Source organism: Aethalodelphis obliquidens, unplaced genomic scaffold, assembly GCF_003676395.1.
Source record: "Aethalodelphis obliquidens isolate GAN/ISIS:26980383/991018 unplaced genomic scaffold, ASM367639v1 scaffold84, whole genome shotgun sequence".
Lineage (NCBI taxonomy): Eukaryota > Metazoa > Chordata > Mammalia > Artiodactyla > Delphinidae > Aethalodelphis > Aethalodelphis obliquidens.
In genome coordinates this window covers 4,200,107-4,272,195 of record NW_020838028.1, presented here as the reverse complement: position 1 = coordinate 4,272,195, position 72,089 = coordinate 4,200,107, and the positions used below count along the sequence as shown (strand labels likewise).

General features: G+C 40.9%; 1 long non-coding RNA gene and 1 other non-coding gene across 2 annotated transcripts; both read right to left on the bottom strand.

The window, feature by feature from the left end:
* Positions 1-18,320: 18,320 nt before the first annotated feature.
* TRNAT-GGU (transfer RNA threonine (anticodon GGU)) lies at positions 18,321-18,393 on the bottom strand. Its single transcript has one exon. It is a non-coding gene; the product is annotated as a tRNA-Thr (tRNA).
* Positions 18,394-37,571: 19,178 nt separating this feature from the next.
* Positions 37,572-56,002, bottom strand: LOC113613052 (uncharacterized). The gene is made up of 3 exons (XR_003430068.1): positions 55,795-56,002; positions 50,928-51,050; positions 37,572-39,462 (listed from the first exon to the last, which is right to left on the bottom strand). It is a non-coding gene; the product is annotated as an uncharacterized LOC113613052 (long non-coding RNA).
* Between the last annotated feature and the right edge of the window lie 16,087 nt (positions 56,003-72,089).

The window sequence follows — 72,089 nt, the reverse complement described above, 5'->3', positions numbered from 1 at the left end:
AAAAGTTATGAGATGAATTTTAATCCTATTTTTATTTAAAACTGAACTGTACTCTATATTAGCATCTAGTCAAATTGATCCTGAAATTTATTTGGCAATATCTACTCATTGAGGCAAGAATAATACATCTTATATTTCTAAAAAAAAAAAAAAAAAACCTAGCAACAATAACCCTACAGCCTTCCAATAAACTGTAAATTGCACTTATTGACAAGATAATCTTGGAGCCTTGGTTCACACAGCAGCTTTGCCACTAGCTAGCTGTGCCACCTCCCTGTGCCTCTATTTCCTATTCTCTAAAATGGGGGCAATAATAGTACCTACAGCATAACGGTGCTGATGTGGGCAATAAAAATGAGAATTCATATAAAGTAGCAGGTCTTCCATGAGAGGCACTGTGGCTTCATAATGGATAATTCTCTGCTTTATTTAGGAAAGTCAGGCCTGAAATGTTGAAAGAATGGCTACTTTATTTCTCCCTCATGTACATAACCCTCAACAGTAATCACTGTCATCTTTAATACTGAAAAATGTCTTCAACATGACCAATTCTTAAATAGCACTCAGGGAACTAAACTATTGCCTCCTCTGTGTTTTTTCGGTCGGTTGGTTGGTTGGGTTTTTTTTGGCTGCACCACGTGGCAGGCAGGATCTTAGTACCATGACCAGGGATCGAACCCACACCCCTGCGGTGGAAGCACAGAGTCTTAACCACTGGACCACCAGGGAAGTCCCTCCACTGTGTTGTTAATAGACATTGACTGAATTTTTAGCTCTAGCTTTAGACTTTTACCAAAGAAAAGGGATACTTCAAGACTTCTGTGGCTTAATGTACTTGATCAACTCCAACCCCTTCGCTGATCTTGGTGAGGAAAACAAAGCAGAACTTTCCTGTGGCCTTGAGTGTTTTAATCCAGTGTTTACTTAGCAATTCAAATAACATTAAAGGCAGACCTGTGTGTTTAGCAGCATAGGCATGTGCTTTTTTTTTTTTTTTTTCGGTACGCGGGCCTCTCGTCGCCGTGGCCTCTTCCGTTGCGGAGCACAGGCTCCAGAAGCGCAGGCTCAGCGGCCATGGCTCACGGGCCCAGCTGCTCTGCGGCATGTGGGATCTTCCCGGACCGGGGCACGAACCCGCGTGCCCTGCATCGGCAGGCGGACTCCCAACCACTGCGCCACCAGGGAAGCCCAGGCATGTGCTTTTAAAAACAGTTGAGAAATACTGCTCTAAACCAGAATTTTTCAATCTTCTTTGTCCCGATCAGGATCAGTAGCTGTCCCCACGGTGGTGTATTTCAACCCACAGCACTCCCTCCCCTGCAGTTCTGATATGGCACACCCTCCCAGCAACCACTGCTTATGTAACGTAACCACACGCCCCATTTTGATTTGGAAAATCTTAGTTTGTGCCTCCTTTCCACATACAATTATTGACGTCACCCTCTTTCAACCTCTCAAGTGTTCAGGTTTGGATAAAAAATGATAAGGTCACTGTATACCTATGAGTCCCCAGATCTATGGTGGATCTGGAGTCCTGGAAGTAAGAGAGTTATATGGAATCTGCACAGGAGAACAGATGATTCCCCCAATACACCCTGGCAACCGAACCGCTCACCATGTTTTTCCGCCATAACCAACCTAACATGTGGAAAAGAAAGATGCAGGGCCTTGGTGGACGACATACATGAGAAGAATATTAAGAGACAGTGCACTGTGCAGAAGGACAGCCCTGAGTTAGAATGCCAGCTCTCCCATTTAGGAATTTCCTGAGGGGGGCATGTCACTTCACTCTCTCTTAGCCTCATTTTCCTCCACTACGCAATGGAGATGTAAAGTTTCCTTCACCAAGTTGTGATGGGGATTAAATGAGATGATGCATGAAAAGTGCTTAGCACAGTGGGGAGATTCAGTGAACAAGATCCATGCCAAACAGTCCTTTACATTGTTTTAATTTGATTAAGTCTTCACTTTAGTTTGTGTTATCTGTATAACCTAACAATACACTTTTAATTCAAAAGGTTTTGAACTTAAGAAAAAGTTCTTTAATTTAGGCAGAGCCTCAAACTGTTGATTGAATTTGGTTGGTTAGCAATACAGTGAGGTATTGCAAATCAGAATGTAAGCGTCAAAGAAATTTTTCAGTATATGCACAATTTGAATCAGATGTAATGTCATGTTTGGTAGTGTGTGCTTGCATCTACTGATACAAGGAAAATGAGTTAATCTAGGCAATTTATATTGTATTAATACAAATGTTGATTATACAATTGAAAGTCAAAAGAGTGATGGCAAAGAAACTTTAAAACCTTATTTTGAGGAACACTATATTTCTTTGCCAATTACACAGTTAATGGATGAAGAGAAATACTTTTAAAACCACAATGTATTTCAGTTTCAAGACCGTTAGGAAGGGAATACAGTTAAAAGTGATTAACAGTGGAAATTAACCAACCAGTTAAAATTCAGAAGAAATGGTCTGCTGCAATCTGTCCCATTTCTCCCAGCACTGAGAATGTCTCCTATGAAGACACTAGCTGTATAAACCAACAGTGAAGAGTGAGACAACTACCCTCAGAACAACCCAATTTGGTTTTAATTATCTAAATACTTCAAATGAAATCAGGGGTTTTTTAGGACTGCCATTTTCTACTTTGCTTGTACAGCTAGAATAATGTGGAATTAAATGACTACAGTCCATTTGCAATAGAACCAGATCAAAGCGGACAAGTTTTACTGAGTTCTACTCAGATAATTCAGGCTATGTCTTGGCCTTGAAATTTGCAAGTTTGGTATTGTAAACCCTGGTTTCTAAATTATACCACAGCACAGTCCATAGAATTACCACCTAATGTGACAAGAGAAAGTATATTTATCTGACAATGTATCTTGTTTTAATAAATGTAGCCAACAGTCAAAAAATACCCTAAAAATTTGAAAATGAGAGCTATGTACATCTGGCGGGGTTTGGGACTTGGCCACATTAATGCTCCTTTCCTTTGCACCTCCTGTGGCACTTTGCCGTGGGAAGCCCACCACGGCACCAAGTGAGTTTTATTACTTTGGTGGCTGAGCAAAGTTTTCTTTTCTTCCATTAGCAAACAGAATCTTTCTTTAAAGCAAGACACTGGCAAAGTTATTTTTAAAGTGGATATGTTACATAAATTTGATCTTAAGGGATCTAGGAATTTTCAGTGAACTCTCATAAAGAAAGCAAGCTTTGTGCTACTCCACCCGTTTTATCCTTAACCACTTTAATATAAAGACTGCCCATGTCCCAAAGCAGTTCATGTTAGTTGAAAGGTGATTAAAAAAAAAAAACAAAACCTCTTTTACAAAGTTCTTTTTAAACTTGGAGCAGGCATTTAAAGGTTAATCAAGTTGCCCATTTTCTGAATTTCCCTCTAGCTCAATTGATGCAGGGGCATCTCTTGAATTGTGAACAGGACACAGGGAACTAGGTCTTTTAATGGCTACTTCACAAAAAGTTCACCTGGTAAATATTTCAATAAACTCTTTTTCACACAAGTGCATCTGTTCCCAACCTGTGTGAAAAAATAGGCTGATACTAACCACCTTTCTTGAGTCTTCAAACGACCAAGAAAGGAAAGAAAGAAGACGGGTGGAAGCAATGGATTTTCATATGCACGTCTTTCACATTCTCAGGGAGATGGCTCAAGGAATGCCCAATTATAAATAAGAACCCTCTTGGTGTATTAAAGGGTAAAAATCTGGGGGTCACATTACGTAGTACAGATGGAAATACATCTTACAAACACAGTCAAAACAGGTGATCTGTATAAACCTGCAACTTTTATCTATCTGCAAACTTAACCAAACTTATCCCATGCTTAAATGAAATTAAACCGTGTCAGCCACAAAGTTCAGGATAAAGATCTTGGATGTCAGGGACTTCCCTGGTGGCGCAGTGGTTAAGAATCCGCCTGCCAATGCAGGGGACACGGTTTCGATCCCTGGTCTGGGAAGATCCCACATGCCACGGAGCAAATAAGCCTATGCGCCACAACTACTGAAGCCCGTGCACTATAGGGCCCGCGTGCTGCAACTACTGAAGCCCGCGCGACTAGAGCCAGTGCTCTGCAATAAGAGAAGCCACCACAATGTGGCCCATGCACCACAATGAAAAGTAGCCCCCGCTCACCTCAGCTAGAGAAAGCCCGGGTGCAGCAACAAGACTCAACGCAGACAAAATAAAAATTTAAAAAAAAAAAAAGATTTTGAATGTCAAACATAGCATTCTGAAGCAAGTTTTTATTAACTAGGCATTTTGTAAATAACATTTATCTTCAAAGTACCAAACACAGTACTCGTCCCCAGGCAAATAGTAAGTGCCTAGGAACAACAATTCAACAATGTTGAATTAACTTATGACCCTAAACATTCTTTCCTCTGAAATATATTTTAACACTTTAATTGAATTGACCATGGCTTCATTGATAAAAGGCACTTCCTATCTTTAAGCTAATTTTATTTCCATTAAAATGGCCTTTGCAACACAGGTAATTTGAAACAGCAAGCACACCTATAATACAGCAGCTTTACAAAGTGTTGTTTTGTATAGAATGTGTGATTATGAAAATCAAGGCTATTCTGAAACACTGCAAATAATAGAAAAACAAAGAACCAGTAAGTGCAAGCACCTGAATTTTAGTCATGTAATTCTTTTTAAATTAATTTTTTCCTACTAACCCAATAGTAGATTAAAGTTTTCCTGAAATAAAAACCAAAGTTAAATTATTGAGTAAATATTATTGTAATAACTACTGTTTAAATTTTTCACATTTACCTTAAAATTCTTCTTTATTAGTTATGATCCTTTTTAGAAGAAATGTTTGTTTGGAAGACAGTAAGGCACAGTGGTTAAGGACATGGGTTCTAGAATCATCAAGACTTGGTCCATATGGCAGCTCTGCCACTCACTAGCTGTGCCACCTCCCTGGGCCTCCATTTCCTATTCTCTAAAGCAGGGACAATAATGGCACCTACATCAACAACACCAATAAAAATGATCATTCATATAAAGCACTATGCCTTCTACACAGTAAGTGCTCAACAGATGTTAAATGTCACTATTGCGAATGGACCAAAGACCATCATAATGGGCAAGGAGGGGATGAATGCCTTTTCCCAAGAAATCCGTGTGTTTTCCTGCCTAGAGGGTAGTGAGAGGTTCCGTGGTTGAGAAACAGAGAGTGCAAGTGCAAAATCGTGGCCAGAGAGGTCTGGAGGGTGGGCTGGGACCACTTTGCAAGGGCCTTGCATGAGAACTCCGGTGAAGGGTGATCCATTGGCATGTTGTAGCAGGGCCAGGCCATGATCAGATTGCTCTTCAGAACAGGGACCATGGCTGCAGTGTGGAAAATGGTTCAGAGGAATGCAGAAAGAAGCCTAGGCAGAAAGACTAGTTGGGAAGCTGTTAAATAATCACGGTGCCTTAAGTGTGGCAATGAAAATGAGAGGAAGGCTTAGATTTGAGGGCGAGTTCCCAGGAAGACACAATAGTCTATGGTGCTTGAATGTTACAGGGGCCATTGTGAAATGGCCTTGTCAAGGACAGTGTGTCCAATATCAAACTGTGGACCAGCATTATCTCTACACATTCAGATGATCAAGCAGTTAAGAAAGGAGAAGTGAGGAAGTCAGATTGGGTCACTGGGAAAGGGTAGAATTTAAGGGTGTATTTTCCTAAAGGAAAACTGCCTCCTTCTCTCTTCCTTCCAACCCAAGATGCAACTCAACTTAGCAGGCAACAAGCACTACTGGAGGCCCCATCTCATGACCAGGACACCTTGTCATGAGAAGACTTTACTGGGAGCCCATGAAGACATGGCATGCAGAGGGCACTTAATAAATGCGTGTCCGTGAATTTGATAAGCAGGAAGTGAATAAAACAGTGGACTGGGTCTCAAAATTACTTGAATCTACTGAACTCCTGTGTTTTGAGTTTTTTCATTTATAAAATGGAGATGAGGGCTTCCCTGGTGGTGCAGTGGTTAAGAGTCCACCTGCCAATGCAGGGGACACGGGTTCGAGCCCTGGTCCGGGAAGATCCCAAATACTGCGGAGCAATTAAGCTCATGCGTCACAACTACTGAGCCTGCGCTCCTGAGCCCACAAGCCACAACTACTGAGCCCGCGTGCCACAACTGCTGAAATCCACATGCCTAGAGCCTGTGCTCCGCAACAGGAGAAGCCACTGCAATGAGAAGCCCGTGACAAAGAGGGGCTCCCGCTCACCGCAACTAGATAAAGCCTGCGTGCAGCAATGAAGACCCAGTGCAACCAAAAATAAATAAATAAATAAATTTATAAAATGGAGATAAAAATGTTAGGAATTAGAGAAAGAAAATTCTTAAAATAAGCAAGACCTTATCAAGGAGTATTGACGTTGGAAAGGAATAACTACCCAAGTTCTGTATCTAATGATAAGCAATCTACTAAAAATTTTATATATACTCTATACTCTTTAATGTCTATCTAAAGTTTTATTTTGTATCTTTTTGCCATAAAGCAATTAAACAAATAAAATGAAGTGCAAGCTTTCTCAAATTTACATGGGAAAGCTAAATCTGTATGGAAGTCTTACTGTGGAAAACATTATATTTAAGGAAAGTTTTGAGAAAAACTTCTTAAGTTTGAGAAAAACTGAATGTTTGCAAGAAGTCTTCATATTTATAAAAATAAGAACATAATACTTATGGCCTGGTTTTACAGTTGCCTTTAAACATTATTTCATAATAAAACATTATTATTTTAAAGATTTTAGGTATTAGGAAAAAGTTAAATGTATTAAATTTAAATTGCCAGAAATTTTTATAGCTATCAATCAGGCAGAATTTGATGTAATTAGAAATGTTTGGAATATAACATGAGACTCCATTTGATATTCTCACAGCGGCTCAAAAAATACCCACTGACACACCTATTAGAATGGCCAAAATTCAGATCACTGACAACACAAAATGCTGGTGAAAATCTGGAGCAATAAGAACTCTCATTCATTGCTGGTAGGAATGCAAAATGGTACAGCCACTTTGGAAGACAATTTGGTGGTTTCTTACAAAACTAAACATACTCTTACCATACGATCCAGCAATCACACTCCTTGGTATTTACCCAAAGGAGTTGAAAACTTATGTTTACAGAAATATGGATGTTTATAGCGGCTTTATTCATAATTGCCAAAACTTGAAAGCAACTAAGATGTCCTTCAATAGGTAAATGGGTAAATAAACTGTAGTACATTCAGATAATAGAATATTCAGCTCTAAAAGAAAGAAGGTATGAAGCCATGAAAAGACATGGTGGAAACTTAAATGCATATTCCTAGGTGAAAGAAACTAATCAGAAAAGGCTACATACTGTATGATGCCAATAATATGACATTGAGGGAAAGAAGACAGTAAAAAGATGAGTGGTTGCCAGAAGTTGGGGGAAGGTGGAGCACAGACGATCTTTAGGGCAGAGAAAATACTCTGTGTACTACAATGATGAATACAGGTCGTCATATCCCATACAATATACAACACTATGAATGAACTGTATGTAATGTAAACTACGGGCTTTAGGTGATTATGATGCATCAGTGTAGGTTCATCAATTGTAACTAACGCACCACTGCGGTGAGGGATGCTGATTGCGGGGGAGGCCGTGCACATGGCAGGGCAGGAGGTATGTGGGAAATCTCTGTACCTTCCTCTCAGTTTTGCTGTGAACCTAAAACTGTACTAAAAAAATTTTCTGGGCTTCCCTGGTGGCGCAGTGGTTGAGAGTCCGCCTGCCGATGCAGGGGACACGGGTTCGTGCCCCGGTCCGGGAAGATCCCACATGCCGCGGAGCGGCTGGGCGCGTGAGCCATGGCCGCTGAGCCTGCGCGTCCGGAGCCTGTGCTCTGCAATGGGAGAGGCCACAACAGTGAGAGGCCCGCGTACCGTAAAAAAAAAAAAAAAAAAAAAAATTTCTTTTAATCTGTTGAGTGAAAAAAATCAAGAAATAATCATCACATACCTAACATGTAGTTGTATGACGAGCATGTGAATGAGCTGCATTAGCTAATTTTTTAAGGACCGCACAGACCTCCAGCATCTTAGAAAGCAGTCCTTGTAGCCTCTCAAATAAATCTTCATGTGAAAACCAAAAGATGGCTCTTTGCCTCTGAAGTACCACCACTAAGGGAAGCTTCCCTTGAAAGCAGCCCCTCTTCCTCTGTACTTTTTTTTTTTAAAGAATGGATGTGTCAGATTTAGACCTTCTGCTCTGTGGCACTACACAGGGAAACACTTATAAAATTACACTAAAAAATGGCAGGTTCTTTTTTTAATTAGGAAAAATTTCTAGTCCTTCAAAACTAGATATTTTGCTTTGATTTTATTTGTAATCAAAATATTTCTCTGGAAGCATTTTCTGTAGCCTTAATTACTCAATTAAACATGTTCCTGTGTGCCTTGTATGTCGCCACTGCATGATAATCCTGCAGATGGCAAAGATTTAATATGGAATTAAACTAAGCTATTAATTATATATACAAGTTAAAAGAAATCTAAATGAATGACCTCTAAAAAATGTTTCTCATACTTGTCTACTTACCTGGGAGATACAAGAGTCAAGCTAGAAACAGAGTAAGGATGAAGTGCTTGTACTTTGCTACTTGTTTTTATGAAATAAAATACTAGCCTTTTATTTAAAATGCCACCATAGGATAAAAATGTGATTCTTACAGAAGTCAGGTCATCTCAGATCTACTGCTACTATATCCGATCGAAAACAAAACTATCCCAAGCTAGTACGACATGGTGTACTTTCATGTACGTTGAACTGAGAGGCAGACAGCGAAGTCTGTAAAAGATGATTTTCACTGAAGACTCATGTTAAAGTGAATAAATGGAGAATCTTTTTTTTTGCAATCAGATGGCAAAGATGGGAAACATTCACTGCAAGTTAGGAATAAAAGAGTTATGTAAATATTTTTATCTTGGATGGTTATCTCCTCTGGAGGGAAGACAAAGCAACTAAATAATAATCCAAAATGTATAGATAGTAGAGTCTTACATAACATTATCTTCGGGGACTAAAAATCCTTTTTTCGTAGTTCTGAATACCATTCCGTTGAAAGTCAGTCTTCTCTTCTCCCCTCCCTCATAAGGGGAAAAATCCAGCTTGGAGTTTCTGTTCATGGAGGTAGGGTTTGGATCAAATTCATTAGATCCAAAGTTAGGAAAAAGGAAGAATTTGTCAAGTTGGATTAAATTATGGATTTTTATTTCTGCTTCTTCCATTGGTAGACAATGTAGTTCATTATTTTAAATGAAACCCTGACAGAGAACCTGAAACTCTTTATTTTATACTTTAGAAATGCCATGAATCATTCCCCCTAAATTATATTGAAGTCACTGTTTAGTGACTTGCTAACTTCCCTAGTCAAACATAAGCTCTCTTTTTGAATCGGCATTTTCTTTACTACTTCCCTGGGGAAACGAAAGAGAGTTCAGTAACTCCTGAAGGTTCCTGACTTTTTCTCTAAGAGTCCCTGAGACACTAGAGAAAAGTACAAAAGGCAAAACCCCTAAATAAGCAAGGAAGGTTTCACAGAGGATCTACTGGCCAAGTGACACAAAAAATTAAGTGCACTTTGTCCAGTTAATATTACAAGAAAAGCACAACCTTGTTCATCGAACATATGCCTTATCGCTAAACATCCTAAGGCTTTGTTTTTAATGTACAATAGTGTTAAAGCAGTGGTACCTTTCCACCAATGATAGATCAAATACTCTGGATCTCTGATAAATGATCTTTTAGGCTCACAACCCCCTCCCCCTTCACATGATGTAGTTTTACAAAGATAAATCAGAAAGGTTTAAAAAACTATATACTGTTAACCTTTTCCATTTCATGATTGTCTACAAGCAACAACCGAGAAAGCGTATGCGTTTTAATTCGGGAGGAAGAATAATGCTGAGTCCAACTCTTAACCCCTTACAATTCACATAAAACATGAAAGTTCAGAGCCAACTTTACAGACAACTTAGAGCTAATTTTGATTTATTTGAATATAGTTGACGTGATATTTTTGATTCAATGTAAAATGAGCAACAGTTAATAATCAGAAGCATATCTTTATGAGGATGATAACATAATGAGAAACAAAAGCATTATTTTTTTCATTTATTTATAACATATTTCTCATTTAAAAATTTCTGTTCTCGGGCTTCCCTATTAGCACAGGGTTAAGAATCCGCCTGCCAATGCGGGGGACGCAGGTTCGAGCCCTGGTCCGGGAAGATCCCACATGCCGTGGAGCAACTAAGCCCGTGAGCCACAACTACTGAGCCTGCGTTCTAGAGCCTTCGAGCCACAGCTACTGAAGCCCGCGTGGCTAGAGCCTGTGCTCCGCAACAAGAGAAGCCACCGCTCACCACAACTAGAGGAAGCCTGTGCGCAGCAATGAAGACCCAACGCAGCCAAAAAAAAAAAAAGAATTTCCATTCTCCCAGCATTTCTACTTCTAGCAGTAAATCCTAAAGAAGTAATCAGAGATGTGCAAAAAAGATTTATGTACAGGGTGTTCCAAGAGTAATTTTTAATACTGAAAAATAAGAAGTACCTTAAAGATTCAACATTATGGGACTGATTAAGAATTAGTTAAATAATTATATTCAAGTGGTATAAAATTGTGCAGCTATAAAAATGATGCTATAGAACCAGTGCTGTCCAACAGAAATAGAGTGTGTATGATATTTGTAACTTTAAATTTTCCAATAGGTGCATGAAAAAAAGTTTTTAAAAAGTGAAATTAATTTTATTACTATATCTTATTTAACCCAATATTTCAACAGGTAATCAAAATAAAAATTAATAATGAGGCATTTTCCCTTTTTATATACTTCCTCTGGAATTTGATGTGCTTTTTTATAGTCACAGCACATCCTAATTGTAACTAGCCACAATTCTAGTGCTCAACAGTCCATGCTGCTGTGGTGACAGTACTGAACAGTGCAGTCACAGACAATACTTAGATCTAGAAAGTAGTTAATAATGTATGAAAATTTCAAAACAGATTATATGACATATCTATAGTACGTTTCTAATCGTATGCTTTAAAAATTCATGAACAGGAGAAAAAAGCATAGGAGGGTATATGCCGAAATGCTCATGGTATTATTCCAGGAAGCAGGATTATAGTTATTTTCTTGTTTTCTTTTTTCTCTTCTGTATTTTCTAAATGTTTGAAAATAAACCTGTATTATTTTGAATTTCAGAAATGATTCTGTTAACATGCTCCAGTCAGCACTGATTAGATTTATGATGACTTTAGACATTCAACTCTTTCTAAGAATTTGATCCCTGAAAAGTAACTGTATTTATTTTGTATTTCATACTAGTGAATACAAATTTCATTGTCCTTAGAGAATAATTCACCACTATGTACAAGATTTTGAGCATGAGCCCTAACATTTGCCCCTTGAATGCAGTGTGTGTATTTACAGTATAAGAACTGTGAGTAAATTATTTCATTGCCTGTTAAACAACCATTTTAAGTCTAGACAAAAATCATAAATAGCCATTATTTATAAAGTGTCCATTCAAGGTACTCGGGAAATTGTATAATAAATAGGCAATGTGACCAACACCTCCTCGTACCCCAAATCACACACAAAAAGAGAGAGAGAAAATATATTAAATGGGCAAAGATGCTAAATACAGACAAAATCCACTTTGAAAAAGTGAGACTAAACTAAAATGACTGTTGCAAGCTCGGCATCCGCCTTCAAGCAGCAGAGCGCTTACCCTGCTGACCCTCTTCATCACTGTAGCCCACCCTCCCAAACCCCACACAAAAGGCTCTTAAGACAAACCAGCCTATATTTCCTCTTCAACCATCTCTTCTCAATATTCCCCATCACTGTCTAGCTCTCTGGCAGTCCTCATTTTATCCTCAGCAAAATTCCTGGGGCCCTTAAGGAGGTCCAGAAAACGTCTGACATTAACTTATTTTACTGATAAATATTTACTGAGTTCCTATTTACTGCATTAAAGCAGGGCTTATATCAGATAGGAGAAATACACAAAAACATAAAAATACAGAAATAATTTTAAATGGTGGTAAGGAAAATAACGGAAAAGAAGAGAGTGCTATGGAAGAAGATAATAGACTGGGGCTTGGGGCAGGAGCAGGGTGGTGGTCAGGAAAGCCCTCTCCAATGACAAAGGACAAACCCACTGATGCTGAGGCCTGATGGATGAGAGGGAAAAAGCGGGAAGAAGTGCCTTCCTGAAGATGTGCATGTCCCAGCCCCGGGTGGACGAGAGCAGGTAAATTCAGGAATCTAGGGTTGGCTGGGTTAGGGTTAGGGAGTGGAAGAAGGCTGGAGCCACTCCAGCCCGTGGGAGTCTAGCAGAGGGGCCAGTGTGTAAGCATGGTCATTACTAGTATTAACAACAACAGCAACAGATAAAATATAAGCACTTTTGAGAAGCTAGGCACATGCTAAGAGCTTTACACACAATCATGGACTAATTCCTCGCAGCAGCCCTTTGAGATGGGGATGATGAAGCACCTGTGAGGTTAGACCCTTGTCTGAGGTGACATGACTTGTAGAGGGCAGGGTAGGGGTCTGCTGACACAGCATCCTCTTGGATGAACTGCCTCTCCTTCCAAGTTTTGCACCCTGATCCATTGTCACCAGAGTTATGGGCAAAGGCAGAGTGTTTTGAAAGAGGATACTGGAAAAAAACAAAGAAACTGAGATTTCTGTTCCTAGAAGGAGAAACCTATCTTATGGACACGAAAGACCAAATTCGCTCATGTCTGAACCACAGAGGAAGGACAAAGAAAAATATGTGTAGCACGCTATAGTAGATACCTGCAGGTTTTGTCTTCCTGACACGTTATTTTCATTTTTTTCTAGTAAAAACTATTTTCTTTGGGCAGCTCTCCCTCCCCCACTCTCAGTCTACAGTGGTTTTGGTAGGGCAGACCCTGCCCCTGGCTTGCTTCAGGGCCGAGCACATGACTCTTCACACCTAGGCAACTGGAACATTTCATTCCCTAGAGTTACTGGCTGCTTGCGGTGTGCCAGACTCCGCGCTGTGGTGCAGGAATATGTTGATGAACAAGACACAGTCCCTTTCCCCCTTGGAGTTCATAGCTACTCCAGAGGGAAAAGGAAGGAAGCACAGGTGAGCATACCTACATCATAATTTACCTACAAACTGAACACAGTGCAGTAAAAACAGCACCTGATTAAAAAGAAAGTCTTGGTTCTCTAGTCTAGACATAAACATCGTCCACTGAACTCTATAATGAAAGGCTCGAAAGTGCAGAGGCCAAAAGACAGGGAGACCTGGAAGACGAGAGACCAGCCCTGGTAGCAGCAGCAGCTATGGGCAGAAAGGCTTAGTTAGAACCAGAACTGCAGGAATCTAAGTGGACTCTGGTCTGTTTCCAGAAATAAAGCTGCTAAAGAAAGAAATCAATCTAGGAACTGAGAAGAGAACGTCAGGGGGGACACCACAAAGAGCCATGGTGAAAAATGCCTCCAGCTGCTACAAAAGGACATGAACCCTGCAAGACTTTTCTGGCCTTTACCACCATAGCTCTCAGTAGCTCATCTCTCCTCCTGACCAATTACTGTATTTCCCTGAGCAGTTCTACATCTGGCTCCCTCCTCAGTGAGGCGGGACATGAACTGCTCTGCCAAACGCAGGATCCAGGGCCCCAGAACTTACCAAGAGCACCTGGCTTCTGGGTTCCTACGTTCCTGTGTGTCCAGCCTTCAAACGGGGCCTCTTCCCAACTCGCTGTGCAGATGTGTAGGTTTTTCACCCTACTTGCTATGAAGACTCATTAAGTTTCATGCCCAAATCACAGATTTAATTCATATTTAGTGGAGGTGAACGCTCTTCAATTAACTGTTTGGAAAAACTACGTGTAGCCCACCTAGAGTTATATTCCTTCTTCTCCATTCTACAAGATCTCAACATAAAGATCCCATTTGGGTGTTGCTAAATTAAAACGTCTCCCTCAACACAAATACGCTTCCCGAATTATCTGTTTTGTGTTAACTGGGACCTGAGGGGAGACTATTCTTGAATAAATGCACCAAGGAACAAAAACCAAAACCCAGTAATAATGGACCAAGTCAAATGGACTTAAATACCAACTCTGATGATTTGAGCAGTCATTTAACCATCACATTGATTCACTTATGCAACAAATTTACAGTGAGTGTTTACTGTGTATCAGACAGTGATCTAGGCTTTGGGGATAAGGTGGGAACAAGACATTTTCTGAATATTTTGTATGTACTGAGTACCAAACTATGCTCTCCTCCTTCATGGAGATAAATCCATCTTTCCTTCCTACTTTATTGACTCTTCCCAGGATATACTCTTAAAAATGGCGTGTCCATGTCAAGACTCAGTTGTTCAAAGAAGCGTTCTTTCAACAAAAGCAGTCTTGTAACAGTAATACAAAAAAAAACAAACAAAAAAAAACAAAAAACCCAAAACACACACAAAAAACCTTTAAGATCATCTAATTCAACCCATCATCTACAGATGACAAACCTGAGGCAAAGTAAGTTAAGGGTACTTCCCCAAGGTGGTCCATATCATTAGTGCTGAAACAAGTATTAAATCTCTTGGTTTTTCATCCAGTGCTTTCTTCTCCTGCACCGTCCAATACGGTAGCCACTAGCCCCATGCAGCTCTTTAAGTTTAAATTTAGAATTAAAAATTCAGTTCCTCAGCTGCACTACCTCCGTTTCAAGTGCTCAACAGCCACCTAAGCTAGTGGCTCTTGTATTGGGCAGCGAACAAAAGAGACTGTTTCCATCATTGCAGAAAGCTCATTGGACAGTGCTGTGGGGTCTAAAACACACTGCTTGCCTTATTCCAGCTCAGCACTTCTCAAACTTTAATAGGCAGAGTACCCAATCTGTGGGGATCACGTACGAATGCTGATGCTGATACAGTATAGGTCGGGATGGGGCCTGACGTTATACATTCCTCATAAGCTTCCGTCCGCAGAACTGTGCTGGGTCTGAGGACCACACTTGGCAGTATGGAGTGTCAAGGTTCCGGTTCAATACTGCAGTTGATACTGCAAGAGTTAGTGTCCTAACAGTTTAATGTGTATGATGTTTTTGTCTGCCCCATGAGATTTTAAGCTGCTTAAGATAGAGCACCACATCTTATACTTCCCATCCTTCATCATGACGGCACAGCGTAGGGACAGACCAGGAGTAAGTTTTCCTATCTATAAATGCATTATATTTGGTGCAAGTTACTGCAATGCTACACATAAACACACACACATAAACAGTTTCTTTCTTTTTTTTTTTTTTGCCACACCGCACAGCTTGTGCGATCTTAGTTCCCTGACCAGGGACTGAACCCAGGCCCTCAACAGTGAGACCACTGGGCTGCCAGGAAATTCCCTGGTTTTCTTTTTAAAAGACACCAGGTCTTTGATCTAACCATTCATTGCCTTTGATTTCCCAAAAGTGAGACACTGGTAGCTGTACTATGTCAACTTTAAGAAAACACATAGGAATTAATTGTATTTAATGGCTTTAAAATGAACTGTGAATTTTACTAAAGCATACATATTTAAAATAATTTTTAAATAGTTGAGAAAAAATATATAAGGTATATTTGATAGCTGAACGGATGCTAAATAGTCTCCTGAAAGTACAACTGAATATCCAACTTCTCTCTAAAATTAGAAAATGATTAAAATATTTACAAAAATAATACAATCAGAAATTTTATCTGTGTCTTTAAATTACTGTGGCCTTATTTCCTAGCCTGGAAACACAGGGCACCCTTTCTTAATGGGACAGCTGACAGCTGTCTTGGTATGAGCAGGCACTTCTATAATTCTTATCATAGTTTTCCATCAGTAATTTCCATTTTCCTAGAAATTTCAGTGATTACTATATGTAGTCAGTTATTAATTAAGAACTTTGCATTAGGTTTAAGAGTTCAATCACTTTTGTATCTAAAAGTCACATATCTATGCATTAAGCTTTTAAAGAAATGAGTCCTTTGTGCCTTTCTAAATGTATTCCTTATAAAGCAACAAGAAAAAAAAAGTTTTATTAATGCACAAGACTGAAAGAAATGTTAAGTATGCTAGAGTTCTGGTTTTGATTTTGGACTTCAGAGAAAGTAAAAGAAGCAGTGGAACAGAAGAGCCCTTTAATTACAATCCAATGTCCTAGAGAAGACTATCTGATATCTCTTCCAGTTGGCATTCGAGCCGGTGTAAGAAAATCAACTGCGATGAGTACAACACAAAATCATCCCACCTCGTCAAGATAATCAGGAATTACACTGTGAGTATGTCATGAACCTCCCTAGTTTTGTTTAAGACCTTCTTGGACACATTAAAAGATGGAAATGTTTCAAGAGTTAAATCAATAAATTTATTTATGCTACACAACCTAAGCCAATAAAAGTTTGTGTTAAGATTCCTCAAACTCCCACTTCATTTTGGGGAGGGTAACTAAATGAGCATTTTTTCCCCTAGGAAGAGAGTAGACTGCTCTCTGGCAGGAAGGTGGCAGCAGTATGATGGTTGACAGTTTGAGTCTGGAGTTACTGGCTGCATACAAATTCTCCACTCAGCCTCTTCATCATGTCAGCCTTAGGAAAATTAGCTATCTCTTTAAGACTCAGTTTCTTCATCTGTAAAATGGGAATGAGAACAGGATTGCTGGGAGCATTTAATGCAATACTGATCATATGGCACTTGACACAGTAAATAAGCATGTGGCACACAGTAAGCTTTAAATGAACCTTAATTATTTTTACTAGATCTGAAAGGGATATATCATAGCTCAGTGGCCATGAAATATTTTCCTTCACTTTCATCAAGCTCCTTTAAGACCTCTAACTTTGTGTTTGTATCTAGAAATCTTCCCTTAAAATATTAAAAAAAAAACATCTATTTATGAGAGAAATAAAAGATGTATTTGGGGATTTGTTTTTTCAAAACAAGTATGTTATCTGCTCACCTGGAAATGCTCTATAGCCCCTATTCAGAGAGAAAATGATTCAAAGACACTGAAGTACAATCTCAATAAATATAGTATCAATATCCAGATTGAGTCAGTAACGTTAGGTACACTCCTCTAGAAGAAAACTTTCAGTCATGGGGTTGCTGAAGTGAGGTCCAAGTAGCTGAGAACGAAGTAGAAGTAGACAAATACATAATTTATATTGCACAGGGGGAAAATTTGACTTAGTTCACACAGAGGACTGTTTTTGTCCTTCAGTATCTAGTTTGGTTGTTGCCTACACAAGAATCATGTCAACTCCTCTCTTTCCTTACTGAGCGCAGAACTGACAGAGAAAGAACAAGAACCGTTCTCCTCATCAGGGACAGGAGACAGTGGTCCCAGGAACAATCGCTCGGGCTGGCCAAGCTCCCATCATCAGCCAAAGAAAGGGCTTGTGTGTCAGCACAGTCAGGTGAGAAGGGGTCTGATGCGCACACTCCCTGCATCAGGGTGACCTGTCTCTGAAGGGAGGGCGGCGGACACATTCCCATTGAAGATGTTTATGACAGTGCTAGTCAGTACAGAATCCAGGCCCCCTCCAGTCATATAAATTCTCCACTCAGCCTCATCATGTCAGCCTTAGGAAAATAAGCTATCTCTTTAAGACTCAGTTTCTTCATCTGTGAAATGGGAATGAGAACAGGATTGCTGGGAGCATTTAATGCAATACTGATCACATGGCACTTGACACAGTAAATAAGCTTGTAGCACACAGGTGCGGGGCAGGGGGGCGGCCCAGGCGCAGGGGGGGGGGGGGGGGCGGCCTGGAGCAAGGAAGAGAAACAGGCTTGACACTGCACGTGTGCATAGCACTGTCCCATCGACAAGGTCATAACAACAGAACTCACTTGACCATGGTCCTCATGAGGTTGGTACAGTTATTTTATCTCGTCAAGAAATGAAGGTCTGAGGGGAAGATGGCATGCCCAAGAAAACCAGCAACGTGGCAGAGGTAGGAACTCCATCCACGTCATTCTGTGGGCAGAGGGCGAGAAAAGGGCTGTGGGGAGGGAAGCACTGAGAACTCGCCTGTGGCAGCACTAGATTTCACCAAGATGCGGTTCTTGTGGCCTTTGGTTTTATTTTCTCCACTGTCAAAGCAAGTAAGGTTCTAAAACTAGGGTTTTTATATAATTTTTCATAATATCATCAAATATTTAATCTCTATTCAAAATTTTCAATTTGTTTTTCAATTTCTTTTTTTTTTTTGGCTGCGCCACTTGGCTTGCGGGATCTTAGTTCCCAGACCAGGGGTTGAACCTGGGCCCTCAGCAGTACCAGTGCAGAGACCTAACCACTGGACCACCAGGGAATTCCCTAAAATGTTTTAATAGCAGCTTTTTCCTCACCTAACCAGGATCCGAACAAAGTGGTACACTGCATTTGGTCACTAGGTCTCTTTAGACCTTTTAGACTAGAATAGTGTCCCCATCATTTCTTTATTTTTTTTATTTTTTTATTTTTTTGTTTTTTTTGTTTTTGTTTTTTGTTTTTTTTGCGGTACGCGGGCCTCTCACTGTTGTGGCCTCTCCCGTTGCGGAGCACAGGCTCTGGACGCGCAGGCTCAGCGGCCATGGCTCACGGGCCCAGCCGCTCCGCGGCATGTGGGATCTTCCCGGACCGGGGCACGAACCCGTGTCCCCTGCATCGGCAGGCGGACTCTCAACCACTGCGCCTCCAGGGAAGCCCTCCCATCATTTCTTTAAATCACACTGGCTTTATGAAGCATCACAACTGTTGTCTTCTAGAAGGGCCACATTCTGGATTTGGTTGTTTCCTTATATCGTCTTCTAACATATTCTGCTAGCCCCTCTATATCCTGTAACCTGGGTCAGGTTTGACTGGATTCTTGGAAAGAAGATTTCACTGGTGGTGGTATGTTTCACATTGTTTCACATCTCACCTTGCTTCCTATTGTTCTACATCAAGAAACATATAAGATCGCCCCACTGTTACGGAATTTCAGAGTGATCACTCCATTTAGTTGGTGAGCGCCATATTTCTCCATTTTAAAAGTGGGTGTTGTTTTACTTTGTTTTTGTCAATCGTTAGTATACCTAATTTTTTTGGTACTATGTAGATAGGCTGTTCCTCAACAATTTCTCAATTTTTGTAGCTATTTTTTATGTTATGTTTGTAAATGTATCATGTTTTACCAATTAAAATCCTTCTGCAACATTCATTATTTGGGTTGGGAATCTGGTGAGCCAAATCTGCCCTACTTCCACCTCCCAGTGTTACCTTCATGGACCCAACTGCAGGTTCAGGCCTTTTCCTCCACCTGCCAAGTAAAGATGGTGGGCCTTACCTTTTGCAGGACAGGGGAGTTCCATCAGGATATGGACAGAATTCAATCTCTACCCAAAACTCTAAGAACAATGCTAACCATCTGGTAAAATTAGTTATGCTTTTGAAAATGTCTATTTTTATCAAAGATTTATATACACACACACACATACACTTTTTAAAAGCAAAACAATGCTAAAAGGCTCACAACAGAAACAGTAGTCATTTGGCCACCCTTGACCAACAGAGTCAACCACTTTTAACTCTTGTAGTTATTTCTTCCACTACTTACCTCCATATTTCTAAATAATATGTAGAACTATTATACTTAATTTAAAAATTTTAGTCATTATCTCTGACTTCCTCTTACAGTAGATGAGGATTAGCTGCTTTTCCTAGTACTGGCTTTGGAGGAGAAGTGAACGTAAACTCCTAAGGTGACCACACTGAATTTTTTTTTTGGTGGTACGCGGGCCTCTCACTGTTGTGGCCTCTCCCGTTGTGGAGCACAGGCTCCAGACGCGCAGGCTCAGCGGCCATGGCTCACGGGCCCAGCCGCTCCGCGGCATGTGGGATCCTCCCGGACCGGGGCACGAACCCGTGTCCCCTGCATCGGCAGGTGGACTCTCAACCACTGCGCCTCCAGGGAAGCCCGACCACACTGAATTTTGACAACCACTAGCACATGGTTAGTGGGCCTTAAAAATACTGTTGAATGTCATTGGATGAATGATATAGATATCCAAATGCATAAAGCCAGGATGCATTCTGCAGTTTCTCATAGCAAGTATGCATTGAGCAGAATGTAGGAGAAATACCTCATCTTCCCAAATCACATACATTAAGTCGGTTATTTGTATTTTGTTTTAGTATGTTCTTAGAAAACATTAAAATTCAACACATTAAAATATTTTTAAAAGAGGAATGTCATGAAACTAATTTAAAGGACTCAGGAAAAACATCTCTGCAGCCCAAAGATTTTTTTTCAAGTGAATTCTTAATTGGCAGTAGAGAAAGAAATCTCTAGTTTCTTACTTTAGATGTGAGAAAGTAGTCTTTTCTAAACAATGATGAGCAAACATGCTTGAAAATATATGGGAGACCTTCCCTGGAGTCACGCAGGCTCAGAATTCAGCCCTTTGCCTCACAGAATTTCAAAGTTTGACGCTAAGCCAAAATAAAAGTATAAGTTATGAATACTCTGAAAAGACTCCCACCTCATTAATATGTCTCAAAACACATTGCTTAAGGGTAAAGTTAATTAAATCACAGTCCACATACATTTGAAATGGACGGATAATCAATCACAGACAAAATTATGTTATACAAAGACAAAATAGGTGTAGTGGACACTAACAAAAGTTAAATGAAAACAGATTCATACAATGGAAGGAATTTTTCACCTGACTTGCTGCTGCCTCTTTGTATTATCCAGTTTTCGGGACTATCTGAGGCAAATTGATGAAAGAATTAAATATTCTTCTTTACTTGGAAACCTTTAAAGTGGCAAATCTTCCATTTAGTACTTGAGAATTTCTCAAGCTGACTTCAACCAGCATCAGATTTTCTAACAAGGCACGAAAACTCTTAAATTTACTGGCTGAATTACGTAGCTTTGTGAATTTTCCAAGAACTCACTCTCCGTGTTTTGTTGTTGTGTGTCTTTGGGCCTTTCACTTTCATTGCATTTCAACTATTTTGCAAGAAGAGAAAAGAAAGAAAGAAACTGAAACCAGCAATTTTGATTACTTGTTAACAGTTCTGACAAAAGAGACCCTGAGTTTTGTTTTTTGTTTTTGTTTTTTGTAATTAGCTGCAGGCTCCAAGTATGCACGTATTATTACTAACAGGAGCAATCTGGAGCAGATGTGAAATTATTTTCTGTAGCTGGAATAATTTCTATCCCCTGTAATATTATTTCCCTTATATGTCTAGCTTTGATAACATTGAATCTCAGAATGGGGAGGCTCTTAGAATGAGGTACTTTCAAACCTCCACCTGAGGCATCTTCCTAGCAAGGGCTGATAATAGGAAGTGGTGCACGGTGGTCAAGAGAGCAAGGGATTGGGAGCCAGATAGTTTTAACCATTTCTAACAGCGGCTAACAACAGATACCCAGGAAGTACTTGGGCAGTTATGTAATGTAATAGACACACAAGAGTCAGTAGCACAATGCGATAGACAAAACCCCAGGATGTAGAGTTTTGCAGACACCTGTGTGTTTCAGGATAGGTTACTTCTCTTCTCTGAGGCCCAGCTTCCCCGCTGCCAAATGGAGAAAATACTACAACTAATTCACAATGTTATTTTTAAAAACCAAATGGGATAAAATGTGTGAGGCTCAGAAAGTATGAGCTACCATTATTAGAACAATTCAGATTAAAAACCGGGAACTGGATAAACCTACTTTCAAGGTTCTCAGATGAACAGTATTATGTACCTAATGAAGGCAGCGATTTTTATAACTGACAATTTTAATTTATGAGAGAAGAAAATCAAGGTAAAGTTCACAGTATAGGTAGTAGAAAACATATCCTCTATCTTTAAATCTCCCTAATATATGAACAGAAAAATATGTATTCGTGCTTTCTAAGCATAAGCGTAATACAGGCGACAAAAAGGACAATCCTGGGTCCTCCCCCAAGGACAGTCCATCTAGGAGTACACAGCAGTCACGCACACCGGAATAACTACACAAGACCGTATAAGCTAAGTGGTGAATAAAGGGTCCGGAATAATAAGTTCCAAGGAGAAAGGGCTGGCTCCCTTTCAGGAGGTGTGGTCAAAGGGTGGGGGCTTCCCTGGTGGCGCAGTGGTTGAGAGTCCGCCTGCCGATGCGGGGGACACGGGTTCGTGCCGCGGTCCGGGAGGATCCCACATGCCACGGAGCGACTGGGCGGGTGAGCCATGGCCGCTGAACCTGCGCGTCCGGAGCCTGTGCTCCGTAACGGGAGAGGCCACAACAGTGAGAGGTCCGCGTACCGAGAAAAAAAAAAGAGTAGGGGGAATTTGAGCTGGGCCCTAAAGGTCAGTTTTCCGGAGAGGAGGTGGGGAAGAGGAAGGTCATTATTTCAGATGGAAAGAATGTGCTGGCCTGTCCAACCCCCATCTACAATTTAAACTAATGATAAAGCTGCAGTCCAGAGTCTCAGAAGGTTCCCTGATTTGGCGTAAGAAGGGAGAGAACTTGGGCAGCTTGTAACTTTCTAGATAAGGTCGCCTCCCCCCACAGGAAGCTAGGATAAAGGTATGAGGCGTAACATTAAGGAACAATTGGCACCCATCCCAGCGTTCCTCATCCGCCAGGGTTCCCAAGCCCCTGTGGCATCGAGGGGTCTTGCTGAAGCTGGTCAGAGGTAAGAACATACATCCAACAAGCTACAGCAGAATCCACACCAAATGGGGGTTTGTGAGAATACAAAGTAAAGAGTGTAAGAAACAAGAGGGAAACGGGTTGAAATACCTGTTGTTGTTAAGCTTATCTTGACATAGTTGCATGGGTCATATGCAGAGTTCTCAGAGTGGGGCTTCCAGTGACTCAAAGTCTCCTTTATGCCCCGGGATGGTGTAATGCCCCCATCTTCCACCCTACTGCTACTGACCATCTCCACTTGGGTGACTCTAGGCACCCCTTCCTTTCTCCTTCCACAGTCTATCTCATAGGATACGCATGCCTCCTCCCAACAGTGGCCTAATCCAGAAACCTGAAAGTCCCCATGGACTTCTGTCTCTTCCTTAGATTCTTTAATGGATGGGTCACTATCTCCCCAGTCTGGTCTCACCTCCTATAATCTATATATTCTCCAGACTGCTGCCACAAAGAGTATCACTTGCAGGATAAAAATCTCAACTCCTTTTTAGCAAGGCAGAAAAGGGCATCATTATCTGGCCCCAGCCGACCAGTCTGACCTGAGCTTCCAACACTCTTTCCTTGAAATTTGCACCCTGGCAACATTTAATTACCTGAGAGGTCCCGGAACCCACCCTGCTTTGGGGCCTCCCCGTGTTGCAAACACTCTCCCCTCCCACTGTGCTGACAACTTGGAACATTTCTATTCATCCTTCTAGCCTTAGCTCAAGTCCTTTCTCTGCTCTGATTCTTTCCTGACACCTGCCCATGTGCTGAGATGCTCCGGTCCATGTATAGCCTAGAACTGTGACAATTTACAATGTCTGTCTTTGCACCTGCTTTGTAAGCTCCTTGAAATCAGGAACAAAAACCTTTTTCCTTCCAGCTCTAGTATCCTGCACACAGTGCCCACCCAAACAAAACTTTGTTGAGCAAATGACTAATTTTAAAATGAAAAAGAGAGGAATCGCTATTATCTGGTTAAAATCAACAAGTCTGAAGAAATCCACCGCGAACATTATAGTCTATTTAATTGGAGGTGGGGTGGACTTGCATGGGGATATTCTCCAACAGTTTATCTTTTCTTTGAAACTGTCAAGCCAATGAAATAGACTCACGCATGTTGTACAACAGGGCAAGGAAGCAAAGGAGCATTTGTTTAAAAGAAATGACGTCTATGGTACTACCTGAATTTACAGGGTTTTGGAACTCTTTTCCACCCTGCTGATACTCAAATTTAACTAGAATATTTTCAACCTCTTCTCTACTACCAAAACAACAAAAATACCACAAAAATTTAGAAGCAGCCAGACAACAGAAATCTAGCACTAACTTAGCTTTGAGAACTCTCAAAATTACATTCAAAGGCCCCCTATAAAATGGGCGATGTTATGAAATTGTCTTTGCATCCCTTGAGGAAAAGGGTGACACACAGACTCATGCTGGAAATCGTAGGACTGAACTCTAAAATCCTCAAGTTTTGAGTATTTGGTTAATTGCAATCATTTACTTTCCTTGGGAATTAATAGAAACCATCTGCTTAATGATAAAGCTGAGCTCTGCAATTATTTGAGGAAACATGTGCTGTAGTCAGCGTCTTACTGAGGAAGCCTGCTAGACATACGTATTTTTGTTTTATAATTAAAGCCAATCACATTCATTAATTTAAAAATGCTGGGTTTTTAAAATTTATCAGCACCACCCTTGTTAATATGCACCTATGCAACCTTTAATTTTAAACTTATGGTAGGTTAAATAGCTGTAATTGTACAGATGGCTGTGATCACACATCAGAATGTTGAGGTGATCATGAGAAAAAAATAAAGATGAGAAATAAAGGTCCACTCTGAACCACATACCCGCCTCTGGGTCTCATGCCTGTGTTCGGAGGGATGTTTCCCTCTCCTAGCAAACAGGAAAATGGCTGAGTGCTCCAAACAAAATTCCTTTGAACTGGCCATCTCTCAAAGCTCCTGCTAAATCTAACTGCAGTTCTGCTAGCAGATGTGAAGAAAAACAGGCAGCTTTTGTTACACAGCAGCCTAGAAAACGGGAAGGGCCAACGTCTCCTCTGAATGGCTGTAAATATTGATCCACCTGTAAAGAATAAGGGTGCCATCTCTGAATGGTGGCAAATAAATAAAGCAGGAGGAGAATAGAGGAAAGAGAAACACACACGTTGGGCCAAGAGCTCCAAGCCAGTTTCTTCTGTGTGTGTGTGGCCCAAGGGAGGAGGAGATGTTTATTTGGACATCTTCCCTTCCGAAAAGAAGCCAGCTGACTGTCTGCTTTTGTATGCGTCCACTGTTAGAGACCGTCCAGTTTTTAACCAATGTAACGAAGGATTTTGAATTTTTAAAACCAGTTGGTAAGAAACAGCTAATCCTCACCACTCCAGCCCACCAAAAAACCCACTTTGGCTCTACAATGTTTAACTAGTTATTACTATGGTCCTTAACCTACAGAACAGCAGAGGGGTTAAGAAGATGGGTTTTGCAAAGTATGACAGACACTGATTGAAATCTCCATTAGCCATTTACTACCTGTAGTTACAGGTAGTAAATGGTACAGTAAAAGGTAGTTACCTTAAGTTACATTAAGTAACTTAAGAAAGTTACTTAATGTCCTAACACCTTATTTTCTATTTCTGTAAAATGGAGAAAACAATAGTATCTACCATAGAGGGCTGTGAAAATCAAAAAAGATAATGGGGCTTCCCTGGTGGCACAGTGGTTGAGAGTCCGCCTGCCGATGCAGGGGACACGGGTTCGTGCCCCGGTCCGGGAAGATCCCACATGCCGCGGAGCGGCTGGGCCCGTGAGCCATGGCCGCTGAGCCTGCGCGTCCAGAGCCTGTGCTCCGCAACGGGAGAGGCCACAACAGCGAGAGGCCCGCGAACCGCAAAAAAAAAAAAAAGATAATGTATGAAAAGTGCTTAGTCCAGGGCCTGGAGCAGAGAAAGTGCCCACAAATATGAGTTACCTTTGTCATTTTTATTCTTATTATCATTATGGCCAGTCTTACGGTAGAAACTAGCAGGAAAATCTTAGGAATCATCACGATTCCTGAGGGATCACCCCTGCCAGGGGCATCATTGCCAGAAAGAAGGCATCCTCTCTCTTCTTTTGAAAAGGAATCCAGGGAGGAAGTTGAAAGAGTTGGGCTGAGATAGCTGTGAGCACTACCACAAGCGGCCGTTCTATCAGAAATGTACATAAAGACCCTGTTTTAAAGCTGAGTAAACACAACAAATCTTTTGGCAAAGAGGGAAGAGGTGTTTTAGGATATGAATATTTGTATGCCACCCTCAGTTTCTTTTTTTAAAAAGTTTCAAACAAATATGTCCATTGTATTATGTTATCAAAAGGCATATGGGTTCTAGAGTCAGGGGGACCAGGGTGCCTCCCCCGTGCTGCCACTTACCCTAGGTGACCTGGGGCAAATCACTGAATGTCTGCCTCAGTTTCCTCCTTTGAAAAGTGGTGATAATAAAAATACTCATCAAGTTATGTAAGCATTAAATAAGCTGATACTACAATGGGGCTTAGAACTGAATTCATTTTGCTTATCATTGTAAAGATCAAAAGAGATAATGCATGTATGTGAGCCTTGCAGGTATTAAGTGCTCACTACACAGTACCTATCATTCTTACTGTAAAGAAATTAGAAAATAAAATGAACGAACCAGAAAAAAGTAAAATAACTCAATTTTTAAATGGAAACTTCTAGAATTAAATAGTATAAAAATGACCAGAATTGTGGTTGGAGAAAGACACTATTTCTAAGAAAACTATGGAAATTTTTTTCCCTAATAATCCTTTTAAAAGGAGTCTGGACTAAGATGTTCCAAAGGTGGGAGATGACTTCTGTATTTCCCTTTTAGACCCATTAACAGTTCACAAATTATTCAGTGGAGGAACTATTAATAGAAACCTGTAAGACAGCAAAAGTATCACACGAGGCAAGGCAAATGCCTACTAAAATGGGAAGCTCCAAGTTCAATAAAGACTTTTAGCCAAACCCAAGAGAAGCAAGGGAATGCATTTATTAATGTCAACAAATCCAAGTCCTATTCGAGGTGGAGGTTTTAAAATATGGAACTTTCCCCCTAAAACCCAGGTTCAAGTTCCCTTCATCAACTCTTTCCCTAAGGCACTGGGCAATAATGGGTATTAATATGAAAATTTCTCTAGTCTGAATCACAGAGAATGGACCTAGACCTTTTTTTAAACCAAGAGTGCCATACTAGGTAGTGTGATACAGACACTTGGAGGGGATGGTCCACTTAAAAGTATTGCTTTGAGTGGGCAGCTTTAAAAAAAAATTTCAAACTCCTTTAGAATACACAAATTCTGTTAGATTATAAAGGAAAATAGAATAAACTTAGGCCAAATACGTTGAGGGGTTTAAATAATATTATTTTGTTTAGATATGTGGAAAACAATAATCTTTCTGTGGGACTATAAAATCAGTTTAGGAATGTTTCTTTGCTTTCCTTTTCTTATCCCCACGTCCAAAATTTAAAATCTTTCACAACATATGTACTGATTACTACATACATATAATTAATTTTTAAAATAAGAATGTACAAAAATAATTATTTCTAATGTATTTTCAAGTTTCAAATGACACAAGAGCTCAGAGTTAAATTTTTTCTCATGTTTTTTTATGGTCTAACACATAATTTTGAAATGTGACACACGAGTATTTGTAAATTATAAGAGTCTAAATATCTTAACAATAAGAAATAAAGCTTACTTATTCAAGAAGAGCTTTTTAAAATCATCCCTCTAGGATCCTTCTAGAATAACCATTATTCCTATAACAGCATTTCTTTGTATGTTACATGGTTACTCAGAATTAGCAACAACCTTACTCTTATTCCTAGCGCATATAAACCTTTCATTATCCTAGGGAACCCAGAAAGTAAAAAGAATTACACCTTTCAGCATTTAATCACCAAATTTGATTTTCTTTACGAATAGCCTGAAGGCAGGTCTGTAATATTATGTACCTCTTAATTCCACTTTGAAGGTAGGCAAACGTTTACCACCCCACTTAGTTCCTGAATACAATCCATATTCTTGTCTGTGGTTCAGACATAAAGCCCTTTGATTATGTTCAAGTGGCCACTTACAAGGGTGCCTTAAGCAAGTGCTTGTTGAATTCACTGAAGGAGGTTCTCTGGCCTTGATGGAGGCAAAACGCTACGGACTTCACCACCACCATGCCCCAGCTTGAAGGCTTTGAGGGCTTCCTTAGGGTGGAGGATGAGGCCTCAAACTGGGAGATGTGGTCCTCCGACCTTTCCGGCTTCATCTCACAACATGCTCATCTTTGTTCTTTCTAATAACCACCAACAGTAATAACTACTACCCACACAGGACCTAAGCACTGGATATAAAGCAATTAATTTCATCCTTACAACACCCTGTAGTGGAGGGACTATTATTACCCCCACTCTACAGAAGAGATTAAAGGACCTGCTTGAGATCTGCCAGCTAGCAAGTGTGGCAGCCGGGATTCAGACAAGCACAGTGTGGCTCCAGGCCTGAGCGCTCCCATCTTGACACTTAGACAGAGATAGGGTCTTGCACAAAGTAGGACCTCAGTAAATCTTTATTAAATGACTGAACAAATGACTTCTACAATTAGTCAAGACGTCTATACAGTCAGTCCTGACTTCCCAGTTTCTACACACAACTCCATTATGAGTTTCAAAGGAGGATTTAAATGGATAATGCAGAAATTTGCTCAGCAAATATTGCAGAGCACCTACAATGTGCCAGGCACCCAGGCTAGAAGGGGACACTGCCCTGCCTCCAAAAAGCTCATGGCCCAGTGTAGGACACAGACCAAGAACAGGCCACTAATTGCTACCAGAGTGGTGACTGCTGGGTGCTACTCAGCCACAGAATAGCTCATCTGAGCTGCAAAGAGCTAAGCCTTGGGGAGGGTTCAAGACAACAGTGAATGCTCTATAAATAAAGCCAGTTTATTCAACACATATTCTTTCTGCTTTAACCTTTTGTGAGCTGGCCTGGGACAGTGCCTGGCCTGAGGAGCAACTCAATTACTGTTTGTTAAATGGATGAAGGAAGTCAAATGAAGGCAGCAAGCCAACTGTGACTGGTCACCTTGTTTGATGACCTTGGAAAATGCATTTCAGGTTCTAACCAAACTTGCAGGCTCATGTAGTTCAGGACTCTCATTATATCAGAGCAGGAGAGGAGCCATAGTTAACAACTCCCTGCCCCTCACATACGCTTCCCTTAAAAATGAGGGGCAAACAAACAAAAATGAGGGGCAAGTCAAAAATCAAAATAGCAAATGGAACTCCAGATTTTATATCACCTATTCACACACCACCCTCTCTTCCTTTCTGCAAATGCTTTATTTTTAAAGATGTCCATGTTTACTTAAAAGATGCTTTAGGGACTGGAAAGGCTGGATCCCTCCTTATGTCATCTGTGACACACGGAATACTTGAGTTATTACAATTCTGAGCTTTCTGTGGGAGTCATTTTGTTTTTATAAAACTGGCAAATCAAAATTCTAGGTTTCATGACTGCTTTATGTAACCATGCAAAGTTTTTCTCTCTATATAAAAAAGGTTCCTCACACACATTAAAATATTCCAAAATCATCACAATTTTTTCAATCAAAAACTGAACAGCTTTGACATTTAAAAATAAACTGTCACTTTCAGAATTTGATTCAACTATTCTAATAGCAAGCTGGAGTCATTAAAATTGGCTTTTAGAGAGATACTTCACATGCTTCGTAACTGGCATACTGTAGTGGCGACAGCCTCCAAATCAGGTTTCCAAGGAAGACAGTGTCTCTAAAGACTGGATAAATGCATGTCTCACAGGAGCCGCCCATTAGAAATGTGTTTCAATCTTGTTTAATCATATAAATGCTACATCTTCATAATAAAGTAATGCTATTTTGCATAAATAAAATGTAATATTTACACTTTAGTGCCCACATATTCTTGTGTTAGAAATGGAAAGATATTCTGGCAAACACTTACGCTACTTTAAGTCAAAAGTAAAGTACAAAAGAGCATTTCATAATTCTTCTCTTTGTCCATTATTACCATTAAGGGTGAAAAAGAGAGGGAACAACCCATAATTTGTTAATGGTTTATGAGAAAAATGCCAGGTTAATTAAAACAAAAACGGCACAATGTTTCCTAAGATTTACTACCATTTTATTGCAGGGCAAACTTTCTTTAAAATTCCAGATGTGAAAGTGCCTTAGGAAAATTCCGATGCTGTTGTGGAAAATGCGGTGAAGGTCTCCAACAGGACTCGGCATGTCTGGGTCCCCAGCAGCTCTCCCGGGAGCAGCAGATGCCAGCCGGGAGTGGGCGCTGGACCACAGGCTCACTGGACAAGCATCACTTTTGCCTTGGGGTCACTAAGCTACAAAGAAACGCTCTGTTTTAAAAGTCTTCTTACAGAAAGTAATAAAGTGCTATTTCTTGGCTTTTACGACCTTATGTTCTTTTTTTTTTGGCTGTGCCATGCGGCATGTGGGATCTCAGTTTCCTGACCAGGGATCGAACCTGGGCCTCCTGCAGTGGAAGCACAGAGTCCTAACCACTGGACCGCCAGGGAAGTCCCATGACCTTATATTCTTTTAAAGAACTTCCTTTTCCCATAGAGGAGCCAGAGCTGATGTATACGGTTGACATGGTATAAGCCACAGCCAGGGGAAGCTAAACTGAGAAGGCAGAAGATGCTGTTGGAAATACAAGTATACTGAATTAGTTAATTTTCTTAGGCAGTCAAACAGCTACCAAACAGGCAGGATTTTTTTTTTTAATCTGACATTTAACCAGGCGTACTGAATTGAATGATTTATTTTACATGTCTTTTTTCATTTGTGAGACGTCCTAGCTTTTAGGTTGCAGTGTAGAGGGTACATTTCTGTAGAAAACTGAGAAATTGGGAGCAGTAAGTAGTTTGAAAGAAAAGAAAATCAAAGGACAACGAGTTCAGGCCCATGTGAAGTGCTAGACATGCACTGAAACTCCTTCAAAGAAATCACTTTTTCTTCTTTGTCACTAATATCATCTCTCATTTCAACAGCCACTCTGTTTCCTGGTGGCTTTTAGAAAATAATGTTAACCTATATAATCCATTTAGCCATCAGAGGTCTTTTATTTAGAAGAGTTATTTTGATGTCAAGATGCTTAAATGCTCCTTCCTAATTAAAATGTACCAAAATAAAACCTACTTAAGACTTTCCATGCGAAGGGAAACATCCTGATCTCTTTTCCCTTAGATATAGGCTACCGACCTGCCCTTGGCTCCTGTATTGATTTTACCTGATTTGATTGACCACAATTAAACAGGTTTTTACCACATTCTCACAGCGGGGGAAGTACATTCTAGGTGCAAAGTCTGGAGCCTGTGCTGAAGGTGTTATACGATACACAAATCATTGGCAAGCAAAACAACTGTATCCATGCTCCCTAAACATTGCTTCACAAAATTAATGTGCTAACCATTAGTTCTACATACGTTGGAAAAGAAATAAATAGGAACAAGTTCTTCAAACAAAGTGGAGATGATATAAATTTTTAAATATCACAGATAAAATGGGAAATCATTCAACATTTAGATATTCTTAGTCTTTGAACTCAGTATTCAAACTTATTTATACCATTTCTATGGTCTGAGACTATTGGTTGAAGAGTGTGGAATAGTACCAGAGACAGAGTGTGGGAGAGAGAGAATAAGTGATCCAATTTTCCATTAAAGGCAAGCTTTTGTTAATTCTGGACTAGGCAGTTATTTAGTTACATCTGTGCTTTGCTGTGGCTGAAGGCAGTAGCCCCAACCCTGGACAGTCACTTCACACATGGCCACTACTGTTCACAAGGAACGGTAGGCAAGAATGGATGTGCATCTGATTCTGGAAAAAATTTCCCTTAATCTTGGCAGGTCCCAAGCACCATCTTCATGCAAGAAACACATGTACCACTGGCAGTTCTAAAAACCAGTAATAATATTGCTAACTTGTGTTAATAATATAAAAAATATTAATAGAATCCTACCCCCCAAAAGAACAAAAATGTCTTCCAGGATTTGTGATGCCTGAAATGCTATAAATCTCTGAAGACAGGTTATATCCTTCCCACTTCCCTGAGGCATTTGTCACATTGCCAGACAAGATTAGAACCAGATAAGCCTCAGACACTTTTTGAAGATATTAGAAAGATCATGTTAGGGGAAATGGCTTAGGGGTTATACTTTATCAAACCAACATCCTTCAAATGCCTCTTAGTAATAATACACTGTTGTCTGCTACAGCAAGATGGTGGGCACTGAGGCAAGAAGGGAACCATATACTTAGTAATAACCTTTATTCTGTTTTCCTTTTCTGTGTGCTTGTGAGGGAAAGATCTATTAAAAAGATAACACAATAACACAATAGAAAATAAGACAATAGAAAAGTCTCCAGCACCAAAGGCATTTTTCATTTTGAAAGCCCTTTCTAACCACTCCCAGTCACTTCTCTGACCTTCTTTTTTCTAAACTTTCCTGTTACTCCACCCAAATTTTTCTCCTGAATAGTATTTTTTTTCCTACTCCATTCGACTCACAGTTTTGTAACACTCAGTCACAGAATAGCTTACTACTGGCATCTATCTTGGGTGAATATGTGTTTTCAAATGCGTTATTTACAGTAGAAAGTTAACGCTATTCTGTCCAAGAACTAATGAACTAATTTGGTTTAAATTTAAAGGTCATACTTTAGAAGCCCACAAATGTTTTTCAATTGCAGGCAAATATATACATTACAAATCCTCACTAGAGATTTTATCAGGGTGTATAATGAAATTTGTCTTATTTTCCATTTTAGATGTCCGTTTTTAATGAAAATGACTCAACGCTTATGTACAGTAACTATGAAAAGTCATCTCTAAGAATGGCCAAGATACATTGCTAATTCAAAATCACTGTGGGAAATTTGTCAGTCATTGAAGTCACCTTACGGTTGCTCCCAGACAAACAGGTGAAAATGTAATGTCTCACCCCCCCATTTTCAAATCAATCAAAAGGCAAAGATATCTTATCTCATTTATTGTATTAGAAAATTAAAATATATGTGCTAACATGGTAAGAATACAAAGGGAAAGATTAGGAGGGGGAGGGAAACCTCACTAGAGATTGTCTAAAGGAGTGAAACCCATTTTGAAGATGTAAAAGATGTTGATAACAGACTCAAAGTATATTATACACATAACAGAGCTAAAGGAAATTAAGAAAAGTTGCTAATGGACTTGAAATGTTCCTGAAATCAGCTGAAGTGAATTCTGAAATAAAGCACCTCTGGAAGATATCTTAAAAATAAATTTAAAAAATGAAAAAAATTAGAACTAGCAATGAAAGAAATGAGAAATGAATAAATGAATGAATATATGTAAGAAAAGCCAAGATGAGAAAGAATCAAAGCAAGGCAAAGACATGCAGATAAAATTTAAATATCAACTTCATACTGTGGTGAAGACGCGAACTCTTCTCCTTATATGAAGAGTGGCTTCAGTACCCTAAATCACAGATGGAAAAGAGAAAAAAATAAATGATGTAACAGTGGAAGAAACTTTGCTGCTAAGACAGATGATGGAGATCACTGGCCAGAAACACTGGATCACCAACAAAGACATAGCTTGCATTCAAATTTTAGCAGATTTAATTAAAATTTTAAAATTGTGATCAGGACAATTTCACAGCTCTGGAAGATAAAGAGCTAAGTTACTGCCACAAACAGAAACTTGCCTGTGGTGAGCCAAGTTCAAGCAGGGTGAGTAAGAATACTGACTGCGGCTTTCTCAAACTACACTTACATATTGGGTTTTTAAAAAGCCATTTATATATATATATATATATATATATATATATATATTTTTTTTTTGCATTTCTTTGCAAGACTTAATTACAGACAAACAAAAATCCTGATCAGTTGTTTCATAATTAAATAGAATACAGTTGGGAGATCATATAATTTATCAATGCAAACCAGGACATTTTTTGAGTGCAACTAATAACTATGTTGGGACAATAGACATAAACCAGGATGTATAGTCATCCTAAATATAGCACAATTCTAAAGTGAAATAACATTAAAAAAATTGGACTCACCACCCCCCCTTCTCCCACTATGAAAAATGTCCCTTTCCAAAATTCTATTGCAATCCTTCTGGAGGTCATATTTTAAAATGTAGGAATAACATTTCCCAAACTTCACTGAAGAATTCAAAGAAGTATCCTCAGAAGGGTTAGTTGTAAAAGGATTTAATTTAATTTTTGTCAGTTTCAGAATCATTTGGATTCCAAAGTCCAAGTGGAATGTAAACAAAAGCAAAAGGATACATTTACTGTAATGTATCCAGATGTAGAGCTTAGTGACACTGGTAATAAAGAACAATAATTCAATTATTGCAAAAAGGATTAGCTTGCATTTAATTTGCATTAAATAAATACAAATACATTTTATCTGGGGCAAGACACTAGCACTAGCAAACTGAAAGTAAACAAAGAATCTCAAAAGGAGTTGACATTGATACCACATGTTTGAAAATATCGTTCATAAATATCTGAGTCAGTACGGTCAAGGTCAAATACAAATATTAATATCTCAATGAGGGTTCCCAGATTCAGGGACATCTGAGTTGCCGCTGGATATCCCCAGCCTTCTGGGGACAGCAGCTCTCTCTGTGCTGAGGAACATTCAAGCAGCACAGCAGGACTGCTGTGGGTGACGCCTAAAGGGAGAGGCCGTCAGTGCTGAAAGTTTTAAAACAGGGGGTTCTTCCAGATTCTCATCAGCCAAGCAAGTTGGAGATAGGGGAGAGCAGTGTGGGGAAGAAAACCGGTGGGTTGGGTCACCTTAAGAGCCCAGAGAGTCTGGGAAGTACCTCCATCTAGGAGGGGTGTGTTTTGGAGACAGGGGGAGTAGAGCAGGGGTGTGGGAAGCAACTGTCCCACCTCAACCTCCCCCCATGCCCCATTCCCAAAGTGGTGCTTTATCAGAGGCCATAAAGACCCTGAGGAACTGGCATTAAAGAAAGCAACATGGGGGCTTCCCTGGTGGCGCAGTGGTTGAGAGTCCGCCTGCCGACGCAGGGGACACGGGTTCATGCCCCGGTCCGGGAAGATCCCATGTGCCGTGGAGCGGCTGGGCCTGTGGGCCATGGCCGCTGAGCCTGCGCGTCCGGAGCCTGTGCTCCGCAGCGGGAGAGGCCACAGCAGTGAGAGGCCCGCGCACCGCAAAAAAAAAAAAAAAAAAGAAAGCAACATGGAATATAGGATGGGATCCTTAAGGGACACAGGGAAAGAGAAGAGGTAAACAAAAAGGGAGCCCTTTTTATGGGTTCACTCTCCCCAACGACCAAAGGACCAAAGCAGCACATCTTCCTTACTGGTAAAGCCTGGCTAATCCTGCAATTTTTTTTTTTTTTTTTTTTTGCCTCTTGTCTTACGGGATCTTAATTCCCAGAGCAGGTATTGAACCCCGGCCCCAGCAGTGAGAACACCGAGTCCTAACCACTGGACCACCAGGGAATTCCCCAATCCTGCAGTTTTATCCATTTGTTCTGTTTATTTGCTTGCATCTGCTTTTTTTTTTTTGCTAATTGCTTTTCACCCACAGCCAGTTCCCCTAGCTTCCTTTTTTCTTTTTAAATCAGCACTGACCTCATGATCCCAGAGGCTGGTGAGGGGAGGTTGCTGGAGACGGACTGGGCTAAAGGAACTGATGGAAGAACTACAACTACCCTCTGAGGAGCTTTCCTCCAGGTCTCTGGCTTTAACGCCTGATTCTGTGGCTTTTATACTCACCTACAGTGGGCCAGAATGAGAATCTGGGGGTGGGGGGAGGGGGGGGGGAGGGAAAATGTGGTTCTGACCTGGAAAGAGACAATCTAAGTAAAATATGGGGGCACTCTGTCTGGCCTGTGTTGCTAGATGGTTAAAGGCAAAGAAGAGACTCGAGTGAGATGCTTGACGGGGTGGGCTCAAGAACCAGGCCATGGAGGGCTCATAGGAGAAGCACAATTTGAACGAAGAAGTGGCACAGTCAAATTTTCATTTTAGATCACTCTGCACTGTGAAGGCAGCACGACTAGAGTCCAGCAGTCTGGATGGTGGTTTAGTGAACGAAGATGAAGAACTGAATCTTGGAGAGAACAGGATAGCTGGTCCCAGAAATGTCCAGGAGGTAAATTAGATGGGATTTGTGGTTGAAGGAATGTGAAAAAGAGGAGTGGAGGATAACATTCAGGTTTCTAACTTGGACAACTAGGTGGTTTATGAAGTTACTGTATAGATATAGGACATATATAGATGGTGGGAAAGGTTTGAGGATGGACAGTGGCAAGCAGAGTGGCTGGCCGGGGAGGTGACAGTGGTGTCTCAGCGTAGGTACCCTACGTGTTGATCTCAAGCAAACTGGGGCGAGAACGTACTGGACTCGTGTAAGAAGTCTGGATTCCAGTCTGGTGCTAACATTTAGTAACTGTGTAACCCACAGTGATTCTCTCAACCATGGGGAACCTGATTCTTCATGTATCAAATGAGACAACTGACCCACAGTTTGTTACCAGGACTCAATGAGAATGTGTGTAAAAGCATTTTCAATGCTGAAGCATTGAAAGTCTGAACCTAAGAAAGTCTCCACACCCCCCTACACTCATCAAACGTTTGGTACTATTTTCAGCCAGGAACCAGAGGTACAGAAGTGGACAGTAATCTCACAGGGGCTGATACAGTCATCAGGATCTGGTGTCCCAAACTTGGTTTTTCACTTGAGAAACATTTATTTACTCATCAAGGAAAAAAATTTTGAGCCCCTACTTTACACTTATTCTAAAAACAGAAACACAAGTAACACTGTTTTCCTTAAGGGCCTCAAACTTCAGGGTGCAGGAGATAAAATATAAAGAGATGAATTACAATATGTGTTCAGCACTGTAACAGAGGTCCGAGGATGAATGAATTGGATGAATTTGCATGCCATCTTTGGCAAAGGGTTAGCTGAACTCCTTACTATTCCAATTTCTGTATATGAGGGGCAAAAAGATTATTACTACTATTTTATTTTATTATTTTTTTTACTACTATTTAATTTTAATTTTATTTTTTTTGGCCGAGCAGCAGGCAGGATCCAAGTTCCCGATCATGAATTGAACCCATGCCCCCTGCAGTGGGAGCACATAGTCCTAACCACTGGACGGCCAGGGAAGTCCCTATTTTAATTTTTCAATTGAAGTATAGTTGCTTTACAATGTCCTGTTAGTTTCAGGTGTACAGCACAGTGATTTAGTTATACATAGGGTAGGTGTGCTGAATGCATTTTCGACTTACGGTATTTTCAATTTACAATGGGTTTATCGGGACACCTAACCTGTGGGCTGAGGAAGATTTGCATATGGAATACTTTTCCATATCAGAAGCAAAATTTTATATTGTGATATTAAGCTTCATAATGCCCTTATATTTGCAATTTTTATAAAGTATAGTTCAAGTCCACATTCATTTGGAACAGAAGTGACTGCTTTTAGGTAATGCATTTGTTTTACGAAAGGAAAGGTCATTTCAAATTTGTTTAAGACTGCCATCTAGTGCCTCCTTTCTCCCTATTGGATGCAGAGGCTTTCTGTGAGCAAGTTTAAGGAGAGTCTGTAGTTAACTTTCTGGATTGGTTAACTCAGGTTTTAGATAGATAGCAGTAACCTTTTTCAGCTTGGATGGCATTCTTACGGTACCAGCTGTGCCGATTAAGGAAATTAATTGTCCTGCTCAGCAGTCTTAGAGAAAAAGTGAGGCACAGACTTGAAGTAAAGTAAAAAGCAGTCATTTATTATCCTTTGTTGACCTATGCAATTAGACATGACCCTCAAAACAAGACAAATTAACTCCTTTGTGGTGATGTAATCCCTATAACAGATGGATTGATGATGGAAACATGTAACCCCACCAAAGTTCATGTTTAAGATGAGCAGTGTGGCACTGGAAACTCTGCTCTAGCCGGTACAGCTAAAGATTATGTCAGCGGCTGAAGAGCACAGATTCTGAAATCAGAGTCCTGCAGAGACACCTGCTACAGACTAGATAGTCACTGTGTGACCCAAGGCATTCCTTTGTGAATCAATGTGAAATCAATGTCCCAGCATGATGTTAGGTGGAATTGTGCTAATGGACAAGTAAACCAGTAAGGGACACACAGCAAAGGAGACTTCGGCCTTATGAGCTCATTAGCCAATTGGAACTGGAATAGTTCCAAGACACCTGTGTGGTTATGTCCACCTACCTGAATTACACTGGAAGTTTCAATTGAATATAGTTCCCTTCCATGAGTCATAGATTATTTAAGTTTTACTGTGCACTGTTAAACAATTGTCATATTCCACGCTTAAGTGGCTGCCTTCCAAATGGGGTATGAAGTGATTTTTGTCATAAAATTCACTGGAGTCCTAAAGTATAAACGAAGTGTACTGATTTTAGATAAAATTCCATCTGGAAGCTCAACTTATCAAGACATTGATTTGATTTCAACAGCTCACAGAATTATGATGAGGCAACTCTGAATGGCACCCATATTTCTCTTTCTAGAAAATACCTAGTTTACTCATAAGTAAAATAAATCTTGAAGAAAGTCCTTTCATATTTATTTCAGTTTAATATCACAAGTTAAAAATTCCAAATTCAGTGAGTTCTTGAAAATTATTATATAAACTTTAAAATATATAGTCAAAATAAGAAAATATTTAACTTTACTTTGAAGCAACTATTTTGTATATTTGGGAAATTATTTTCACAAGCATTTATGTGTTAAGGTCAACAATAACCAGTTTAATTTAATACGCAATAGTTTGTGCGAATGTAACCTTAACCCCAGAAGTTGTCTGAGCAAATATAAAACCTTTAATTTCCTAGGCTTTATCGTGCAAATCCCCTCAAATCACCTGTCAAATTCTACCTTCATCTAGCCACTGAAAAATGTAGCCTATTTGAACTGTGAAAGTAAGTATAAATGTCATGGATAAGTCATTTTTGCACATGTTAATATTAGAAAAGAAAAAAAACAAATATTTTGGGTTTCTCCATATTATAGACTTGGTATGAGTTTCAGAGTCAACAAAAAAGACCAGTAAAAGGGATTTTGTGAAGAAGTTATTTCCTCCTCCAAGAGAATTCAAAAAGAAGCTAATAGGAAAAAGAAAATATCCCTGTAGCTTATATTATATGTTGATCAAAACCAAAATCCCTGAAACCAGCCTAGGGGAGGGTAAAACCAACTAGCACAAACCCAGTCTGTAGTTAAAGCCAGTGGTGAGAAGCAGACGAACTCCCGGCTCCCAAGCCTTTGGTTTGGAAACAAGCAGGGATTCTGTGGCTTTTCAAATCCAGCTCCTGGGATGGAAGCTTGCACTTGTTTTTATGGTACAAGATGATGATCCCCCAGCAGGACTCGGGTGACCTGGGTCTTCAGGTCCTGATGTGCCAACAGCCTCGTGAAAGTCACTTTCATTCATTGAGCATCAGAGGGCTCATTTACTAATGCAGGCCAAGCATCCTTCCTCTTGCGTGAGTGCATTCCCCAGCCCAGCCCACCACATCGTGGCGTCCTGAAGGATGGAGCGGGTGGGTCACATCTTTGGATCTTCCTTTCCTTTTGCTTCTACTCATCACCCCCTTTCTTGTGTTGTACAGGAATATGTCTATGTTTCTTCAATAAATATTTGTTGAATGAATAAAATGAATGAATGAGAGATAAATTTTAAGTGTGAACAATTCGGGTAGATTTCATATTACAATTAACCTTCAAAGATATATAAGCATTTGCAAATGAAAACTATCTATATTCCAGATTATCTTCATCTATACTTTAGAACATTTAAACAAGGAAATATTTATGGGTTTTTCCCCTGCCAAGAAACATTTAAAATATATCACTAATACTTAATTTCCTTATTTAAAAAGTAACACACCTACAGCATAAACTATGGAAAAAATGAAAAAGGGACACAAAGTCATATCCATTCCTAATCTACCCACCAAGAAATAAACCATTACTAACATTCTGCTGATACAAAAACTTCATGGAGAGTCAGTAGGCCATCCACACAGGGCATCAAACCCAAAGCACCTGGGGACCCATAGGTCCAGGAGAAGGTCCTCAGTTTCTTGTATGTTTTTAAAAGACTTTTCATCAGTTAATCCAGGGAGTTCCTCGAGCACTGCAGGACTGTTTTTTCCTAAAGAAATTTAGTGGCTTCTGATCGCTAATTAGACTGTACTCAGTTACACTGAGAAATGTAATGGCCAAATAAATAAGAATATTCCACAAAGGAGTCAGCTTGAGAAATGAAAATAATAATGAGGGCTACTTTAAAATTCTGGAGCAAAATAACCGAATTACCTTAACAGGCATTCTCTTCAAGCCAGGACCACTAAAACATGTGCATGTCAACTAGACCAAAAGCCAAGGATGGGCCCATGCAGGCACCTCTCCCTTGGGTTGCATTAGAATCAGGCTCACAAGCTCCCATCCATTTTTCTCTTTATGGATGGACTCTATTTGGCCAACCTGCAATCCGGATTTACCATCAGTTCTCCTTCCTCTTAAATTGCTGACTTATACGAATAGGTGACTTGACAAACATTGTTCCCAAAGATCGGGAGACTGAAGTATTTTTTTTTTTTTTTTTTTGCGGTACGCGGGCCTCTCACTGTCGTGGCCTCTCCCGTTGCGGAGCACAGGCTCCAGACGCGCAGGCTCAGTGGCCATGGCTCATGGGCCTAGCCGCTCCGTGGCATGTGGGATCTTCCCGGACCGGGGCACGAACCCGTGTCCCCTGCATCGGCAGGCGGACTCTCAACCACTGCGCCACCAGGGAAGCCCTAGACTGAAGTATTTTATCCTAAGAATAAATTTTTGTATACATTTCTTCTATCTGTGGCTTTCAAACTGTGTGCTAGGAACCAAGACCCTCACCTGGCTGAGGAGGAGACAAGGGCACTGAAAGGGCGGGGCTATAAACGGGAACTTTGAGTTGCCAGGTAACATACAGGGTGTACGGTTAAGTCTGAATTTCAGACAAACCATCAATCATTTTTTTAGGGACATGCAATATTTGAGACACACTTATACTAAATATTCTTAATTGTTTACCTGAAATTCAAATCAACTGGGCATCTTGTGTGGTTTTCTTATCTTGACAAACCTGGCAGCCCTATCACTAACTCCCTTTCTCCCTCCCAACAAAAGCAGTTTCTACTTGACGTGCTGGAGTTCCAGATTATCTTGTGTTTGAGAAAAGTGTTCAGCTATCCAAAAAAAGTTTGTAAACCACTTTGCTAGACGAATCTGGGCAACACTCTGAACTCCACTGTCTGCGGACTTCTCATGAATAAAGCAGAGTGCATCTGGTTGTTGTGAAAATTAATTAAAGCTTGTAAAGCCCTTTGCGATTGGCATGTTCACCCACATATGCTACAAAATATTTATCACACGCCAGACTGCCTGAAAACATACTGATTGCTCAGTGAACAATCAGATGGCAGAAATTCTGGAAGATGTTAAATCACAATTTTAATCTCACTACACTGAAGAACCACATATTGAAACACAGCAGGCCTTCCAGCCTAAGAAGTGAACTTACCTTTGAAAAACAAACGTAACGTAATTTGCTTTTAAAAAGTACGGTATTCTAAATTATACTGTTATGGATTTTTTTCAGCTGAATCATAGTTTTTGAAACAGGAGATCAAGAAATAACAATCAGGAAATGAAGAAAATAGTTCATCTCCTACAAGTCTACTGTCTGCTGTTTCTGCTTGCTAAGGTTTTTTAGACTAAGAAAAAGTTTTTATGAAAACAAAACAGAGATACGAACACAATAAAACACATCTGGTGGCCACTTGGTGACATTTAGGCTCTTTTTTGTCCCAACCATTAGCTTTCATGGAAAGCACTTACAGTACTAAAGCAGATGTCATAAAAGTGTAACACATTATATAATGTTGTCTAAACACTTGAGTCTGAAATTGAAACCTGGCAGTGAAACTGAAGAGTAAATAAATTTAGATTGTACCAACATAACAATGAAAAGACACAAGGGTAAATAAATACCTGGTGGGTTGGCCAGGTTAATGCAACATTTAAGGAGAAGAGAGAGCCCTTATTCAGAAGCTTAAAGTCAATTACAGAGAAGAAAGACAGGGTCACAATTAAAGTTGTCAAAACTCATCTCTTACTTCTGATTGAAACTGAAGTTTTATAAAGGTGACAATAAGTCCATGACTAAGAGCATAATTAGTCTTAGAGCCAGATAGAAAGATCTGCAATTCACTGAGCATCATGCTTGTCTCATGTTTCCTGCCTTTGCACACACTTTGCCTTCTCCCCAACCTGAGTCATTGTCCAATTCTAATGGCTTGGTCAACTCCTATTCAGTCGTCAAGACCCATCTCAACCATATCCTCCTCTCTGGAGCCTTCCTTAACATTTCACACAGAACAAATGACTTCCACTTTTGGCTTTGTGCCACTACTATATCTAGTACATTTCTATTCCTGCCTCTACCACAGTATTTCACAAGTGCTTAAATGCCTTCCTTCCCTACAAAATGGTGAGCTTTTTAAAGACAGGAACCATTCTTATTTGATGTTTGTATTCCCAGAGCCTAGCACAGTGCCTGGCAAACCATAGGACTCAATGAGGGTGTGCTGAAGTGAAAATGGTGCCCCCAACCTGAAATAAAAATGGGAAGTTTAACATTAAATGGTTAACATGTGTTTGTAAGTGCAATTTCTTCTTACCTTTCAGAGGAGAGAAAAGGCGGTAGAGAATATGCAAAATAGTTACCATCACTTTGAAGTGAATAAACGGTCAGGAAATGAGGCAGAAGATGAAAGGTTCTGTATACACATTTAAGGAGCTAGAACAACAGAAACTACTGTGAGCTGTCCCTAAAACATCTCTGCAAAAGTATGCCAACTGTAACCTGGAGGGCTGGCCTCCAGACCAAGGAGCAGATGCGACTTTATTTCTATTCCTCCCTCTAACCTTCTGCTGAGAAGGCCTACAAAGGTGTCATTAAGAGATGGAATGCCTTCTTGCAGCACTTTCACACACTCATTACCATCTGATAGCGTTTGATCTCTGAGTCATGGCTGAAGCGACCCAGATTCAAACTGGTGATTATTAATGTCACATTTCTATAGTACTTCCTATTGGAACAGCACTTATAGTCACTTGCAAATCTGCTGGGATCGGGGCCACGGCTCATTGAGTTGTTCATCTGAGCAACTCACGAACTCCATCTTCAGAGATATAAGTAGTACCCTACTTCCCAGTGGGCGGCTGTAACTTCAGGCTCAGCCTAATTAGAATGCGAATAAGATCCAAGGGCCTGAGAATCTGCGTAAAAGTTACTGATTTAATTAATCACAAAAATGATTTTTGCTACAAAAATGGAACAGCCAGGCCAGTAGGTATGGTGACACAGGTCAGCATGTATTATTTAAGATTAATACAGAAAGAGTTTCACCACTGACTGCATATTTATACCAGCTTTTATTGGGAGGGTGGGGGGAGATAAGAATATTATTATGGTTTAAAAAATATTAAGAATGCAACTAAAATGGATGCTGGGCTACTTTTATTTTCCAGCAAACCCTCTCTAAACCTCCCCCAATTAATTCCAATTTGGTCAATGGACACACACATTTTAAACAAAATTATAATCACTATTGATTACATAAGTAAGTGAACATACTACTTTGAGTCTTACTTTATAAATTTTCCATATTTCCCATGTATAAACACAGTACTCACGTTTGTAGCTTTTAGTATGAATATAACTATGCCATTGTTGTAACTACATCAGATTCCTAATTTGCTCTGAATATTACTGCATTTTTTTAGCTCCTCATATTAAATTATAATGTAACTTATTAAACCAGACTTTTGGTAAGGGGAAGTGTACATTCTCTTAGGTCTTTAAAACACAGCTACTGTTGAATTTTGAATTGGCCACACTGAATCATGAATAAAGAGACAGTTTTAAAAGTTGCACCTGGTTAACATGAATAATTTTGAGTAGATTGTTAAATAATTCTAGTCAGGGACTTAGGTAATGATGAAAATTAATAATGATAACAATATTAGCTCCTGTTTGTTAACTAGTCCCCTAAAGTTTTAGCCTCCAAAGGGAAGTCTAGTATTTTAGAATCAAGGAAACTTTGAGCCTAAAATGTCATCAGGCCTCTCACTTATCATTCGGGAAACTGAGGCACAAAGTGGGTAAGAAGTCCAAAAAATTGTGACTTGTCCAAGATTACCTGTAAGTTAGTAGCAGTAGAGGCTATAATTATCTAAAAGCATTTAATATAGAACAAATATAAACACAGCAATGTTTACAAAACAATAAAACTTCATCAAACTACTTTAGATAGATTGTAAGTGCTTGCTTATTTTTCCTCTTTCTTTTGTTTCCTTCTCTAGAAAAATTGAACTACTAATTTATTTAGGAGTCATCAAACCAAGGCTCTTTAGGAAGGTGCATCTTGAACGAACAGGCAGCTTCTCCATCAGTAAATTGGGGATAACCTTGGTTAGACCTCTACACAAAGATGCAGTGAAGGTAAATGAGATGAATCTGAAATTGCTTTGTGTACTTCGGAGGTATTAGCCATATTAGTAATAAAGAACCCCTGAGTTAAAACATGATAATTTCTGGACAAATACATTGGCACAGCTCCTTAACAGGAAAGCTGACTCACCGCCAATTTAGCCCTGGAACCTGAGACATTAAAATAATAATTTCAAGCAACCAGGTTTCCTACTGAGCTGGCTGAAATCACTTAGAGGATTAGCTTTTCACCTCTGGAATTTAAGTTAGGATTTCTTGAGTGAAAGATAGTCCATCATCCTTATTTTAACATAAAAGTCTGTCAGAAGATACTACCTTTTTTTTTTTTAAGGTTACAGAACAGCATGGGTGCATTATGAAGTGGGAAGTCACATAGCTCACAAATATTTGGTCTTGCTTCTATTAATATGGCATCCATTCGCTATAAGATTACATATCATTGAGCACTTTGTGGTGGAGAGAAGGGAGGAGGGGTATTTGATCAGTTTCTTTTCTCATACACCATAAGATTTCTCTGGCTTTACTCAGATAAGGGAGGAAACAGCTCAGAAACTCCACTGTAGCTGCCCCGCCCCCAGCCAAATACACCAAAAGACTGTTTTGGAGATTTTCTCTCAGATAAAAACAGCAGTCAGGTCTCTGTTTTGTTTTTTTGTTTTTTTTAAGGGTTATTTTATGACATATAGATTTTTCTTTTTTTTTTTTTAATTTATTTTTGGCTGCATTGGGTCTTTGTTGCTGCGCGCGGGCTTTCTCTAGTTGCGGCGAGCAGGCAGCTACTCTTCATTGCGGTGCGCGGGCTTCTCATTGCGGTGGCTTCTCTTGTTGCAGAGCACGGGCTCTAGCCACGCGGGCTTCAGTAGTTGTGGCACGTGGGCTCAGCAGTTGTGGCTCGCGGGCTCTAGAGCGCAGGCTCAGTAGTTGTGGCGCACAGGCTTAGTTGCTCCACAACATGCGGGATCTTCCTGGACTGGGGCTCCAACTGTGTCCCCTGCATTGGCAGGCGGATTCTTAACCACTGTGCCACCAGGGAAGTCCTGGTTTCCGTTTTTACTTTATATATAACATTAAAATGGTCCACAAATGCCTACCCTGTAAAATGAGAGTGGCCATTTGCTAACTTTATGATTCTATTATGAGAATGAGAATGTAAGAGTAAAACCCTCTAACTAGCTTATACACATTATTATACATATTATTAGATCAGAGAGGGGTGTTCCAATTCGAAGCTCCCCAAATATTTGCAGTCATTCATTCTGCAGGTATTTATTAAGTAGTGCCCTACTATGTGCCAGGCACTACTCTAAGAATGGGCATAAAGCCATATACAAGACAGCATAGAGATTTCTTCCTGGAACAAACAGCTACAATAAGTAGATATCTGTCCAGGAGTGGTATGTGCTATGGAGAAAAGTGAAGCAGGTTAAGGGGTTTTGGGAGTGCTAACTGGTGGCTGGGAAGGCAGGGGCACTGGTGTTTCATGTAAGGTGATCAGGGAGGGCTTCCCTGATATCAGATGCCTTTTGAGCCGAGACCTGAAGGGATGGAGTGAGCCATCTTCCCACTTGGAAAAACCAACATGTGTGCTTTTATATTAGCTTGAAGTCCAGAACAAACAAGATTAGCTGTGAAACTTCAGGAAAGTGAAACCTACAAATAATAAGGCTTACACCATACTTTGGACCAGCCCTCAATTTCTCTCCAATGATCCTGAAACCCTGTTTAGCGACTACTTAATCTCTTTCCTGACTAAAATGCCTCACAGTAGTATCCCTTCACATAATGACTAAGAGAGAGCTTTCCTGTTGCGTTGTACAAACAACCCAAGCAGATAACTCAGGTGTCAATGTCCACTCTGAGGCCCTGATTAGTTGATTTGGCAGTGGGTGTAGGAAAAAAGAGCTCACGCTAGCTGATTTTGCTACTGGCCATGCCTTCACAGTGAAAAAGTTCAGAGGAAACTGGACAGTTATCCAGGTTTTAGAAAGGTGAATTTTTAAAGTTCTTTTAATTAAAAACAAAACAACACCCTCCCTCCTCTCAAGAACAGCAACATACAATAACAACAAAAAAATCAAGTAAACTAGGTAAGTATCAAATGTCTCCTTTTGTTCCTATTATGCAGACACAGCCAGCAGTTATACTGATTGGTTTAAGTTATTTTTATTTAGTCTATGTTCTACAGTAATGGTAATAATGGATAATGATAGGAAATAACCCAATTTTTCAAAGACTGAAGAGCAGAGAAACAAAATGAGCAACAAACTCTTTTAATCAATTTGCACAAAACTATGCAACCAAGAATCTTCCTACCCTTGATAATAAAACTTTCAGATGCATCATAGTTATGAGAAAAACAGAGTGTGCTTCTCATATTTTATTGAGATTTTCTGATTTATCGTATCTAGAACAATATACAGATGTGTGTACATATACATATATCTGTGTATACACACATGTACTGTGGATATGGACACTTTAAAAGCACTTTATATGTTATGAAATATATGATGTGGAATCATGTCTGTAAAAGGATCCAACACAATTGCTGGCTATAAAAAACAATTATAATTAGCAATCGATTTAAAAGGTTGACCTCTGTAATTTAAAATATTTTAAAATAAGACTTAAAATTGTAATAAAGTTGTACATTTGTCAGATAAGCTCTGAAACGTTTATAGTGATTTGGTTGGGTTATACTTCTTAAACTGACACACATAGGTCACGGCAGAAAACTGAACAATCATTCATTCAACAAATGCAGGAGCCCAAGAGATAAGGAAACATAAGACACATTATGGTTTTCATAGGATAATCTGTTTTTCATAGTACATTAATTGCACTTTCAAGTAATATGCTTAGTATCTTTTTTTGTCAACCTCCAGATACCTTTTCAGGTGATGTAACTCCACATTTAAAGCAATGAGGCCAACTGTTAATCTCGGAAAAACTACAGTCAGTACACTATAGAGTATCCCAAAAGTCTGGAAACATAAGGGAAATAATGTATTTATTATGTTACCTTTCAGATGAACAATTACATCCATTGTTTTAAACTTGGAGGCACTTTACCTGAAAGGTACCTGAAGGCTGACAAAAAACATATTGAGCATATTATTTTACTTTATTTCATTTTTAATTTATCTTTTATTGAGGTAATATTGGCTTATAATGTTATATGTTTCATGTGTACAGCATTATATTTATACTTCTGTGTACACTACAGAATGTCGACCATATTATTCTAAAATAACTAACATCACATTTTCAAAGATTCCTGAGTTTTGGGACTCTCTGTTGTTGAGTGTCCACTATGTGCCAGGCACTGTGTTAGGCGTTGGGTATGAAATGGTGAACTAATGTGGTTCCTCCCTTATATCAATTACCATCTATTCACAGGAGCAGAACATAGATCTTCCCAGAACTGAGTTAAAATGATGTCTATATTTTGACAGCAACATTAGGAATGAACGTAGCTGTTAAGAATGAATGAACAAATGAACAAAACAGAAAGGAAGGAAGGAAGGAAAAATGTTCAGTCTAGTAGGATTAGAAACATAAAATTTTAGAACTGGAAGGAAATCTTAGAGATCATCTAATTTAGTGGCTCTTAACCACAGCTGTGTATCAAATTACCTGAAGAGCTTTTTCAACTTAAATGTACAAGACCCCACCCCAAACCTGCTGCCTTAAAAATCTCTGTGTATTTGCATTTTGAAAAAGCTCCATAGGTGTTTACGGTTCAAATCTTTGGTTAACATGCACTGACCTGGCCTAATTCCCTTACTTTATATATGAGGAACTGAGGCCCAGAAAGGCTGAGTGGCTGACTAGAAATCACACAGCTATTATACTACAGTCCAAATTTTCTGATTTTCAGAAAATGATGGTAGAAAAACTGACTTTTTCTGTACTATTATATTGCATCACCACTGTCTGTTCTTGAATCTCTGCTCAAGAAGAAACAGGATAAATGGACAAGTACTTGACCAAAAGTTACTGAACCAAAGTAAAAAAAGCTAGTGTGTACAGGCAACATGAACACATAAAAAACAAAGACCCATCATGTACCACTGTAACCTGGTTGCTCCCTGCTTAAACAGCCAAGTCAAGCCAGTTTAAAACTCTCCCACACAAATATCATTATTCCTATCAGTTTCTCATTTCAGCACTGCACTGAATAATAATTTTGGCTTTTGTGGGTAAGGAGAAGAAGAGAGTGATTTTTTCTGGTTTATTCCTAAAATTCAGAAGGTTAAAAAAAAATATGTTTCTAATACCTCAATATGAAGAAAGCTTGGTCTGCTTTTAACACGTTTGGCAGTACTTGAGGACATGTTTTTGGCTATTAGCCTGACAAGCTGTTTAAGCTTATAGAAGACCCACAAAGGGAACTTATATGATTAAGTTAGTTAAACACAAACATCTTCTCTGTATATTTTATTCCCTCCCTTCACATTCACAAAAACATAAAAGGCTAAAGCATTTCAGAACTAGGTGAGGGGGCAAGTTATTTATCACTTCAGCTCCCTTCCCAAGGCTTGTGTAAATAAGAACTGAAGCAACTCAATGAAATTATTCATATGATCCTTGCAAGGAACAAAAGCTAAGCATCAGAAAGGAGTTCAAAATTCCTAAGAAGCATATGAATTTCCTTACAAGAAACATCTGTGATGCTCTAATGCACTTCAGAGCTAACTTTATCTCTTTCTAAAAATTATGTAACATGCACATACTTCAAGCACTGAACATACTTATTAATTACATAGTCACGGAAGAATTTAAAATGCTGTCTCCTTTTGACACACATTATAACAAGTATTTCAACACTAGAGCACTAAGGAGTCTTCTTACATAAAATCTAACAGTTCCTGAAATTTTTTGGCAGAGATATTTTATTTATTTATTTTTAGGTCTTTTTAAAAATTAGTTATCTCTTTTATACATATTAGTGTATATATGTCAATCCCAATCTCCCATTTCATCCCATCACCTCCCTCCCTTCCCCACTTTCCCCCCTTGGCGTCCATACGTTTGTTCTCTACATCTGTGTCTCTATTTCAAGGCAGAGATATTTTAAAGCAAAACAAAATGCCATGCTATCTAGGTCTTTTTCAGATCCTAACGAAGGAACATAGATTATTCAAGCATGTAAATAACAGAGCTGGAAACATCAATTACAGTTAACAAGTTATGAGTTTCTTCAGAAGAATACCATACTATTTACTTATCACTGAGATAAAAGACAAAAAAGAAACAAGTACAAATGCCTCTCGTGAAACTATAACATGGTCTAAATCAGTTTACTATTATTAGATTAAAAGAATGTTGTGTATGAGTGTGTGTGTGTGTGTGTGTGTGTGTGTGTGTATCCAGAAGGCTGCACTGCAATGAGGGCAGAGGAGCTGGCCAACATAGAAATGGGTTTTAATAGACTTTCTACTTCAACCATAGTTACTATAGTGGGTTTTGTCACTATAGCAATGGACCTGGGTGGGCTGAGTATCTGGCAGGCTGGGGTGCTCAGCTGGGAAAGCAACATAAATCTCATTCTACCTTGAGTTGAATAAATTTCCTCTGAGAAGGTTTGCTTAATTGAAAGAGTTTTCAAGGAGAAAGGACAAGTCTAAGTGTCGGTTGGTAGGTGCTTCTTACACTAAGGCTAACCTCGCACCCTCTCCTAGCTTTGGTCAAAGCCCCCCCCCATCATTCATTAGTGGTGGGACATTGGATGCAGGCAGTAACTTAACCTCCAGGATCTCGAGGATCCCTGGCAGCCTGGGTTAATTTCAGCTGTCTCTACAGGGGCTACCTGAAACATGGCATTTACAAATTTGGATTACACAGCACTATTTATTACATGATGGAAGATTTCCAAAAATGCCAGAAGAGATGTTGGCATTTATGCAAGTCAACTACTGTTCAACCCAAAGAAGCACTATATTCTATAGGATGTGTTTGCCAGGATTGAAAGAGCCTATGTGAAAACACCCTAATTGGGACCATCTTAGCACCTCAGCTATTGGATACCCTCTAGCTCTAGGTGTTATGTTTCAAATGGGCCAACAAACCATCCTGGAAACAGAACCCCCCAGTCTTGCAACTAATCCCTTCACTCTAAATCCTGAAAGTGTATATTTTCTTATTTTCAGATTTAATAAGTCAAGTATATCTGGTAGCTATTAAAAGATTTAAGCCACTACTGTTTTAAAAGGTTTCAGTGTTCAGAGATTTCAAGCCCACAGAGTGGGCGATCTGGCAGGTTTGGTTGCTGTAGAATGGTGAAATTATTTCCATGGTTCCCTCCCTGCCCCGCCCCCCACCCTATGCCCACTGTTTTAAGAATATTCTTATTGAACTTTCTCTACCTTTTCAATGTGTCTTTAACGTATGTTCATGGGCTCACAAAAAGAAAAGTAGAAGAAGTTGAATGAAAGACACTGTACCCAATAATCTTCAGTGACCTAAATTGATAATTATAACGACAGATCCCTAAAGAAGGAGGGGGAAAAATTCGAAAACGTTGGCTACTTACAATATGTGATCAGATAACCTTTCCTTCTTTTCTTCTTTGGGGAAATCCAAACTGCTGTACAATGTTTCTTTATGTTTTCCTTTACTGAACAGTCCTCATGCTTGCACAAAGCCAAGGGCCATCCTAGAAAACCAGGGCCAATACTATATCACATTAAGTGGTGGCTACCTTATATCAGACTTTTTTTAAAAGGTGACAAAAATGGGGTGGGGGAGAGAAGGTGGTTATAAAAAGCTTCCCAGGAAACCAAATAGCCTTTATTTAAATTAAAAGCAATCACAGCCTGATTCTTGGAACACACTTGGAAATGCTTTTTGGCATGCAGCTGCTACATGCCGCCAATATTGTGTGTAATTGGAAACATTTCAAACAGAATTGTTACCAAAGTCAAAGACCATAATTGTAAGCTGTGGGATCTGCACTGCAGATAAAAGCAGGGCAGCTGAGGGAGAGCACGCTGCACCCAGGGGTCTCCTTAAGGCCACATCTGACTACAATATTTTCACTGTATTATTGACAACTCTTTCTTTCCAGAGGCCCAATGAGACAAGAAGGAAACAGAGAGAAGCGTACACAAAGCAAAAGCTGGTGGGGGCTATAAAGCAGCAGTCGGGACAAAACTCTTAGAAAGGAGTACATGACTTTAGTACTTGAACAACTGAAATAACACAGCCCGCACTTTTTTTTTTTTTTTCTTCTGAAGTGTAATCCACTCGAAATGAAAGGCTTCTCTCCCAAGACTTTAGGACAAATCTACCAGTGAGAAAAAATGCAACTGCAGTCGAACCGGTCCGTTGTTTTTTAGGATCGCTTCAGACGAAGTTATGGACAGGAAGGAAAAAGTTAAGTAAAGGGGAATGACAGTTGCCCGCTAGTTTACAGCTCTAAGTTTTAAAATGTTTACACTGGCTTCTGTCTTGCTGGTATTTTTATTTTTATTTTACATTTAAAATCTCTCTTCATAAGGAAATGAATCTGGAGAGGTCTAATCAGTTCAGGCTGGGCAATCGTTCTTGTTCCAGAGAGGTCCATTCAAAAGTGACCAAAATGCATTTAGAGTTTAGTCTAAACAAGCGCACAAAACAGAGACACAGGAAGAATTACTGCATTCTGTTTGCGAGGTTTGTACCCGCCCCCCCTGCCACCCCCCGGGGACTGGAAATAGAGCCAGTGGACCACTGGCTCAGGAACGGTTCTTGGAAAAATCATGTCATTCTGGCACACGGGAGAGGGGTCCGATTATTCTGTCGTGTCTCTGCACCAGGAGTGTCATGACATCAGCGTGCTCCATCTTGTAAAGCCTGTCTCTTCGCACCATCCCTCCTTCAGGAGAGAGGAGAGTGAGCGAAATGGAGAGTGAGGTGGACCCCCGTGTGCCATTTCGGGCCAGGCCTTTTCCACTGTTCCAGAATGTTCCTCCACCAACACACACTTAGTTAACCTCCGCGACTTCAGTTGTGCACGGCCACAGACAGGAAGGTTGGCTATTGGTTGCTGGCGGCGCTGAGGTGCTAGGCTTGTGTGCATCCAGAGACGGAAGAGTCCAGAAGGGGGGCCGGCTGGGTCCTGGCACTTGGCTCTGGCTCCACGTACCGCCTGAGGTTTCGAGGAACTGCATCAAGGCAGGACTTGGCACCAGGACTACTGTACTTCCCTCTCCCAGCTCGTCTGCTAACACGACCTTCTGAAGACATTAGTGTGTAATACGGTACTGCTTTATTCTGTGACCAGAAGACAAAGCAGGAGTGCTCCCTCAAAACACCAAACAACCAACCAACCAACTAAGAAATATAACTCATTTACTTTCCTAATTCCTCTTTATTGTGAAATAATTGGACCTGCATTTAAGTAATCTGAATATTCTCACATGAATAAGAGTTAAACAATTAACATTATTTTATGTAACCTGGAGGGAAAAAAAGAGAGAGAGCTATTTTTTTTCCCAAGGGGAAGGAGTATACCCTGGTCTACTGGCATCTTTAACATTTCTATGCACAGATGAGAATCACTTTGATTTTCAAAATTACTTTCCTTCTTTAAAAGGAAAATTTTACTCTTTAGAAACTACTTTAATGGGAAAATTAACAGTAGTTAACTAGAATAATCTTTTCTGAAAACTGTTTCCTGTAATATGGACAACCCAAACTATATCACTAAAATAGTTAATTACTGGAGAATCATTTTAAAAATTCTTGTTCTATCTCACGAGTATTATGAAAAGTCACTCATAATACTCAAGTATTTGTATTTGGTTTTCAAGTAATTATAAACGGTTTTAGAGAAATTATCTTACAGTGTCGCTTTTTAAAACTTAGATTTCAGCTTACTTTTTAAAATTCTGACTTAAGAAATTTTAACTTGTCACCTTTTTTCTTTTGTGTCTTTTCACAGTTATCAGAGCAGAGGACATTAGGAATAACCAGACTTTTACCCATATCTGACTCTAAACTTAATAGTTTAGCTATTAACCCTATAAGGGTCTTTTTTTTCCTCCAGCTGATATTAGCTTTTATTTGGGTGACCCAAGCTGACTCATTACAACCTCCTTTATTATAGAGAAAAGTGGCGGTTCCATGGACCTTGATTTTAAAAACATGATAAACTTTTAATTAAAGGTTCAGTGGTATTGCTGGCAGAACTGATTGAATCTGTCACTTGAGTAAAATACATCACTTTTCTTTGAAAAACCTGTGAACCAACAGGCTCCCTCAGTGATAAATCACCAATTAGTACCAAATTAAGGATTGAAAATTAATTTACAAAATCTATTCTCTCACGTCAATATAGCTACCCCTATGTCCCATCCAGTCCTTTAGCCCTCTCTCCCTCCCTCCCACACTGATTCACAAGAAGAAGTCACTATTGTTAGCCATGGTTTATTAAAAGAGAGATTTTCAAGTTCATCAGCAAGTGTGCTAACTTTCAACTGTGGGTAACGTCCATTCATTTCTAGCACCTTTTAGTATTAATATGTAGAACACATGCATTGTTAACCTTTAAATCCTTTGTATAAACATTTCTGGAAGAGCTTGTAAAATATCTCCTTCTGTGTTTCCTGACTCGCCAGTTGATGGCATTTAGGAACCTCCTGGTACCAGCAGGTGCTGTATTTTGTTTTCTTCAGGCTCCAGCTGGGCTACAATGACAGATTCCTGTCCCAGGCCCGGCCCAGCCACCTAGGCTAGGACCACATGGAGGCAAACTGAACCGGGCCCCACCAGACAGCAAGATAAATGGCTGCTGTTTAAGTTTAAAATCCCCTAGTGGGAGTAAATATTGTTCCAAAGAAAAAGGCTTGACAAATATTGCGTCATCCTTCCAGAGCTGTCTTGATTAAAGCAGAATCTTTGGATTAAGTTGGTGCTCAATTCAAAATGTATCTATCTTGCTGTCATGGGATTTTTTTTTCCTTCCTAGAGTCTGAAAACAGACATATTGTTGGGGATGGTGAAACAACGCTGCCACCTCCCAAGGGGCTAGAGTCCACTCTGATAATAGAAGGCGGCTGAACATTGACACTTCACTGAGGATAATGGAGACAGCAAAGGCTTAGTGGGAAAAGGCCAGTTGTCACCTAAGTGACAGGCAACAGCTGAGCTCACACATCTGGAGCCAGACCAGGGCAAACATTCAGCAACCCTCACCCATCTACACCTTGGGTTTGTCTGAAGTAACAGACGGAAGTTCCTTTTACTCCAAAGGCACATTATAAATTAACTGATGGTGAACCGCATCAATTATATAACATCAGCTGCAGACAGTGCCTTCTGAAGTCTGGTTAAAATCGGGGGGTAGACAAAACTGTACCGGCATGCACAAATACAATTTCATTACATGTAATCTGTCCTTCATAAAACCCGTCCCCAAAGCCACGTATATATGCATGCTTTTTGTAGCACAAATGCATCTTAACTCCTCGGGAGAGGCAAGATCCTTACATGTTCTTTTCCTTCAGGCAGTTCCCATGCTGTGTTCTTCACCCTGCTCAGGGCCGCAGCTCTGCCTACCATACTCTTCAAAATCAGCAACCAAACGTGTTTGGCTTAAGACTCTGAATCCTCCTCAGGGAAGCTGGAACTCAGGGCAGTGCCAGCCATCCTCCCCCCACCCCCACCTCCTTCAGCCTCCTGAAGACAATCTGTGGACAATTTTCCCGAAGTCCCTCAAATAACATGGCACTGCCAACAGTCACTGGCGATGCCGTCTGTTTTTCTTAGAGGGCAATGAAAATTTAACAGCTTTCTGCTGCATCCTGAGTCCCGGTCCTGCTAATTATTAACATGCCCAGTTTCTCCAACTTTTTCTGCCTAAAGGGAAGAAGACGCTCCCACTCTTTCCCATATACGTGCAAAATCCAGAAAACACCACTGCTGGGGCGGGGGCGGGGGCGGGGGCGGGAGGGGGGAGCTGATGCACCTCAGCCAAAAAGCAATCGGCCCTTTCCCCAGAGCGTTAGGGGAGAATAGGCACCCTGCCTCCGGACGCCAGTAGGTGACAGGCGATCCTAAGAGGTGGACACAGACCAATGCACCCCGGCCTCCCCGCGCCCCGCATCGCCCCAACTCTGGGGCTACTGAACGGGTTTCCACGCAGGAGAGAATCAAGGGAAGAGTTGGTTGTGATGCCGCAAGCGGGAGCCGTGCGGGCAGCCTCTCTGAAGCCCTCTTGGTGCTGCAGCCCCAGTATCTGCTTTCACTGTCTACCAAGCCCAACAAACCGATTATGCCCATCTCCCCCATTTTCTGCGACACCGACCCAGTCTGGGTGTCACAGACCCCCCGCAGTGACGCGGACCGTGCCGGGCCCTTCCCCCGCGGCGCTCGCCCCTCACCGCCGCACCCGCAGCCCCTCTGCGGAGCCCACTCACCCCGGCGAGGGAGCGGGACTCGGCTGGACTGTCGTCGGCGCCGCGGCGGGTCTGCGGAGCTGAGGTCCGCGGCGTCAGCGGCGGGCGAGGGTGGGCAGCACGCGAACCATCCGAAGCCCGGGACGTGGCCGTGCCGGCCGCGGTGCCCCTCGCGGAGGTCAGCGCAGGCTGTGCGAGGCGGGCACGCTCCGGGGCGCGCTGTCGGGCGCGGCGGCCGCGGGAGGCGGCGCTCGCTGGGCTGCAGGCGGAGTGCGCCCTGCTCCGCAGCCCGCGCCGCGCTGCAGCGCACCCCGCCCTCGGCAGCCTGCCCGGCGCTAGCGAAAACGCGGAGCGCGGACGCCGCCGCGGGATCAGGGCTGTTCGCGCGCCCACGCGCCCCCGGCTCCGCCTGGAAAGGCCGGGTAGGCGCCCGGCTCCGGCGGCGGGGCGGGCAGGACCGGCTCTGCGCAGCGGGAGGGCTGAGCTGGGCGCGGGGGGACGGGCTGGATGAAGTTCGCCTGGGCGCAACCCAGGTTCTCAAGTGCAGTTGGGTCGTCTCCTCTGCCCCGCCCCCGATCTTACGCCTTTTTTTTTTTTTAACCAACCATTCTGATGGATTGAAAGACAGGAAGGGTGAAGTGGGGGAAAAGACAGACTCAATTTCCTCTGATCAAACGGTTTGGGGGTTGCCTATTTGGGTTTCTTCTCCTTCGGCGTGGAGGGGGGGTAGTTAATTAAACTCTTACTTAGATTCCTTCCGGCGCGCCTCGCCTCACTGGGGACCCGCTTGGACCCGATCCTATCTCGTGTAATCCCACAGGCTGGGCTGTCTCCGCCTCGGAGCACGAAGCCAAAGATTCAGCCTCTAGTCTGTTCCCTTCCCTCCCCGACGATCCTGGTCATCTCAAAAAAAAAAAAAAAAAAAAAAAAAAAATCTCTAAGTTTGGGAAGTGCACGTGAGAACCTCAGCCCATCGCAATGTCCCCAACCTGACCCAAGTTAGCGTGGCGAACTTAAAGCCGTGTTCAAAGTGTTAATTTGATCACGATGATCATTTTTCATTGGCCAAGCTACTCTCCATGTTTTCATTCTGCCCAGTTCCCAGGGCTGGGCTCTCAGGCGCTTTTGCTCAGGAGGAACTTGGACTTAGCCTGTTTGAAAGTTCTGCCCTGACGTCTGGGTTACCTTAGAACCTTAAAACCCTTCACTCGTTCCAGTTCCAGATCAGTGGAGTCTCACACCGTGGGAGTACTGTTTCCCCCGTTGCAGAGGGTGAATCCGACAGCAGCTGCTGAGCCCAATTGGACAGGTGTCTCTGCAAAGCTGGAGCTCTGTTGACCTCTCAATCCCTTCTACAGCCCTCTAAGACACTGTAACATCTTCCAGAAAGATGAGGATGTGTGTATGTGTGTGTGTGTGGGGGGGGGGGAGTGTTGATCAATGCATTTTTTTTATTCCTTTAAGAAAAATCAAAACAGCCAATTTCTGGACTTTTCAGAGCACCAAATCTCCTTGATTTTCATTGGGAGTAAAACAAGGGAATACTAAACAAATTCGGAGCTGATGAAAAAGAGGATGTAGAGCAATAACATCTAAAGGCAGAAGGAAGGAGAAAAGGTACAAATCTAGGAAAATGTTTGACCACAGCCCTGTGCTCTGTGATTCCAAGTCAGATTCAGATCTCCCTGCACTGTCAAAACCCCTCTAGATTCACGACTGAGTTTCTAAACCTCTGAGCATAGATCCCTCAGGAAACAAGGCTGTTGCTTTTGAAATAACTCCACTTGTTCCTGGTGTTTGTAACTAATGGGAATCTAGGGAAAAACAATCTGGGCTGTCTTGCTCCTCGGCATTTTATTGGAGTTGGCCTTTTAAGTTGTGTCTGTTTATCTTGCCAGGGTTACAAATGCTTCTATTAAGCTGTAAACTTTTACCTTCTACCTGAACTCCAGAAATGCCAAGAAGACTGACAAAATGATTTATTCCACCCATGAAGGTCATGAAAATTAGTACTTATAAGGGCAAAGAGTCCACTCTCCTATTAGCATCTGTGGGTGCCTATCTGTCTATTGTCTCAATGGACACCTTCAAATGAAAGCAGTTTCCCAACACACTGAATGACGCAATGGAATAGAATCAATGGAGGATGGAGTGGAGGACAGCATCATTGAACTCCTGCAGCTGTGTCTTCATGAGAAAGTCCTCTTTGATGGACCAGTAGACACTTGTAGCAGGCAGAGCTGAGTATGGAGAAGCTCAAGAGGAGGATATTTGTGGAAACTGCACTTGGCTCTCCCTATTAACTGGAGACAATGCTACTTTCTTATGATTAGAAATGAATCTGATATCAGAGGACTTACAGCTCTAGGTGACTTCACAAAGGTTTTGTTTGTTGAGCACCTATTGTTTGGTATCAAACATGTTGGGCACAGGAGGACATTCATAATTGTCCCTTAAGAGGACTGTTGCCTCTTTGGACAGTGCGCTGGGCAGCATCTTTTGGACCCATTGCAGAGACGAACCCTTGGTCTTCAACCAGGACTCACAAAATTACTTTGGATGTTACATGTGACAATTTGTGGTCAGAGAAATTTGAGTTCAAATCTCAGCCCAACTGCTTACCAAATGCAGCCTAGGATAATGTAGTTAGGATTAAAGTGGTGTTTAGCTTCTTATTTGTAAATGAGGATAATAATATCCACCTCAGAGAGCTGTTGGGAGGATTGAATGCTAGGTATGCAGAAGAGACTCAGTAGGTGGAAAGTTTATACAATGCCATTGTATAAGGCATTGTCTCACACCACTCTTCTCTACACCAGCCTCCATGCGAAATCCTACAAATTAGAAAAGAACAATTTTGAACGTAATCTGAAAAAGCATTCTTCATTGTGGACTATTCGGTTGCTTCTGGGTCTTTTATATTAATGGTGTTATTTTCTTTGTCTTTACAAACCAACAAGTACCAAATCTTTTATAAATAAATCAGTTCACTTAGGGAATGTCTACTTTTCTTTTAAAGCTTTGATAACAAATGCATCTTTTTGTAAATGATACCTTTATGCATTGAAGTGTACTCCAAATATTCATGTGTTGGAGTTCTTGCTTCCAGTATCTCGGAATGCAACCCAATTTGGAAATAGGGTCTTTACAGAGATGATCAGGGAAAAAATTAGGTCACGGGGTGAGCCCTAATCCAGCATGACTGGTGTTCTTCTAGAAAGTGCGAACAGACACGCACATAGGGAGAACAGCATGTGAAAAGGCAGAGGTCAGGGTGATGTGTCGTATAGATAAGCCAAGGAACCACCAGAAACTAGGCACGAGACTTGGAACGGATTCTTCCTGTGGTTCTCAGACGGAACCAACCTTGCTGACACCTTGATCTCAGACCTCTAGCCTCTAGAGCTGTGAGACAATACATTTCTCTTGTTTAAGGCACCCAGTGTGTGTGCTTTGTTATGGCAGCCCCGCTCACAAATTCAATTCCCAATCAAGTCATGCTATGAATGCCTTGGCTCGCTGAAGAGGACTTCCAGGTGAAGATGAGGAATTCACGACGGTTTAGGCCACAAGCTTGGGACTTTAAAAAGGAAGAACCTGATGGTGTTGTCAGGCTCTGTTTGATTCCCTGGTCTGTTGGGTTCCTAGGCTTTGCTTGGTTCCTGTTCCTTGTGTCTCTTGTTTGCCCACATCTGGGACTCTTTTCCCTGACCTGCAGGCTCAGCCCCACTTAATGTTTCCAGAGTGAGTCATCTTGACCCTGGAATGACCTGCATGGGCTTAGCTGTAAGGCATGTTCCCCTGTTGAGGAATCCTACATAGACTTCCCAGTGCTTTCTGGATAGAGTGCACCCTATTTGGTTAGCCTAAAAGGTCTGTCATATTTGCACTCTGCTTATCTTTCTACTTTATTTTCCTACCACTCCCCATCCTATTTGCTCTTACCATATTAAGCTATTCACAATTCCTTGAAAGCATCAAGCTATTTTATGCCTCTGTGCTTTGAACACACCTAGAACATTATCCACTGACAAAAGGTCCTCTTTATTAGCTAACTCCTGCTTATCCTTTAAAATTCAACTCAAGCATCAACTTCTTGACAGTCCATTGATTTGCATATTTGTTGTTTTGTCTGCCCAGCATTTGTTTCTCCTTTGTAACACCCCAGATTTCCTTTGGGGAACCAGCTTCCTTCACTGTGAGTGCACAAGCTTTCATTGCAGACTCATCCCTGGTTTTGCTGTTGGGATCATGTGACCCAGACCTGGAAAGGGAGAGCTCTGGATCCCCCTCATCAAAAGATTGGTTCAGGGAAGGGTATGTGATCCAAGTCAGGTCCTGAGATTTGTGCACGAGCTTTTAGGAATTCCACAACAACAAATTCAACAAATATGTACTGAGCACTGATGTACCGGCCACCTTTTTACTGGAAATTCAACAGTAAACCAAACAGACAAAGTCTCTACCCCTGTGGATCTTCTTTGAGCCCCTGGATCAAACCCTACCTGAAAACAACTACCACTGAACTTGTCAGATTACATCAATATCTTGTTGTTGTTATTTAAGCCAGTTAGGGGTTTAAATGACTTGAAATTAAAGAATACTAACTGGTATATCCCTCTCCCATTTAGATGTCACTTTTCTCTGTTCAACTTTCCACTCCTTTATCACTTTGCTTAATTAATTAAACCTGACGTTATTCCAGAAAAGATCTAAGTCCACTTACAATCACGCAACAATAAAATGCAGCAAGTTAATGTGAAACTGTAATTTGAAGATAGTTATGAAATGTGAAACAGAAATGAGACAAATTCATAAAATTCATCCCATAAAGAGTGGGACACAATTTAGCTTTTAGTTTTCTAGCAGCCAGTATAATAAGGGTTACATAATTTTTACACAATTGAAAATGTATTTAAGGTAAAACAATCCTATTAAGAGAAGTACAACTATTGCTAAATCAAAGAGCAGAAAGTAACACCCTCACCCCAGGTCTTTATGGAGAAGGCTCTAGAAAACTGACAAACAATATCCTCAACAAAATCGTCCCAGAAGCACACAACAATGGGTCTCTTGAGGCTGTTTCTCAGAGCACCCCTCAATTCACTCTTCAGAAAATCCGTGTTTCAGCCAATAAAGATGGTAAAAAAAAAAAAAGGAAAAATCCATGTTTCAGAAGGAGCAATTTAATTCACTTCATTTTGTGACCGGCACTTCACTGAGTGTGAGCAATGACATTAAAGGGAGAGGTCCAGAGGGCTCTGGTAGTGCATAGCAGAGGCAAGCTACATGGCTGGAGGGGACAGAGGTGGAGTGAGGGAAGGCTTCCTAGAAGAAGAGTCATCTGAACGATGAGTTAACCTAGGGAAAGATGTATGTGTGTGTGTGTGTGTGTGTGTGTGTGTGTGAGTGTACATGTGTTTAAGCATTTTAGGCAGAGGGAACATCACGTGTAAAAGTGAGGAGGTGAGTATAAACACGGCGAATCTGAGAAACGGAAACATGTTCCGTCTGGCTGCAGTCTGAGGTACTGGGGGAGAGTGATGGTGGAGGCTGGATGAGCCTCGAGAGGTGGGCAGAGGCTGGGTCATGAATGAGCTTAATAGCAGGGACAAGTTTGTTGGGGGAAGATTCAGTTTTGGAAGACAAGAGAAAGTAACCTTCAATATTAGCTAAGAAGTAGTTAAAGCAAGTGGAAGGAGCTAGGGAGAAAGCAGTGTGCAAGAATTCAAAAGAAGAGAGTATTTCAAGAAGAGAGTAGTACCTACCCTCTTCTGCTAAATTTTAGACTGTCCAGAGCAGACTATGTTCCATGGAGCCCTAAGAGTTCTATCGAACCCCTAAACTAAGAGGTTTAATGGAGGCTCTCAGAGGGCCTGACGGGCGGGTCCTGGGCACCTCGAGGGGTTTCAGCAATTTATTCATATCCATAAAGTGGACCAACAAATCTGCATATCCTTCAGGCAATCCTCCTTAAATAAAAGTGCACTAGGCTTTGGGGAGTTTGACCAGCAGTGATCTTGAAATTATAATCCCTGGGAAATACTGAACTATTCCATGCTGCTCATTTGAAAAGGAATTGTATATTTTAACAGTCAGCTGAGTCCAGTTGATGATCTCTTGTAAAAATTGTGCCTACTCAGGACACCTGAGAATTGAAGGCCATTTCAAAGGTGAGTGGAAGGAGATCACTGGGTCAGGGTCCACTCGTCCATCACAGCAATCTTTGTGGTCTTTAATTTGCTGTCTCTTCCACTAGTCTGGTCCTTGAAGGCAGTGTTGCCTCTTTCAATGTTGTGACTCCAGTGCTTGGCACAGAGACTGGAACCCAGTTGGTGCTCAATATGCACAGAATGATAAGTGAACACTGGGACCCAGTGGAGAGCTGCTGGGGAGGAGGGAGAGAGGTGGAGGCAGGTAGGGCTGGTCTTCCCACCCTAAGGTGGTCCAGCCAAGGCTAGTGTGGTCCTCAATCTGCAGGAGCTCAGGACCAGGCCTTTGGGCAGTAGGGACTCCATAGATGGAGAGGCAGTGGGCTAGGTGAAGCAGCAATCGGGGTTTAGGGGCAGGGTCTAACATCCCAGGAAGATGGAGTGTCAGGTTGTCAGTGTTCAACCAAAGGAGCTGAGGTTCAAGGGTGGACCAGAGTCCCAGTGGCCAAATTAGAAATCAGGGTGAAGTCCAGTGGTGTCTGTGTGTGATAGGGGCACAGCTGCTGCTTAGAGAAGCTCTATCGGAGATCCCCAACTTTGGAGAACAAGATGAATTCCAGACCTCCGCAGCCAAAATGAGGAGCTGGTCTGGAGAATACATTGGTGTTTTATTTATCTTGGTTCTCTGATTCTGGCGTCCTTCTTTATACTTCAGACCAGACACTATCGATTTCACATACCTGTGAGTTTGAGAAAAAGAGAGGAAAAGTTAATGTCCTCTCGCTCACAGCTGTTAACCCTATCTATTTTTTTTTACATCTTTATTGGAGTATAATTGCTTTACAATGGTGTGTTAGTTTCTGCCTTATAACAAAGTGAATCAGTTATACATATACATATGTTCCCATATCTCTTCCCTCTTGCGTCTCCCTCCCTCACACCCTCCCAATCCCACCCCTCCAGGCGGTCACACAGCACCGCGCTGAGCTGCTCTCCCTGCGCTATGCGGCTGCTTCCAACCCTATCTATTTTATTTCAGGTCTTTGTGCTATGTAGAGGCACTAAGACTAATTCCTTCGCTTTGACAGCTTACAAAACTTAAGACAGTGGCATGATGGCTTCTAATGACCTTTCTGGAAATATCCTGGGTTAAATGGTGTTTTATTTTCTCTTTTTTTTTTCGTCTGAAAGGAATTTTGGAAGTTGTAGTTGAATCACTGAAGGAAGACTAAAGTCAACCCTTTGTCTCTCTAATCTTAGATTTTACTACCTATTTTCTCTTTTTTTAATAAAAAGTAGCAATTCCTGCTTCAGAATGTGGCTTATTCTTTTGGCCCCAGGCTTGAAGCTCTCCTACAGATAACACATGGCATTCCATAAATATCTTCAGGTATGACCTGCAATGTCTGAATTAGCTTTTCCCCTCACTAGTGCTTTGGCTGGGACAGAAGTTCCCAGATGTTGGAGTTTAAATAATCCCACGACTCCTAATCATACTTGCACCCCATGTCCCAACTCCCACCCTGAGCCCAGCATTTGTGGGTCATTAAAATAAAACAAAGCTCGGGCTTCCCTGGTGGCGCAGTGGTTGAGAGTCCGCCTGCTGATGCAGGGGACACGAGTTCGTGCCCCGGTCCGGGAAGATCCCACATGCTGCGGAGCGGCTGGGCCCGTGAGCCATGGCCGCTGAGCCTGCGCGTCCGGAGCCTGTGCTCCACAGCGGGAGAGGCCACAACAGTGAGAGGCCCGCGTACCACAAAAAATAAAAAATAAAACAAAGCTCAAGCAAGCATAAAAAAAATAAATAAATGACATGCTCAGTAGTGTGGTTATGGGCTATAAGTGTCAAAAAGGAGCAACTTTCAAATAGAGATTGCTAGATTTACATCCCTTTCCTTCTGGAGTTTAAGATGGGAAGGGCGAAATTGTGGGGTGCTGACTGCATGCCATTTCATGAGCAAAAACAGGAATTCTTGGCTTTGCTTAGCAACTCTGAAAATTCAGATACAAGCCACAGGGTAGAAAGAGGATGAGGGCAGCATTTCTGATCCCCTGAGATCGGGCTCCCAGCCTGGCACCCTCCACCAGGATGTGGTTTTCTGGTGAGTGAGAGCCACTGATGGGCCTGGAAATTAGCCTTTTATGTTAGTGTATTGACCACGTGACTCTCCATTACTGTCCTAAAGCATTAGCTAAATGACCTGTCACTCGTGATGTGGTTGAGAGAAATGTACAAAGGAAATGAGTTTACTAACTCCATTAGGATAAAAGGCAAATGAGAGACTGAAACCATAATCAAATGGTAATATTTTAATTTTCAGAATTAGTTATCTGACAGGGTATTTCTCTTTTAATTTAGCGTTCTATATGGTGAAATGATGAAGTTTAAGGAGCTTAATAGAGGAACAGAGGAAATTAGGGTGCCAAGGAAATCAACACGCTTAATTCTCTTTATAGAGTTTCAGAGTTACAACCCATTCTTGCTAAAAAGTACTATTCCAGCCCCCAAAGCAGAATAAGTCAATATGAGAAAAAGGAAAAAAAAAACCCACACAAAAACCCACCTCAAACCCCACACAGGAGCTGAAAATGAAATCAATGAATTTTCCCAAATGAATGACTTGAGATGGTGAGATCCCAGCCCATGCTTCTGCATGGTGCTTGAACTTCTATGTTTGCAAGTTATATGAAATCTCTTCTAGTCTGAAATTGGAGTGTGCCTGGAAGCAGTTATAATTCTCTTACTGTCTCATTAAATAGGTTAAAACAGGCAGGCAGTCCTGTCAGCAGAGCCTAGGAGAAATGTGAATACAGTGGGAAGTTGATGTCTCTGCACAGCGATTCTCTCTGCAAGAATCAGCAAAGGTGTGTGGGTGACAGTAGTAAGGAGGAAAAGGAAGAGAAAGGAGAGGCAACTCTCAAAACACAGCCAAAGGAAATGGAGCTCTTGTCACAACCCGGCGGGAATATACTGATACTATTTTTCCCCAATTGCGGTGGATGCCTCCGTCAGGGAAGTGCTCTCCGTGGGAGCAAAGTCCTTGGAAACAGATCTAAGCCATTCCATTTATAGTGCAAATGCCTATCAATGGACTTGGCTCTGGGCAAGTTGTTATTGTTACTCTTATCGACATTATTTTTATTGGATTCTTGAGGGTTAATACTGGAGAATGAAGTTTTCTTCTCATTTTTAGGATTTGATGCTGAAATTGATTTAAAATGTTTAAACAAAAACCTCAGCTTATTCACTGATTTATGGGCACCATAAGGATGGGATGCTAGGTGTGTTATTGTTAGTATTTAAGTGGTGCATTCTCTCTATTCTGTTTATGAATGAGGTTTGCTGACACAGCAGCTATGTGGTGGCAAAGTTTTTACCATCTCTCCCTCTCATCTGGTACTTTGCATATCTGCTTTCTTGTTTTTTTAAAGGATACATTTTTTTTTTAAATTAATTAATTAATTAATTTTATTTTAAGCTGTGTTGCGTCTTTGTTGCTGCGTGCAGGCTTTCTCTAAGTTGCGGCAGGGGCTACTCTTCGTTGTGGTGCGTGGGCTTCCCATTGCGGTGGCTTCTCTTGTTGCAGAGCACGGGCTCTAGGCACACGGGCTTCAGTAGTTGTGGTGCACGGGCTTAGTTGCTCCGTGGCATGTGGAATCTTCCTGGACTAGGGCTTGAACCTATGTCCCCTAAATTGGCAGGAGGATTCTTGACCACTGTGCCACCAAAGAAGTCCTGTACATCTGCTTTCATATTATTTGGCATGGTTTGTGTGCTTTAAAGCTCCGCCGATTAGATTGTTAGCCCTTGGAAGGCAGGGGTCATTTAGAAAGATTTCTTTCTATCTCTCCCATATACCTATGCATGTGGAACTGTGTCTTCACACTGTCGGAAAGCAATACATGCTGGTTGATGACTCACATTGATTAACTGAGTATTTCTACATCCTCAATGTACTCTGAACACAAAATCATAGAAGAGTCGTGGGAGTCTCATTTTATAGAAGAGAAAACTGAGAAGAAAGAGAAAAACTGTGCTCATAGGCACAACACCAAGCGGAGATTAGAGCTCAGCTGTCAGACCTCTATGATTTCCTTTTGTTCCTTCCCAGTTGGAGAAACTGGTTTCATTAAGTAAAGTTCAAGAGATTAGGGGCTGATGGTAAAACGAATTCATGGCACACATCCTGGGATGCTAAGGCATCGTTCTTAGCTTTGAGTGTGATGGCTGTTTTGTAAGTAGAGCACAGGGTGTTCTGCACGTCACTCAGGACCCAGGGCTATCGGGAATGCTTCTCTGCCTTGATATGGGACAAAGAGAATGTTCCACTAAGCAGTAGCTCCCAGGCATGAGCCTAAAGAGAAAGAAGAGAACGTGGCAGCCAAAAGTGTGCTGCTGGCTTTCTTACCCGAGGCCTAGGCTGCCTGGTTTTCTGTAAAGTTTCTTTTTAAGCAGCTATTTCTGGGCACTGGCCGCAGGGGAAACATTCTTTTCTTTGACCACAATCCAAAAGCAAACATATAGGAGGGCTTTTTTCTGTTTGCATCCCAAATAATGGCCTCCTTTCCTCCCTCTCTTCCTTCTTTCCTTCTGAGAATATTTGTTGATCACCTACTACTATACGCTGAGCACAATGCGGAGAAGATGATGGGGAGACAGTTATGAAAAACCTCTGCCCTGCTCTGGAGCGCCTGGGTTTATTAGGGAGATGAATGTCACCATTATTCACCCAGCAGTGAGATAAATGCTGAAGGAGGCATCTCCGAAGTGGGAGCACAAATGAAGGGACAGCTAAGGACGTCTATGAGGCCAGGCGAGCATTTTCGAGGAAGTGACATTGAGTCTTCATGGAAGAGTTATCGGGTCAGGTTTCGCTGGAAGAGAGATGTCCCTGGCGGAGGGGGTAGCATGTGCAGCTGCAGGAAAACCCGGAAGGCTTAGGAACCCAGAAATGTTTTGGGGTGGTAGAAAGTGGGGAGTTGTGTGGAGGGGACCTGAAAACCAAGGCAGGAAAGAAGAAATCTAAAGGACATTGGATGCTGTGCTAAGGAGTTTATATTTTAGCTCAAGGTGATGGGGAGGAAAGAACCAGCAGAGCAGAAACCTACAATACTAATGTCCTTTTCCTCAAAGTAATACACGTTGCTAAATATAAATAGCTCTGCTAAAGAAAAAATAGACCCGGGCTCATTTTATTTTCCTATAAAGATGAAAATTAGTTCTTGGAGATACCTTTTTCTTTTGCAATTTTTAAGTCTTTCCCAGTGGTATACAATAGTACTTTTATAAAGCAAATCATGTTTTTCATGGACTTAAAATGTAAAGACTGTCATACAGGGTGAAGTAAGTCAGAAAGAGAAAAACAAATATCGTATATTAACGCATATATGTGGAATCTAGAAAAATGCTATAGATGATCTTATTTGCAAAGCAGAAATAGAGGCACAGACGTAGAGAACAAACGTATGGATACGAAGGGGGAAGGGGGTGTGGGATGAACTGGAAGATTGGGATTGATATATACACTACTATGTATAAAATAGATAACTAATGAGAACCTACTGTATAGCACAGGGAACTCTACTCAATGCTCTGTGGTGACCTAAACGGGAAGGAAATCCAAAAAAGAGGGGATATATGTGTACATATAGCTGATTCTCTTTGCTGTACATCAAAAACTAACACAACACTGTAAAGCAACTATACTCAAATAAAAATTAATTTTAAAAATAATAAATAAATAAATTAATTAATAAAAATTAAAGCAACAACAAAACGTTAATGGAAAGGGCAATGGAATGGAAATTGTGAGACCTGGTTTCTGGGTCCAGGACCCCCCTTAACAGGGGAGGGTGGGAATCCCCTCTGCCCAGGTTTCCTCATTCATCAGGCGAGGGGATTGGAAGAGGAGACTTCCAGGGATCTTTCAGCATTAAGATTGGAGTGTGTAACTTGTGTGTGTGTGTGACGTGTTTCTGTCTGTCTGTATTTGTGTATTTATATCTAGTCTAATTCCAATAAGAATGTGAGGCAGATTAGAATAAAAGGCACTGATTCAATAAGAGTCAAAATCTTAAACTTAATAAAGTTAGTATAAAATAAACAAAGCAAAGTAAAACAGCCTACTGATTCTCACCATAACCAGGGAAGGGAATAATATTAGAATAAAGAACGGCCTTCTGAGTTGCCATCATCATGCCATCTTATTTAAAGTTTATTAATTTTTTAGATAGAAGATACCTGCATAAGTTTCAAAATTTGAAAGTTAAAACATACATACAATAAAAAGCCTCCATCTCACCCCTTCTCCTAGCCACCCAGGCTTCCTCTCGCCAGGCAGGCACTATACTCTCTAGCTGCCCAGATAAGGTAGGAAATAGGACAATTTACAAAGTTCTCAAGGATCAAGGTTTATCAAAAAAGAAAGGCACTTTTTTTTTTTTTGAGGGAGGAGAACTTTAAACTTTTAAAGAAATTTGTCAAAAGGATGCCTACACAGCAAATGATCTTGAGTAAAATCATGGAAAATAAACTCAGTAATATCTATGGACAACGTAGAGGAGTTCCTCCTTTCTGAGCTCTTCATCTGTTTCAGAATTTAAAGAAATACTTTGTTGAATTCCCCAAATTCTGTCCCATTAAAAAAATCAAGAAGAACAGACTTTGACCTGGGTATTTTGAGGGAAAAATTTACCCCAAACCTCATTTATTTCTGCCCTCGAGGAACCTTAGCTCCTGAGTTATGTTTAATTCTGAAAAGGACTGCAACCTGATTTGATTCTAAGATAATTCGTTCCCCAGATGAAGCGCTGTGTAACTGAATGGGGAAATCTTTTGGCTAAAATTGTTTAGTGTTATCCATTTACATATGACAGTGCAACTGACAAGAGTTTGGTTTGACATAATTACTATTTAGCTGTTCTCCTAGGCAGTAATTGGTCAACAGGTTCAACTGCTTTTAGAGGCCACTCCTGGAACGTGAAAGTGGTACCATGTGATCAGCATAAAAAGGGTCCTTCTCTTCTGTTGGCCAAATGGGTACCTTGGATTTGGAGCTAGTACCAAATAGTCCAGGTACAAGTTAAACTCAGAAGGGGTTGTGTGCCACTGAAAAGATGCTATAGTCGTCAGAAAGTGAATCCTGTCAGCTCTGATTCTCAGACTAGTAGGGAATTAAATGCGGTAAAGGGGTATTAAAAACCTTGGGTCAACGCACATTATGTATTCTGGCCATAAATCATTGCCTGTAGAATGAAGGACTGACACCAGATCAGTAATTGCCAGAAAAATTAAAATTTTCATTAAGTGAAACAAAAAGCAACATTTGAACAGTTAAACCTCAAACCAGCCTGCTTTCCAGGGGGCATAAGAGGTGGAGTGACCCAGGCCTGGACCTCGTTGAGCAGAACTGGCATAGAATTCCGAGGAAATGAGAGGAGGTGAAATGGGTCTATATCTCATTTCTGTTTTCAATGGTCTTTGGGTCCATCTAGTTAATGGAGGTACAGATTTCTCCAAAAATCAGACCTGTAAATTGCAGTAGGTTAAAGAGCTCCCAGGGCAGGGCTTCCTTGGGACCCTTCTCTGGCTTAAGACTTGTCTTAGGGAGTGTTCTGGAAGTGAAACAAGAGCCCTTGTCCCGAAGCTGCAGCAGCAGAGCCGGGCCTTGACAGAGATCTGTAAGTCACAGTTCCTCCCGTCACAGTCCTGTGAAAACAAGCCCCAGCCACCAAGTAGAGTCTAAGGGCCAGGCCTCCCACTGAGGTCTGTGGGAGCCCCTCCCCTGCCCCTCCTCCCCTGCCATGTGTGAACCCAAGGCAGCTTTCTCAGAAGTACACAAAAACCACGTGCCTCCTTGCTAGGCTGTCTCTTTTTCTCGGCTCCCTTACAGTTCCTTCCCAGACATGGGGCAGAAAAAAAGGGGCTGGATTCTCCACCAGAAAGCTCTGTTTCTAGGTTTAATTGATCTCTAGTTCATGGTAGCACTGGCTCTTTGGCCCACCCTGGCCTCTTCTCATCTTTCAGCCAAATAGTTAGTAACCTGTAAACAAATAAACAGCTGTCTAAGGGGATCCAGATATTAAAAAAGCCCTGAGGTGAATCTTTTGTGAAGCAAAGCATCTTTTTTTGTGATGCAGATATGCTTCCTCTGAGTCATCTGTTTTATAGGTTAGTATGATATAGGGCTTTCCAACCGTAAAGGTATCATTTGTCGTTGTAGTCAGAAGAATGCTGATGAGGTTTCCAGTTAAATTCAGATAAAATGAGGTCCAATTTCCTTATCGTGGCATAATGGCCATTACCTTAAAATATCTCATTCCAACAACCCATTCTGCAGCGCTGTTTCACATTAAAGATCAGTGTTTTAGTGGTTTCAAGTAGCAGGGACAAGATGAGTCTCCTCTCCACCAGGGAACTGCACATTCCTCCTGCCCGCTTTGTTGCCTGGAGAGGTGGGTGAAGATCCTTTGTGATGAAAGTAATGAACTTGGAGAGAGGAACTTCTGGAAGGGGGTGGCCTATCACAGGCAAACTGGGAGATAGTGCCAATGTCGGAGCTCAGTCTCTATTTGTCCACCCCTGGTCTTTAAACTTCCAAGAATGCAATGTATGGTTGGAATGCTTTATCTTTGTTAAAAGAAGTATTATTCCACAAGGAAAAATATTATATGAATACACAAAGATGAATAGGCTGTTTAAAAAGGAGTAGTGTTTGGATAACTCCCATTCTATGGTTTCTCTTCTACTGAAAGAACATGCTCATTATTAAAATTTTGAAAAATATAAAAAAGCACAAAGAAAAGTATTCTCTGGTCTTTTTTTTCCCCTGGACATACATATATTACAGAAACTGATCACATTGGACAAGTGAAACTCGCTTTTCAGTTAATATATAATGAACATTTCTCCATGTCAGTATTATTTTACAACCATTATTTTATAGCTATAACATACATTTGTTGGCCATTAACATTAAAATAATTTTGAAAAAATAAACATTCTTTAACTGGTGATCAGCATTCTTTAGCTAACTCTTTGTGCTCATTCATTACTTTCATAGGATAAACTTGTGAAAGGATTTCTGTTTTCTAAAACTGTATTTATCCAAAATGAAGGGAAGAGGACTAACTAGCCCTGACTTCTAGGTACTACTATCGGGGGGCAGCATAACACAGTATTTAAAAAACACGGAATTTGCAGTCACACTGCCCTCATTTAAACCCCACTTCTACCTTATGGATGCTCAGTTTCCTCATCTGTAAAATGGGGATAATAATGGTACCTATATTCTAGGTTTGCTGGGAGATACAAATGACTTAATATAGAAATGTGTGTCTGGCCCATTATTGTATTTTCCTCCTTTATTGCCATTAATGGCTCCGTTAGATGGTATTATTATGGCTAAATTGCAGAGGAGGAAGCAGATGCCCAGAAATGAGAAGTGACTCACCCAAAGCAGTTAAACACAGATTCTGTGTGTCTAGCTCCAAAGTGCATTCTTTCCCCTTTTATACAATAATTATTAATTTAATCCATGTAGAAACTCAAATGAAACATTAGTTCTAGAAGTACAATTTTTCAGTCTCCCTTCAGATCTCTGCCAAAGTATCACTGCCCCAGAAAAGAGCAGCTACCTATCCCATCACTCTGTGTTTTCATCCCAGCATGTGTTGCAACTTTTATGATCTCTTAAACTCATTTTCTATTTATTGTCTGTCTTTCCCATTGGAATGTATGCTATCTGAGGGAGAGCTGTGTCTTTTCAATGATTTAGCACCAAATCTGGCACTTAGAATATTTTTTTTTTTTTTTTTTTTTTTTTCGGTTCGCGGGCCTCTCACCGCTGTGGCCTCTCCCGTTGCGGAGCACAGGCTCCGGACGCACAGGCTCAGCGGCCATGGCTCACGGGCCCAGCCGCTCCGCGGCACGTGGGATCTTCCCGGACCAGGGCACGAACCCGTGTTCCCTGCATCGGCAGGTGGACTCTCAACCACTGCGCCACCAGAGAAGCCCTAGAATATTTTTAAAAAAATAAATTTATTTATTTATTTATATTTTATTTTTGGCTGCATTGTGGCGCACGGGCTTCTCATTGCAGTGGCTTCTTTTTTTGTGGAGCACGGGCTCTAGGCATGCAGTCTTCAGTAGTTGTGGCACACGGG